The sequence below is a fragment of the Sus scrofa genome, chromosome 15, assembly GCF_054392235.1.
Source record: "Sus scrofa isolate SSC_HxYL_T2T_F1_AM1 chromosome 15, Sscrofa_HxYL_maternal_Yorkshire_Landrace_v2.0, whole genome shotgun sequence".
Lineage (NCBI taxonomy): Eukaryota > Metazoa > Chordata > Mammalia > Artiodactyla > Suidae > Sus > Sus scrofa.
This window is the reverse complement of record NC_139397.1, coordinates 146,527,677-146,598,180: the sequence shown is the minus strand read 5'-3', so window position 1 is coordinate 146,598,180 and position 70,504 is coordinate 146,527,677. Positions and strand designations below refer to the sequence as shown.

Sequence of the window (70,504 nt, the reverse complement as noted above, 5' to 3'; positions counted from 1 at the left end):
CCTGCTGTTCGTATAACTAGCTGTGTAACCTAAGGCAAGTCACGTCACATCTGTACCTCGGTTCCTCCATCCGTGAAGTGGGGATAATAACAGACCTCCTGGTGAAATAAGAATGAATATAATGAAAAATATATAATAATGAAAAATACATATTTGCTCTTTGTCCTCCGTTCCTGGCTCAGAGCTCCTAAAACCTTTGGAATTTTCTCCTGTGTCTTGTGTTATTGCCTACGTGTTATACATAAATTTGACCATACCTGAGTTGACGCGAATGAGGTGACTAGGTAGCTTCAGGATGGCGACTGGTTGCCAGAGGAACCAATTGTGTGGTTAGAAGGTTGGAACTTCCAGCCCCACCCCCGCAACGCTGGGGAGGGAGAGGGGCCAGGGGTGGAGTTAATCAGGTTATTAATCGCCAGTGCCCAATGATTTAATCCATCCTATTTACATAATGAAACTTTAAAACATTATTTATTTTATTTTTTGGCTTTTTAGGGCCATCCCCATGGCGTATGGAGGTTCCCAGGCTAGGGGTCCAATCAGAGCTACACCTGCCGGCCTCCACCACAGCCACAGCAACGCAGGATCTGAGCTGCATCTGCCACCTACGCTGCAGCTCATAGCAATGCCAGATCCTTAACCCACTGAGCAAGGCCAGGGATAGAACCTGCATCCTCATGGATACTAATCTGGCTCATTACCTCTGAGCCACGATGGGAACTTGCATTCAAATTCTTAACCCACTGCACCACAGTGGGAACTCCATCTACCTAGTGCAAGTTTGATAAAAACTTTGAAACAACAAGTCTTAAGGGAGGGAGTTCCCGTCATGTGGCAGCAGAAACAAATCCAATAGGAACCATGAGGTTGTGGGTTTGATCCCTGGCCTTGCTCAGTGTGTTAAGGATCCTGCTGTGGTGTAGGGTGAAGCTGTGGTGTAGGGTGAAGACTCGGCTCAGATCTGGCGTTGCTGTGGCTGTGGTGTAGGCCAGCAACTGTAGCTCCAATTCTACCCCTACCCTGGGAACCTCCATATGCCTCAGGTATGGCCCTAAATAGAAAGCAAACAAACAAACAAACAAACAAACCCACAAGAAATTCTCTAACTTTGCCTATCAAAAAGATAGTATTTGGATGTATATGTGCCATGTCCTTACTTTTCAGCAAACATGTTTTCAACATTTCAACAATTTCTATAGAAAACCACAACCCTTGAAAATAAGAAGCTGGAGTTCCCGTCGTGGCGCAGTGGTTAACGAATCTGACTAGAAACCATGAGGTTGCAGGTTCGATCCCTGGCCTTGCTCAGTGGGTCGAGGATCCGGCATTGCTGTGAGCTGTGGTGTAGGTTGCAGACGCGGCTTGGATCTGGCGTCGCTGTGGCTCTGGTGTAGGCTGGCGGCTACAGTTCGATTAGACCCCTAGCCTGGGAACCTCCATATGCCGCAGGAGCGGTCCTAGAAAAGTCAAAAAGACAAAAAAAAAAAAAAAAAAAAAAAAGAAGAAAATAAGAAGCTGCGTAAGTTGATAAACAAGACTCTTTTGGAAAAAAAAAAAAAAAGACTAAGGGAGCATCTAGGTTGGTGACCACATCCATATGCAGGGAGGGTGAGCTCCCCAACTCTACGGGGAGTCCCACAGAGGTTCCTGCACCCGGAATCCTTCCTGACCTCACCCTGTGTATCTTCATCTGGCTGTTCATTCATATCTTTTCCTAACGCTGTGAGTCGTTCACTTGAGGCGGGTCCAGCAGAAGCGCAGGTAGCCTGGGGACCCCATCTGCAGCCGGCGCCTGGCGTGGGGGCGTCTCGTGGGGCCAATTCCCTAACCCGTGGTGTCAGTATTGACTCTAGTTAGTGTCAGGGCTGAATTGAATTGTCGGACACCCAGGTGGGGTCGCCCTGGAGCACTGACGCGGAACGGAAGGAGGGATGAAAGCTCTTGGGCAGCGCGCAGTCCTGGGGAGTGTCAGAGAGCGTGGGGGCAACGATGAGTCGCCCTCTGTTTCAGACACAATGCCTGCGATCAGGGGCTCACGGATCATTTGCCCTTTCAAGGGTCTCTTCACCAAGGGGCCCCAAGATTCCCTTGGAGGGGACAGCAGCCTACAGGGACTCCCAGGTCATCTCCCAGACCTCACTCACTAGAAACCCACCCCCTTTCCTCTAAGTCATATTCTCGTAGTTGCTGCAGTGAATGAATAACTACCTTTGCGCACACCTGGGAGGGGGCTCCAGGACAGTGGCCCTTTCACAAGCTTCCCTGGGGATTCTGGCAGTGTCTCCCAGTGTCTCTCCCCTTTGACGGGGGTTCACCCTTGCCCTCTGCTGCGCTGGCATGTGGGTGAAGGGAACCGTCGATCTGGAGTACTCGGAGCGAGCAGCATACATAGTTGAGTTGAGGGTCAGCCCCAGGCCAGCTTGGGGCTTGGGTGCTGGTCGTCTAAGCCATTTCCCTGAGAGGTGACTGGATGAGACACAGGCCTTCACGCAGTGCAGGCCATGGAGTCATGAGAACCAGTGATCTGCTAGGGCCTCTGGGCTGTTCTCATGAGGAGACCCAGGATGATGTGGTCTTGCTCTGTTCTTGAACATGGGCACTTTGAGTTGAGCCTCTTATGACCATGAGGGCGCCTGGCCTGAGAAAAATCCCCACACAGAGAATAGTGGAGCCAAGGGGGATTGGAAAAAAAAAAAAAAAAAAAAGGCAAAGCCTTGATCAAACTATACCTGCAGCCACTCAGTCACCAGACTTCCTATGTTGGGAGGTGATTTGTTTTGAAGTTGTTTCAGCAAGTTGAACCAGAGCTTTCTGTTACAAACAACCAAAGCTACCTTAAGAAATAGTAGCCTTGGAGTTCCCGTTGTGGCGCAGTGGAAATGAATCCGACTAGGAACCACGAGGTTGTGGGTTCGATCCCTGGCCTTGCTCAGTGGGTTAAGGATCCAGCATTGCCGTGAGCTGTGGTGTAGGTTGCAGATGTGGCTAGGATCCTGCTTGCTGTGGCTGTGGTATAGGCCAGCAGCTGTAGCTCCGATTCGACCCCTAGGCTGGGAACCTCCATATGCTGCAGATGCAGCCCTAAAAAGCAAAAAAAAAAAAAAAAAAAAAAGAAAGAAAGAAATAGCAGCTTCGGAGTTCCCATTGTGGCTCAGCAGGTTACCAACAGGACTAGTATCCACAAGGATGTGGGTTTGATCCCTGGCCTCGCTCAGTGGGTTAAGGATCTGGTGTTGCTGTGAGCTATGGTGTAGGTGGCAGATATGGCTCAGATCCCTCCTTGCTGTGGCTCTGGTGTAGCCTGGCAGCTGAAGCTCTGATTTGAGCCCTAGCCTGGAAACGTCCAAATGCCACAGATGTGGCCCTAAAAAGAATGAAAGAAATAGTGGCCTTAGCCTGAAAGTCATCCAGGGAAGCTGAGCTTCCCCTTCAGAGCGCCCTGGATCCTCCTGTCGCCTGCCTGGTGCCTGAGCTTCAGACCTCTTCATCCCAAGCAGAAATCACCCCCCGGGTCCCTCCTGTGCCCTCCCTCTGAGTCCTGCCTGGCACTGACACTCAGCTAAAGCTGTCACTGCAGAGGGCGCATTCCAGGGCGCCTCAACAACAAAAAACCAAAATTGTCTTTTTGCCTCCAGAGTCTATACTAATAAGCAAAAAATTATAAACCAACCCAGCCAATGGGCATTTGTAGCAGGTTGAGTTATGTCCCCTCCAAAAAGATATATCCTTATCCTAACCCCTGGAGCCTGTGAATGTGTCCTATTTGGAAAAAGGGTCTTTGCAGACATAATTTAGGGGCTTGAGATCATCTGGAATGAGACTGGGCCGTAAATCCAATGATTAGTGTCTTTCTAAGAGACGAGATGTCTTAAATGTGTTTCTTTAGAGTCTGTATGTCTATTTGACATCCATTAATCACAGGGCCAAACTTTCTTCTTCCTTTTTTAGGGCCTCACCCATGGCATGTGGAGGTTCCTGGGCTTGGGGTCAAAGTGGAGCTGCAGCTGCCAGCCTACACTACAGCCACAGAGACACTGGATCCGAGCCACATCTGTGTGATCTGCTACATCACAGCTTGCAGCAATGTCAGATCCGTAACCCACTGAGCAAGGCCAGGGATCAAACGCACATCCTCAGGGACACTTCGTTGGCTTTTTAATCCACTGAGTCACAATGGGAACCCCTAAATTTTTTTTTTTAATTTAAAAATTAAGGAGTTTCCGTCATGGCACAGTGGAAACGAATCCGACTAGGAACCATGAGGTTGCGGGTTCGATCCCTGGCCTTGCTCAGTGGGTTAAAGATCTGGTGTTGCCGTGAGCTGTGGGGTAGGTCACAGAGGCGGCTTGGATCCCAAGTTGCTGTGGCTCTGGCATAGGCTGGCGGCTACAGCTCTGATTAGACCCCTAGTCTGGCAGCCTCCATATGCTGTGGGCGCGGCCCTAAAAAGACAAAAGACAAAACAAAACAAAAAAATTAAAAACTCCTTTTGTTGTGCTATGGCATGCAGAAGTTCCCAGGCCAAGTATCCAACTGTTGCCACAGCAGTGACCATGCTTGATCCTTAACTTCTAGGCCACCAGGGACATCTGAGTAATACATTCTTCTTCCAATGACATTGATCTCTCAGAGTCACCGTTCAATTAGCTCCGTAAATTAAAATCCCATGGGTGCAAATGGAAGAGGACACAGATGCAGGGAAGGAGCCACATGGAGACGGAGGCAGAGACCCGGCTGGCGCAAGTCAAGGAAGGCCTGGAGGCTCCAGGAGAGGGAAGGAAGGCTCCTCCAGAGACTTCACAGCAACTGTGACCCTGAAGACACACTTGGTTTGGGGCTGGGGCCTCTGGAGCTGTGAGAGAATAACTGTGAGGTGTTGTCAGGCCCCCAGTCTGAGGTTGCTTGTCATGGCAGCCCCAGAGATGCCCAGTTACAGGCACTCACTGAGTACGGATTCTCCCACAATGCCTTGCGGTAAGTACTGTCACCCCATTTTAGAGATGAGGACACTGCCGCTCAGCCAGGGGAAGAGCTGGGGAGTGAGCCAGGCTCTCCGGCCCAAGGCCACGCTCTTTACCACTGTACGATCAGGCCAAATGACATCGAGGAGCCAGCATCCCTTGGAGCAGGTCAGAGCTTTGCTTCCATAAACTTACGGGATCATATCTGGGGAAATTCAGCAGCCCCCCCACCCCACCCCCTCCCCGCCCCTGTCCGTGATGTCATCCGCTTTCTACACCTGCTGTGATGGGTGCCCTTCGCCATGGTCACTGCTCTAGCTGCCGCCACCTTGGGGTGGCCATGGGAATCAGGCCACTCCCCAGCCTTCCACCACATGCCCCTGGGAGCGAGGGCCTGGAGCCTTCCTGAGCTCCGCAGCCCTGCCCCGAACATCTCCCCCACGGCCCCATCCACGACGAGGGTGGTACACGTGATGCCCACCTGTCAAGGAGCCCACCTTGGGGTTTGTGTCTTTGGTGGCTGCTCCTCACGCAGGGCGTTCTGTCCCTGCTCTCCCTCCCCGGGCAGCCCCTCTGAATATCAGCGCTCTAAGGGCAGACTCCAGCTTGTGCCTCTTCCCAGAGCTCCCGCTCCCTGCATGTTCAAGACATTTAAGGAGTCAGCACAACCCGGCTCCACTAGCAGGTGTGACGGGAATTCTGCTTAGAACATACACTGGATTTGTTTGGAAGAAGTAGGTTAATGAGCCCCATGGGGTAGGAGCTGAGACCTCCAGACACTCTCAGATGACAAAGGACGTTGCCACCCCTGCAGTGGATACTGTCACCCCGGAGAGGAGAGCCTTCGTTTGCAAAGAGCTGGGCTTGAGCCGGGAGCCCTATAGCCTGTTTTTTTGTTTTTTGTTTTTTCCTGCAGGAGAGAAGGGGTGAGGGCTTTGAAGCTCCTTAGCTGCACGGAGCAGGGGAGAAAGGTCAGGCCTCTCTGGGGGGTGGAGCAGGTGAGGCTTGGGGACACCAGAAGCATCTAGAGGGAATTTTTAAATTGTTTGTGTTGAAGTCTCCAAGGTAAACCCCTCCCCTTCTCTGCAGCATCGAAAATTACACCTTGTTTGCTAGTGCTTTTGTGCGAGGGCTGGCGGCCAGGGAACTGCAGGCCCCCAGGGGCCAGCCCTGGGGACACGGAGCAGAGGGGGGGGGTTGGTGTTATAAAATGGCGCTGGGACAATTGGTTAAGTTTTGGGAAAAACATCAAGTTAGTTTCTCACTTTCACTTAAAGAGGTAAATGCAAAGGAAGAAAAAGAGGTTATGAGCAAACTAAAAATACTGGATTTGGGGAAGAACTACTTTGCAAACATAAAAGCCAGTAAGAAATGCCAAGGGAAAAAAATAGACGTAGGTCAAAAAAAAAAAAAAAAATAGACGTAGGTCAAAAACCAACCTAGGGGATTCCCATCGTGGCTCAGGTGGTTAATGAATCTGACTAGGAACCACGAGGTTGCGGGTCGGATCCCTGGCCTTGCTCAGTGGGTTAAGGATCCGGCGTTGCCGTGAACTGTGGTGTAGGTTGCAGACGCGGCTCGGATCTGGCGTTGCTGTGGCTGTGGTGTAGGCTGGCAGTTGTAGCTTTGATTCGACCCCAGCCTGGGAACCTCCACATGCCGCGGGTGCAGCCCTAAAAATGGCAAAAGAAAATAAATAAATAAATGTAAAAAAAAATCTAAAAATGTTAAGAAAAGGAGTTCCTGTCTTGGTGCAGTGGAAATGAATCCAACTAAGAACCATGAGATTGCGGGTTCGATCCCTGGCCTTGCTCAGTGGGTTAAGGATCTGGTGTGGCTGTGAGCTGTGGTGTAGGTCGCATATGCGGCTCGGATCTCACATTGCTGTGGCTATGGCGTAGGCCAGAAGCTGTAGCTCTGATTAGACCCCTAGCCTGGGAACATCCATATGCCACAAGTGCGGCCCTAAAAAAAAAAAAAAAAAAAAAAAGACAAAAAATATGCAGAGGATGAGAGCAGACCATTCGCTAAAGAAATCTAAATAACTAATAACCATGAGACAATGTTCTGAGGTATTGGTGGTCAAAGAAATACCAGCTAGGAGTTCCCGTTGTGGCACAGTGGTTAACGAATCTGACTAGGAACCATGAGGTTGCAGGTTCGGTCCCTGCCCTTGCTCAGTGGGTTAAAGATCTGGCGTTGCCGTGAGCTGTGGGGTAGGTCACAGAGGCGGCTTGGATCCCAAGTTGCTGTGGCTCTGGCGTAGGCCGGTGGCTACAGCTCCGATTGGACCCCTAGCCTGGGAACCTCCATATGCCTCGGGAGTGGCCCAAAGAAATAGCAAAAAGATAAAAAAAAAAATAAAAAAAAGGAAGAAATACCAGCTAAAAAGCAAGATATCTTTACGTATTGGGATTACAAGTGATTTAATTTTTTGTGTGTGAACTGCATTTTCTAATATTTCTCTAGTGACATTTATTGCTTGCATTTGGAGAAGATTGTAAAAATTAAAAGCACATGATTCGGTCAAATAACAAATGAGTAGTCAGTATCAGATTTAGTCGTGGTGGATCGTGGGCAAGCTTTTTCTTTCAAGCTTTTGTGCGTTTTTCAATTTATACAATTCATTTGCCTTCGCAACAATGACTAAATATTACTCGAAATATTAGAACAAATTTGCAAGTAAAAATAAATTCCTTCTCCCTAACCTTCCAGAAGCCTGGGCCATGTATGCAAATAGGATTCCTAGGGCCACTGAAACACCCACTCCAAGTAGGAAGGCAGTTGAACCAAGAGACCAACCCTCCCACCTCCGTCTCTGAAACAGAGGGGTACTTCAGCGCCCCACACACCACGCACACATCCCCTTGAGCTGCCCCAGGCCTTCCGATGCCTTTTCTGGTCCAGCCCCCATCTCCAGGGTGCACCCTAATCTCTCCCCGACCTCAGGTTTGGCCTGCCACTTGCTGTGAGAGGGCTTGTGCCCCTTAGAGGCCTGGCTGGTGGCTGTGCAGGGGCCTGATGGGGTCCTGAAGGGGACTCCGGTGTAGCTCAGCCTTGAAACCACTATTGCTCTGCCCACATGTCCCCCCATCTATCCTTCCTGTTACTTCTGAAGGGGACTGTCTTAGGGCACTGGGCCTTCAGAGAGGTAACTAAGTTAGGACAGGATCAGCAGGTGTTGGAGACCATTGAAATGGCTGAATGATGCAGGAAACAAATTTGGCACACGTGCAAAAACACAGCCACCAAGAGATAGCTTTATCATTACCTGCACCTGATTTTGCTCACGAGCCTACGTCACCTTTGCTAATAAAAGTCATGTGGGCTACAGCCTAGATGTCTTTGTTCTGTGGAACAGAGGGTCCCCCACTTTCTAGATGTAAAAGAGTCTTGTGTGTTTTATTGTGCTGCACCATCCCTCTTCCAGGATCTCCCGTTGCCCTGCAGCACTGGACACAGCAAGTAGGATGGATCCTAACTCGATATGACTGGTGCCCTTTTAAGAGGAAAAGTGGACCCAGACACATCTATAGGGAGAATGCTACGTGAACATGAAGACGGCCATCCATAAACCCAGGAGAGGAACTTGGGACAGCTCCTTCCTTCATAGCCCTCAGAAGTAACACTGTCAACATCGTGATTTTTTTTTTTTTTTTTTTGCTTTTCAGGGCCAATCCCATGGCATATGGAAGTTCCCAGGCTAGGGGTTGAATCGGAGCTACAGCTGCCGGCCTATAATACAGCCACAGTAATGCTGGGTCCTTAACCCACTGAGTGAGGCCAGGGATCGAACCCACATCCTAGTCAGGTTTGTTACCGCTGAGCCACAATGGGAACTCAGCATCCTGACTTCTGACTTCTGCCTCCAGCACTGGAAAACACATTTCTGTTGTTGAAAGCCCCGCCTCCCCCTAGTGGAGGTACTTTGTTATGGCAGCCTGAGCTGACAGGTCAAAGAGTATTCCAGGGGGCTCCCCTGCCTGGCAGCAGCCAGTTAAGGATCTGACTTTGTCACTGCAGGAGATTGAGTCACTGCTGTGGCACAGGTTTGATCCCTGGCCCCAGGGAACTTCTGCATGCTGAGGGTGTCCCCCCACCCCCAAATAAAGTATCCCAACGAGGTTAAAGAGCTGTATCTACTTGCAAAAAATGTATCATCAAATTTGAGCAACAAGTCTGCGATCTGTTGTCACAATGTGGTCTAGTGGGTCAAATGAGCTTTCTCCAAATTGTGCAGGTTCCCGGGGTCCAAGGTGCTAGAAAGACTTAGGCCAAATCATGGGGTTGACGGGGTTGTATGGGGTGAGGTGGTGTCACAAGTTTTTTCCCTGAAGCTCCCCAGCTCTCTCCCAGCTCCAGAGATCTGCTAGTTATCTGTGGGGGGTGGTGAGGCGGGTGGAGGGAGCATGAGGAGGTGAGGTAGGGGTAGGGGCAGAGCCTTGAGGTACCTCCTGCTCCCAGCTGTGACTCTGCGTGGAGCCAGCTTTCTTCCATCCCTGGGGCATCCCGTCAGTGGCGGATGTGTTCAGATGATCTGAGCCTCCAGGACTTAGTCTCTGCTGCCTCTTCCCTCCCCTCCCACTAGGGGGCCCCTCAGCACAGGAAGAGTGGGCAGGGGGGCTCTTCCGCCACAGGTGGGTTTCCCCAGAGTTACCGCTCTAAGGAAGAGATGCTCACTGAGCCTTAGCTCTCAACTGGTGGCTTTTAGGCTCCATAGTCAGGAAGGAACAATTTGGAGATGCGATGAAAGACATGGGCCCCTCCCCAGAGAAACACACACACACACATGCATATACACAGACGTCCTGAGCCCCACCTCTAGAATTTGAGCTGTGTCTGGTTATTTGCATTCCAGGGACCAAGGGGCTTGTAGCGACCAAATTGTGCCCAGATGGAGGGGAAGGGGGGCGGTCAGGGATGCAATCCAGGCAGAAGACTTCAAGGCATCAAGAGGTGGCCTTGGAGTTCCCATCGTGGCACAGCGGAAACGAATCCAACTAGGAACCATGAGGTTTTGGGTTCAATCCCTGACCTCGCTCAGTGGGTTAAGGATCCGGCATTGCCGTGAGCTGTGGGATAGATCGCAGATGCGGGTTGGATCTGATGTTGCTGTGGCTGTGGCATAGACCAGCAACTGTTGCTCCGATTGGACCCCTAGCCTGGGAACGTCCATATGCTGTGGGTGTGGCCCTTAAACAAAAAAAAAAAGCAAAAAAGAAGTGGCCTTGTGGGGAAGCAGTGGGAGCACCCTGGCTGATCCCAGAAGAAGGTCCTTGGAGGCAGGAGGTCTCAGTTTCTCCTGGAGGCCAAGGGAGTGGTAGAGGGTTCTGGGAAGGAGAGAGGCAGGGCGGAAGCAGGGCTTTGGGAAGGTTTGGGGAGGAAGCCTCTGGAAGCACAACCGTGGAAGAGCCTGCCTGCCCCATCAAAGCAGAAACGAGCACCGTGTTTTGCAAACGTCCCCCAGAAAGACAGGCTCTGTCTTCCAGAGTAAAGTGGGAAGAGCAGGGTCAGAAGTCCAGTTGGCTTTTGAGTGAATAGAATAGAAAGTCTTGACCTGCCCCAAACAGGAACGTGTTCATGGAGGACAGTCAGCTAGGAGTTTAGGGGTGAGGAGGTGGGGACTCAGCACTGTCAAGGGGAGAGGGCCGTCTCCCTGGCGTGTCCCCTGGAGGGGGTAGACTGTCAACATGCAGACATCTAGAGGGGTCCTACTCACTCTCGCTCTGGGTCCACTCCGCCAGCCACCTTGGTGTCCCTTGGCTTCTGGAGCAGATTGGATTGTGGCCCCCAAAACACATGGCCACCTGCAACCTCAGAATATGGACCTTATTTGGAATTTGCCGATATAATTAGTTAAGCATCTCGAGATGAGATCAGCCTGGATTTAGAGCGGGTCCTTGGAAGAGAAAGGGGACGATGTTGAGAGGGAGACACAGAGGGGGAGGCCACGTGAGGATGGAGGGCAGATGGGGTGAGCGATGGATGTACAACAGGCAAGGGACCACCGAGGGTTGCCGGCAGGAGGCACAGCCTAGGAGAGGCTCATGGAACAGGTCTCCCTCGGGACCTCCAGAAGGGACCAGTCCCGCGGACACCTTGATTCCTAAATTCAAGTTTCTAGAACTCTGAGCGAATAAGACCATTAAATTTGTGGTAGCTGGTTAGGACAACCCTAGAAACAAATCCAGCTTCCTATGGTGATCACGAGTGTTGGGAAAGGATCTCATATTTAAAAACATTTGCGGGGAGCTCCCGTTGTGGCGCAGCAGAAACAACCTGACTGGTAACCATGGGGACTCAGGTTCAATCCCTGGCCTTGCTCAGTGGGTGAAGGATCTGGCATGGCCATGAGCTGTGGCGTAGGTTGCAGACACGGCTCGGATTTGGTGTGGCTGTGGCTGTGGCATAGGCTGGCACCTTCAGCTCTGATTCGACCCCTGGCCTGGGAACCTCCAAATGCCATGGGTGTGGCCCTAAAAGGCAGAATACATAAATAAATACATTTGGGAAATACTGTCTTAAACTCTAAGTTTCTGTGCTGAAGGACTTCTCAGAGCCTTGAATAGGCTCCAGAGGCCTCTGAATTTCCAAGAGGGGCGAGTTGGTATTGAAGACACAGTTCCCAAACTAATTTAACTAAGGAACTTGTCTGTGTGAGTCAGCTTGGGCTGCCCTAACAGAATACCACAGACTTGGTGGTGGGGGGAGTGCTTAAACAACAGACGTTTGTTTTCTGCAGTGTGGAGGCTCCAAGTCCACAATGAAAGTGTTGCCAATGGAGTTCTCGTCATGGCGCAATGGTTACCGAAGTTGGCTAGGAACCATGAGGTTGCAGGTTTGATCCCTGGCCCCGCTCAGTGGGTGAAGGATCCAGCGTTGCCGTGAGCTGTGGTGTAGGTCACAGATGCGACTTGGATCTGGTGTTGCTGTGGCTCTGACATAGTCCAGGAGCTGTAGCTCAGATTAGACCCCCAGACTGGGAACTTCCATATGCCTCGGGTGCGGCCCTAAAAAGACAAAAAAAAAAAAAAAAAAAGAAAAGAGAGAGAGAGAGAGAAAGTGTTGGTTTCTGGTGATGCCTCTTTTCCCGGCTTGCAGACGGCCACCTCCTCCCTGTGTCCTCATGGGGCCGCTTCTCTACGTGTACACACAGAAAGCAAGGGAGAGAGCTCTGCTGTCTCTGCTTTAGGGACGTGAGACCTACTGGGTTAGGGTCCTATGCTTTTGACCTTATTTGACCTCGATTCCCTCCTTAAATGTATCTCTAAATACAGTCACATTAGAGTTGTAGTATATGAGTTTGTGGGAGGGACAACATTTAGCTGAAACAGCTTATTTCATGAGACTGGTTTTCCCCCAAAATGCAATGCATGAGGAAATGTAGATTTAAGTGCCTTGAACTTGATCCCAGAGATGTGGGAGGAGGCGGGGGCACTGTTAGTAGGCAGGTAGCTGTCATCCATCCCTGCCTGTGTAAAGATGTCCTTGGTATGACAGGAGAGGAGAAAAAAGATGTGGTAGATTTATTTTATTTTATTTTATTTTATTTTAGGCCTGCACCTTTGGCATATAGAAGTCCCCAGGCTAGGGGTCGAATTGGAGCTGTGGCTGCTGGCCAACACCACAGACACAGCAACGGGGCCTCCAAGCTGTATCTGAAACCTACACTGCAGCTCATGGCAAGGCTGGATCCTTAACCCACTGAGGCAGGCCAGGGATCGAACTTTTATCCTCACGGATACTACTTGGGTTTATTACCACTGAGCCACAGTGGAAGCTCCCAACAAGTATGTTTTTGAACCAAGTAAGTGCCACTGTGTGCCAGGCCCTGCTAGATACAGAGAGAGCAAAGGCGAATGTTGGCAGCTGCGGCTTGGAGTCAGTCCCTGGCCCCAGGGAACTTATGACCATGGGTGCAGACACAAAAACAAAATAAAGCAAAATGAAAAGAAAATACAACTTGAAGTTTAATAGCTGCATCCCTATCATTTAGACACACCATGTTTTATTTAGCCAGGCAGCTGATGCAGGACTTTTTAAAGTCAGTTTACACCAGGAATAGCTGCAATAACAACCTATCCCCACCTCTCAGCAGCTCATAACCATCAAGGCTCATTTCTTGCCCTTCTTACATTGCCTTCACAGCTCGGTTGTGGCTTGGCTCCTTTTGGCTGTGGGTCAGCTGTGGCTGCAATTCCCCTTTGTTCAAGCCAAAGGAATAGCCCCCACTGGGGACATGTCAGTCTTGTGGCAGAGGACAAGAGCAAGTGAGCAGGTAGAAAGAAGCAATGGCTCTTAACTCCCGGCTCTGATGTGCCACGGGCCATTGGCAAAGGCAGTCATGGGGTCAAGGCCAAAGTCAGTGGGGCTGGGCAAACAGATCTTCCCCAGGCGGCAACACAGGTCACATGGCAGTGAGTGGGATTGTATAATCCTCTTTTGGGAAGGGAGAGTGAATAACTGGGAACAATAATACAATTGTCTACAGATGTTTCCATGTTTAAACTATTAAAGTACTTTTGAGCTCAGTTTGTTAATATTAAATTGTATGTAATTTTTTTAAATGCATTTTTTTTTTGTCTTTTTGCCATTTCTTGGACCACTCCCGCGGCATATGGAGGTTCCCAGGCTAGGGGTCGAATCGGAGTTGTAGCCACTGGCCTTCGCCAGAGCCACAGCAACACTGGATCCGAGCTGCATCTGCAACCTACACCACAGCTCACGGCAACGCCAGATCCTTAACCCACTGAGCAAGGACAGGGATTGAACCCGCAACCTCATGGTTCCTAATCAGATTCATTAACCACTGAGTCACAACAGGAACTCCTAAATGCAATTTTTAAAAGTAAATTTTCATTTTAACCAAGGTTGCAGAGGTCCATGTTTTTAAAATTCAAATAATTCTTTAAGGCTTATAAAAAAACAAACAAACAGGAGTTCCCATCGTGGCGCAATGGAAACGAATCCTACTAGGAACTATGAGGTTGCGGGTTTGCTCCCTGGCCTCGATCAGTGGGTTAAGGATCCAGCATTGCCATGAGCTGTGGTGTACGTCACAGACGCGGCTCGGATCCCACGTTGCTGTGGCTGTGGTGTAGGCCAGTGGCTATAGCTCCGATTCGACCCCTAGTCTGGGAACCTCCATATGCTGTGGGTGCCACCCTAAAAAGACAAAAGACAAGCAAACAAACAAACAAAAAAAACCCCAAAGTAGCAGCTTCCTTCCACCCAAATTCCCACACTTCAACCAACTGAAAAAGAACTTCTCCTCAGTCTTACTATGTCTCAGGAACTGTGCTAAATAATGACCCAGATTATCTCAACTCGATCCTTACAACCACCTCAGGAGGTAAATTTATTATTTTATCGCTCTAATGAAGAAATTGAGTCAGGCTGCAGTAACTATTTCTTCGGTCTAAGGGGCCACTTGCCAGCAGGGGGCAGATTTGCGATTGGAACCTGGGTTACCCAACGCCAGGAGCCCAGGAAGTAATAGGAGCAGCTCTTCTCAAAGCGCGGCCCTCACCCCAGCACCCGCCTCACCTGGGACCTGGTTCGAAATGCGCATTTCTCGGGCCCCACCCCAGCCCCCCTGCTGGCCCAGAAACTCTGGGGTTACAATCAACAATCAGGTGACTCTGAGGAGCACACGAGATTGAGATTGACAACTGGGAGTTCCCATTGTGGCTCAGCGGAAACGAATCTGACTAGCATCCATGAGGACATAGGATGGCCTTGCTCAGTGGTTAAGGATCCGGCCTTGCTGTGAGCTGCGGTATAGGTTGCAGACATGGCTCAGATCTGGCGTTGCTGTAGTTGTGGTGTAGGCCCGTGGCTGCAGCTCAGAGAGAGAAATTGACAATTAAGCTCCATCAGATAGCCAGGTGCCCTCCTCCTGCCAGCAGGCCAGTGTGCCCTGTCTACACCACCCCCTCCTGTGAACACCCTGGTTGGGGGGGCAATTAAAAACATTTCTTTGGGAGGTGTTCCCGTCGTGGCTCAGTTAACCAACCCGAATAGGATCCATGAAGATTCGGGTTTGATCTGTGGCCTCAGATCAGTGGGTTAAGGATCCAGCATTGCTGTGAGCTGTGGTGTAGGTCGCAGACGTGGCTCGGATCCCGTGTTGCTATGGCTGTGGTGTAGGCTGGCTCTGATTGGACCCCTACCCTGGAAACTTCCCTATGCCCTAAGGTATGGCCCTAAAAAGCCAAAAAAAAAAAAAAAAGCAAAAATACCCCCAACATTCCTTTGGGAGTTCCCTAGAGGGTCAGGGGGTTAAGGATCTGGCAGTTGTCACTGCTGTGGCACATTTTCATCCCTGGCCTAGGACCTTCCGCATGCCGTGGGCGTGGCCAAAAAAAATGCACAAACGGAATATTCCTCTGGAGCCAGACCTAGGAGGCCTACGTCCCCTCCACTGGCGCTCCCCCTCCCCCAACACATCCCCCACCTCCACCTCCAACCAGACTGCAGCTACTGCCCCAGATCTGGTTAAGGAGGGCCCTCTCTTTCCCCTTTGAGGGTGGAACATGGGGCATGTGTGGCTTGTGTGGCTTGGGGACCTGGCTGGTTGCTCTGGGAGGCCTCTCCAGCCCTAACCCAGGCCTCTGCCTGATGTCTAATCTGGAACTGGTGAGTGGCTTTGCATTTTGCATCTAGGAAGTAAATGGAAAAATTTTATTAAATTGGAAATTTATGTAAACATTTATTAACAATTATTACATGGAGGGGAGTTCCTGTCGTGGCGCAGTGGTTAACGAATCCGACTAGGAACCATGGGGTGGCAGGTTCGATCCCTGGCCTTGCTCAGTGGGTTAACGATTCAGCGTTGCTGTGAGCTGTGGTATAGGTCACAGAAGCGGCTCGGATCCCCATTTGCTGTGGCTCTGGTGTAGGCCGATGCTATGGCTCTGATTAGACCCCTAGCCTGGGAACCTCCATATGCCGCGGGAACCAGCCCTAGAAAAGTCAAAAAGACAAAACAAAACAAAACAAAAATTACATGGAAAGCCTACGAATGTCAGAAATTTCCGAGCCAAGTTCATTGCTGGGCTTTAGAGGGTATAAAGCTGTCTTACGTGCTTAGTTTCAGCCCCCAGGCCCCATGCTGATGGGTTCCACCTCAGCCCTTCCCCAAAGCACCCTCTCCCACTCTACACCTGCCCCCAGGCCGGGGTAGGCAAGCAGAGGGTGCTCAGTCAAGAACTCACCCTATGGCAGCAAGACTCCTGTTGTCTGCCTGGGGCTGCCTTGGGCTGGAGACTCTTACCTGATGCTGCCCCGGGCCCCTCATCCTGGGGGCACCAGGCTAGGCTTCCCTCTCTTGGTGCTGCTGCTCCCCACGGGCACTGCCAAGATGCAGGAGGTGAGCCCCTCTGCCCTCGGACCCACTGACCTCCTCGCTCCCCTCCCTTCGCTGCCCATCTCTCCCTCCTGCCCTCTGATCTGGGGAGGGGGAACCTTGCCCCCATTCTAGCCGTTACTCCTTCCCTTTCCTTCCTCTGCAAACCCTCCAGGTTCTCCTAAGATGGACCTTCCGGGGAGAAGAGGCCGGACCCGAGTGGGTCCTGGGGGTGGGGTGGAAAGGCAGGTGTGGGAGATCAGTGCGAAGCTGAATCCACAGGACCCGGTGGCTGATGGGCAGTGAGGACCAGGAGAAGTCAGAGCCCGGCCAGCCTGGGAGAGTAGGCCTGGTTCCCAGAGCTGGAGATGTGAAAAGTGTGTTCACGTCTTCATGTTAAAGGTGATGGGAGGACCAGCTGGTGGGCAGGTCCAGAAGGCCATTTTTCTCCTTGTCTTTTTAGGGCCGCACCTGCGCCATATGGAAGTTGCCAGGCTAAGGGTCAAACCGGAGCTGCAGCAGCTGGCCTTCACTATAGCCACAGCAACATCAGATCCAGGCCAAGTCTGTGACCTACACCACAGCTCACAGCCACACCGCATCCTTAACCCACTGATGGAGGCCAGGGATCGAGCCTGCATCCTCATGGTTCCTAGTCAAGCTCATTACCGATGATCCCCAACGGACACCCAGAAGGCCATTTGTGAAGGGCTGGGCTGGAGAGGAGGCAGGGCTGCGGGGGAAGGGCTGAGCCTAGATGCTGTTCACGAGGATCCAGGGAAGCCTTAGTGAGGACCACGCCTAGGGAGTGAGGGTGTGAGCATGCAGAGGCAGGGCGGAGGAGCATGTCGCAGGGGAGTGATGGCTTTGATTAGGGGACCGAAGCAGAGGTGGTCCGGTCAAGGGGGCTGGGACATTTATCAACAGCTAAAGGGGGCCAGCTGGCCACAGTCCCACCGCAGGCCACCGAGCGGAGCAGTCAGCAGGGACGGGAAGCAGGCGGGTCTGGAATCGGTGTATCTAACAAGCCCGGTGCGTAGTAGGTGCTCAAGGTGTGTGTGTCTGGCTGTAAGCAACCAGAGTAGGACCAGAGTGTATCTGTTGCCATGACAAAGCACCACAAGCTGGGTGGCTTAAACAACAGAGAGTAATTTTCTCACGTTTCTGACGGCTGGACGTGCAAGATCAAGGTGTTAACACCTGATTTCCTCTGAGGCCTCTCTCCTTCGGCTCGTAGCTGGCCCTCTTCTCACTGTGTCTTTGTGTGGTCTTCCCTCTGGATCCTAATCCCATCTTCTCATAAAGGCACCAGTCATATTGAATTAGGCCCATCCCAATAACCTCATTTAATCTTAATTATCTCTAAAGATCCAGTCTCCACATATAGTCCTGCTAACTGGGGCTAAGAATTTCGATATCTGAATTTTGTGGGGCACCATTCAGCCCATAGCAGGGAGCATCTACGTATAATTGGGGAGGTAAGATATACAAATAAAATATGAATAGACAAAATGGTGTATAATTCATTGTTAAATTGTATTCTAGAGAGGAACAAGAAAATAAGACAGTATATAAGCGGTGACTACAGATGGAGATGCCAAATAAAATATAGTAAAATAATTTAAAAAATATTTAACCAGGAGTTCCCGTCGTGGCGCAGTGGTTAACGAATCCGACTAGGAACCATGAGGTTGCGGGTTTGATCCCTGCCCTTGCTCAGTGGGTCAACGATCCGGCGTTGCCGTGGGCTGTGGTGTAGGTTGCAGACGCGGCTCGGATCCCGAGTTGCTGTGGCTCTGGTGTAGGCTGGTGGCTACAGCTCTGATTCGACCCCTAGCCTGGGAACCTCCATATGCTGTGGGTGCAGCCCCAAAAAAGACAAAAAACAAACAAACAAACAAACAAAAGAAATGAGACACTCCCGTGGAAAGCAATGCCAGCTGAAGTTTGGCTCATAAAGGGTCAAATCCAAGGAAAGCAGCCGTAAGAGGGAAACAGGAGGATTAGCTTCCCAGGAAATGTGGTTGATTTACAAATGGAAAAGGACTTGAACTAAACATGTTTAAAATTTCCCAGGGAAAAAAAAAAGAACTATAAACAATTAAGTGGAGTTCCTGTTGCGGCGCGGTGGAAACAAATCCGACTAGGAACCATGAGATTGCGGGTTTGATCCCTGGCCTAGCTCAGTGGGTAGGATCCAGCGTTGCCGTGAGCTGTGGTGTACGTTGCAGACACAGCTTGGATCTGGCATTGCTGTGGCTCTGGCATAGGCCAGCAGCTACAGCTCTGACTTGACCCCTAGCCTGGGAACCTCCATATGCCATGAGTGTGGCCCTAAAAGGACAAAAGAAAAAAAAAAAAACCCAACTAAGCAAGGACAGAAAAAATGGGGTGGGGGGAAGGCTTTGAAAAAAAATCAAGTGAAATTCATAAAATTTTGATATTTATTTCAGGACATGCCATAACAACATAGAACAAAAGAGTCAACGCTTGCCTCTAACAATAATGTTGTATTATAACAAAATAGTTACAGAAAAAAAACAACAAACCAACCTCATTGGATGAGTTGATTCAATGATATTCTAAACAGAGCCAAAGAGAGAACTAGTGAATTAGAGAATAAGACTGAAGAAATTTCCCAGGATCCAGCACAGAGAGATAAAGAAATGGAGCTCGGAGGGAGAGAGAATAGAATGAAATGACACAATAACCATCAAATGAAAGTTCCGGAGAGCAAGAGAATGAAGGGAGGTTTATATCCGAGGAGCTAGAAATTGACAAACCTGTGCTAAGTAAATGTAAATAATGAATATTTAAAACAAGAAAAAGAGGAGTTCCCGCTGTAGCTCAGTGGTTTAAGAACCTGACTAGTATCCATGAGGATGCGGGTTGGATCTCTGGCCTCACTCAGTGGGTTAAGGATCTGGTGTTGCCACAAGCTGCAGCATAGGTCTTGGATGCCGCTCGGATCTGGCGTTGCTGTGGCTGTGACATAGGCCAGCAGCTGTAGCTCCGATTAGACCCCTAGCCTGGGAACTTCCATATGCCGAGGGTGTGGCCCTAAAAAGCAACCAAAAAAAAAAAAAATTTCCTCACAAGTCTCACTCAACAACTTCTACTCAATAGCATTTGGGAAATGTCATCATTTAGCTGGATATATACTGGATATATTGTCACTTGGAAAAGCAATGAAATAAGGACTTATGAATGAAGAAAGAGGCAAAAAGGAGAATGGATATTAGGTGGGTAGCTTGCGTTTGTCACAGGTCCCAACGAAAAGCCCCTCTATCTCTTATAGTCCAGGCTCCACCTGGCAGCCTGAGTGATGCTTTTCTTACTTAAGGTTTTTGCTGTTGTTGTTGTTTTAGGGCCACATTTTCAGCATATGGAGGTTCCCAGGCTAGGGGTTGAATCAGAGCTGTAGCCGCCAGCCTACAACACAGCCACAGCAACGAGGAATCCCAGTCACATCTGTGACCTACAACACAGCTCATGGCAATGCTGGATCCTTAACCCACTGAGCAAAGCCAGGGATCGAACCTGCAGTCTCATGGTTCCTAGTCAGATTCGTTTCCACTGCACCACGAGGAGAACTCCTGCTTGCCTAAGTTTTAAGGCAGTACCTTTACATAGTGAAAAAAAAATCTAGCAGTGTCGCTGATACTACAGTGAAAATATATCTTTCTCTTACCTCTGCTCCCCACTCCCTCGGCCCAGAAACAATCTCTGAATTTGCAGCCTGTGAACCAAACCACATCACTTCCTCCTGAAAACCCTTCCGTGGACCCGCACCTTCCCTCAAGCCCTGCCCTCTTTTCTGCTCCTCTGGCTCAGAGTGGGAGGTTCTTTGGCTTCCAGTCAGTTACTGGGGGCACCCACAGCCCTTCCCCTTTCCGTTCTCTCTGCCTGGAACACTCCTCAAGGCTCAGTTCAGGTCCCCCTTGTTCAGAAGCAGGTTTTTCTTTTCAGACCCAACCCTGTACAAGGATCCAAGGCCTCCACCCTCCAGTCAGAGCCCCCAAACTCCTGCCTATCCAGATTCCATGACTCTCCTGTCACCTGCCACAGGACAGGATGGGCCCAGCCCAGGGCACTGTGGGAAGGCGGGGAGCGGCCCGGATCCAATGCGGAAGAGCTTGGGAGCTGGGGAATCATTCCTCTAGCCTGTGTGTATCAGGTGTTGCCTCCTACGACCCGATATCAGGAAGAGACAAGAGAGTAAGATGAGCGTGTTCTCCTGGAACCTCCAGACCAGAGGGAGGAGTCGGGCAAAACACAAGGAACAAATAAGATCGTTCTAGACTACAGTAAGTTCTGAGACAGGCATAAACGGGGATGTAGCAGAAGGTTCGGGAATAGAGGGGGGCATGCCAGGATGTGCGGTCAGGGCAGCCATCCCAGAGCCCGAAGGCTGAGAAGTTGCCAGGCAAAGAGCCAGAGAAAGGAAGTTCCTAGCAGCGCAAACAGCGCATGCAAAGGCCCTGAGGTGGCTGAGAGTGGCCTGGTGGAGCACAGAGGAAGGAGAAGATGAACAGAGCTGGGCAAAGGCGAGCTGCAGGCTAAATTAAGCTGGGGTTTATACTAAGAGCCTTAGGAGGATTTTCAGCAGGACAGTGGCGTGATCTGGTTTGATTTATGAGGGAGCTGGCTATGGGACCTGAAGTTCGTGAGTCCTTTGAGTGGTTTCTGCAATTTTCCATTTGCAGTGCTGTCTTGGGATAACCTCATGGGGGTTATTTTTGGTTAATTTAACTTTTTTTGGTTAAATTTTTTTTTTTTGGTCTTTTTGTCATTTCTTGGGCTATTCCTGTGGCATATGGAGGTCCCCAGGCTAGGGGTCCAGTCGGAACTGTAGCCACCGGCCTACGCCCGAACCACAGCAACATGGGATCTGAGCTACATCTGCAACCTACACCACAGCTCACAGCAATGCCAGATCCTTAACCCACTGAGCAAGGCCGGGGATTGAACCCACAACCTTATGGTTCTTAGTCGGATTCGTTAACCACTGCGCCACGATGCGAACTCCTGGTTAAATATTTTTGATTATTTCAGGCCGACTTAGTTAAACCAACAGCAGGATGCATTTTAGGACTTCAGAGGAGCAGGTCAAGTCTCAGCAAACCTCCTACCTGCTTCTCGATGACCTTGGGGGTCGTCTCCTCAGGAAAGACACTCACGCCCCTGAATGGAGGACCCTTCATCCTTGACCTCCCACCTCTCAGGCCTGCCTTCTGCTGAGAGTGGACGCATCAATCAGGGCTCTCCAGAAAAACAGAACCAGGGAGTTCCCGTTGTGGTGCAGCGGAAGCGAATTCAACCCGTGTCCATGAGAAAGCGGGTTTGATCCCTGGCCTTGCTCAATGGGTCAAGGATCCAGTGTTGCCTTGAGCTGTGGTGTGGGTTGCCAATGCAGGCTCGCATCCTGCGTTGCAGTGGCTGTGGTGTAGGCTGGCAGCTGCAGCTTCAATTCCATCCCTAGCCAGGAACTTCATATGCTGCGGGTACGGCCCTAAAAAAAGAAAAAAGAAAAACAGAACCAGTGGGAGAGGGATGATAGATAGATAGATTGGGAATGAAGCTTTGAGCCAGCCCAGGCTCTGCTGCTCTGTGGCTCCGGGCAACAACTCTGAGCATATCGGGAGCGTTAACATCCGCCAACTATCCTTTGCTTGAAGATGAGGGCGAGTGACTGATGCCTGAATTTGGGAAAGAATAAAATTCCGGGCACCTGTTTCCCAATCTGGGCCTGGAGGCTGGTATAAGAAGCCAAGTCGAGCCCAGACCTCTCCTCTCTGCTGTCTGACTCTCAGCCTGTGCTCTGTGACTGTCGATGAAGTTCATGGTCAAAGTGACTGGGCCTCTCTGGGCGGGAGAGGCCTCAACACACTGGTCCCTCGAGGGGCGTTCCTGGTTCACTTATTTCAAGTCTTGGCTGTGTAGTCGTTGCTTGATCCTAATCAGATACCTCAAGATCACAGTCGAAGGGTCTGACCCTTCCCACAGAGTCTGCTGAACTCTGCCCCCCACAGCCCTTCCTAACCTCTTGCTTTTCTGTCTTGGTGGTTTGTGTGGTTAGATGACGCCCAGCTGCAGAGACAGGCAAAATAAGCCCAAGAGGAAACGAACACGTCCCACACAGCCTCAAGCTGGGGGAAAGGGCAGGGCCAGGCCCTGGGTGTTTAACGGTCCCGAGACTGTTCCCAGGCCTGAACATGTGTGTGTGTGTGTGGGGGGGGGGTGTTAGCATGTGTGCCAGTCACACCAGATTCATGCCAGGCCTGCTGGGGGATGGAGGCCAGCTCTGTGACTGTTCCGGACTTTGGTTCAAGCTTTGGCCCTGGACAGTCGTCTGGTGGGCTGTCCCCCTGGCTGGACTCCCTGCGGATGGGGCTCAGAATCAGGCCTCTCCAGGGCACCTTGACCCCCCAGCCCGAAGAACACGATTGCTTGAGTTTGGGTTCCCTCAAAAGCAAAGCCAGAGACAAGAATCGGGTGAGGTGGTTTATTTGAGGTGTGATCTCAGAGAGCAGGGGGGGGGGGGGTGGAGGAATGCGACAATGACAGGAGGAGATAAAATCAAGTGCGCATTGACAGGTAAGGTCTGGCCTTGGGAACCTGGGGCTCAGTCCTGCTGGGGACCCTCTGAGAGAACATGCGTCAGAGGTGTCCCACCAGGCGGCCAAGATGCCGTGGTATATTTGTTATCTGTTTTTTTTTAAAGCAGTTTTAAAAAGATGTAACTGCCATACCGTATGATTCACCCATTAAAAGTGTATAATTCAGAAGTTCCCTGGTGGCTTAGCGGTTAAGGATCTGGCATTGTCACTGCTGAGGTCAAGCTCAATCTCTGGCCCAGGAAGTTCTGCATGCCACGGACATGGCCAAAAAAGTATACAATTCAATGGTTTTTTTTTTTTTTTAAAAAAAATACAGTTACAGGAGTTCCTGTTGTGGCGCAGCAGAAACGAGTCTGACTAGTATCCGTGAGGACGCAGGTTGGATCCCTGGCCTCGCTCACCAGATCTGGGATCCAGCGTTGTTGTGAGCTGTGATATAGGCTGGCAGCTGCAGCTCCAATTTGACCCCTAGCCTGGAAACTTTCGTATGCTGTGGGTTCAGTCCTAAAAAAAAGCAAAAGAAAAAAAATACGTATATATAGTTACAGATATGTGCAACTGGAGTTCCCGTGGTGGTGCAGTGGAAATAAATCAGACCAGGAGCCATGGGGTTGCAGGTTCGATCCCTGGCCTCTCTCAGTGAGTTAAGGATCTGGTGTTGCTGTGAGCTGGTGTAGGTCACAGACACAGCTTGGATCTGGCGTGGCTGTGGCTCTGGCATAGGCCAGAGGCTACAGCTCCAATTAGACCCCTAGCCTGGGAACTTCCATGTGCCGCAGGTGTGGCCCTCAAAAGACAAAAAAAAAACCCAAAAAACAAAAAAAAGATATGTGCAACCACCATCGTAGTCAATTTTGGGTTTTCATGAACTCATAAAGAAATCCCATCCATTTAACTGTCACCTCTATCCACCACCACCCCACCTCAACCCAAGCAACCACTAATCTACTTTATTATTTTTTTTTAATTTTTATTTTTTTGTCTTTTTAGGGCTGCACTGGTGGCATGTGGAATTTCCCAGGCTAGGGGTAGAATTGGAGCTGCAGCTACTGGCCTACACCACAGCCACAGCAATGCAGGATCTGAGCCATGTCTTCGACCTGCAGCACAGCTCACAACAATGCTGGATCCTTAACCCACTGAGCAAGGCCAGGGATTGAATCCGAGTCCTCACAGACACTAGTCGAGTTTGTCACTGCTGAGCCACAATTGGAACTCCTCTACTTTATACAGCTGTAGATATAACCTATTCTGGGCTTTTTATATGAAGAGAATTATATAATATGTGGACTTTTGTGACTGACTTCTTTCACTTTTTCTTTTTCTTTTTTTTTTTTTTGTTTTTTGTTTTTTTCTTTGGCCGCCCCATGGCATATGGAGTTCCTGGGCCAGGGATCAGATCTGAGCCACGGTTGTAACCTAAGTCTCAGCTGCAACAATGCTGGATCCTTTAACCCACTGTGCAGAGCCAGGGATCAAACCTGCAGAGATGCTGCTGATCTAGTTCTTATCTGCCCCTCCCTTAGTTGGGTAACAGCTGTATCAGCAGATTCCCCAGACTTCTTTAACCATTTATTTAATTGGGTTTTTTTGTTTTATGATTCTTTTTTTTTTTTTTGGTCTTTTTAGGGCCATACCGGTGGCATATGGAGGTTCCCAGGCTAAGGGTTGAATCAGAGCTGTAGCCGCCGGCCTAGCCACAGCCACAGCAACGCAGGATCCAAAACACATCTGCGACCTACACCACAACCCATGGCAACCCTGGATCCTTAACCCACTGAGTGAGACCAGGGATTGAACCCACATCCTCATGGATACTAGTCAGATTCATTACCGCTGAGCCACGATGGGAGCTCCTCTTTTATGATTATATAAGCTATATGCCATGCTGAAAATACGAAAACCACAAAAATGTATTACTTAGGAAGTGGAGGTCTCTTAGAAATCAGGACATTGTTGCCTGATTGACACGTTTTTCAATAATTTTCTGAGCATTAAAAACCCACCCAGTAATTTACATGCCTGAGATCCAACAGTCCCTACTGCTATGTTCCTACAGATTTCTCTTGGCAAATATCTTGCCTGCGTGTGTTTCTAGGACATGCATCGCTCAGCCTCCATCTTCACAGGCGTGCCCATGCTGCTTAGTAGGCATGTCCATGCTGCTTAGTAGGCATGTCCCATCATTTGTTTTGCCTGTTCTCTATTGATATAGATACGGATGCCTTCGGGGTCCCCTGTCTCCTCCCCTTGGTCTGACCCTGATTTCAGCCTCAGCTGGAGAGGGTGGGTCCCCACTCAGGCACATGCCTTGTATCTTCCGCTTCCTGCCCCAAGACCTTCTCTGACATGCAGGAGCCCTCTGGACTCTTAGAGAAACACAGTCAGGAAGCGGGGGGAGCTAAGAGCTTCAGAGGAAATCAATTAGAAACCAATTGTCTGGTACTTCAGGCAGATGGCTCTAGGAGGCAGGCAGGATACTGCATTTAGGAGCTCAAAGACGCTACTTTCAGGAGCTAAGATAAAGAAAATTTAGGATCTCTCCAATTTTCCATTATTATTATTATTATTATTATTGCTTTTTAGGGCCGCACCTGTGGCATATGGAAGTTCCCACGCTAGGGGTGGAATCGGAGCTACGGTTGCCAGCCTATGCCACAGCCACAGCAACACAGAATCCGAGCTGTGTCTGCGACCTACACCACGGCTCACCACAACACTGGATCCTTAACCCACTGAGCGAGGCCAGGGCTCGAACCTGCATCCTCATGGATCCTAGTTGGGTTCATTAACCATTGAGACACCAAGGGAACGCCTGCAATTTTTCATTATTATAGACAAAGTTATAACTAGTATCCTCTTATGCTTGTATTTGAGTTACTATTCTTTTCCATAAATTAAAAAAATTTTAGGAGTTCCCGTAGTGGCGCAGTGGTTAACGAATCCGACTAGGAACCATGAGGTTGCGGGTTCGGTCCCTGCCCTTGCTCAGTGGGTTAACGATCCGGCGTTGCCGTGAGCTGTGGTGTAGGTCGCAGACGCGGCTCGGATCCCGCGTTGCTGTGGCTCTGGCGTAGGCCGGTGGCTACAGCTCCGATTCAACCCCTAGCCTGGGAACCTCCATATGCCGAGGGAGTGGCCCAAGAAATAGCAACAACAGCAACAACAACAACAACAGACAAAAAGACAAAAGACAAAAAAAAAAAAAAAATTTTAAAGTGTAATTGATTTACAATATTGTGTCAATTTCTGCTGTGTCAGTTTTACAACAAAGTGACCCAGGCATATATGTATATATGCGTGTGTGTGTGTGTGTGTGTATGTAATATATATATATAATATCTTTTTTCTTAGACTGTCTTTCATCACGTCCTATCACAATAGATTGGATATAGTTCTCTCTGTGCTGTACAGCAGGACCTCATTGCGTATCCATTCTAGATGCAATAGTTTGCATCTACTAACCCCAATCACCCCCCCCAACCCCAGTCTATCCGTCTCCCTCCCTTTTCCATAAGTTTTTAGAAGTTAAGTTACAGGACCAAAGGGATCCACAGCAGTATTTTGGTAGCTATGGCCAATTCGTCATCCAGAAATGTTCATTCTCATCCAGGGTGAGGGAGCCTGTTTCTTCTACCGGGGGGAGGGGGGTGAGTTCGGTGAGGGGGTGTCCTGCCTGCCTCCCACATGGAAGTGGGGAGGGGGCAGGGACAGCGCAGAGCTAAGCTTGAGTGGGTGAGGGAGGGGCTGGCAAGACTGGTTCCATACTGTATGGTTAGATACACCAGTGAGTGACATGGTGAACCTAACAGCATGTTTCTCCTTCTCAGGGAGGGACGGCCAAGGAGAACATCACTTGGTGTTGGACTGGAATCATGGGCACTTAGGTCTGCTCATATTTTTCAATGTTTATAAAGAGATGTAAAAATAAATCCTGATGTGTGCGTATATGCGTGTGTGTTTATACGGATGTGTATTTATGTTCATATATGTATTCCCTCGTTGGGCTCCCTGAGAGGGTCTGGGGGCAGCAACACTCGCTAGTAATGAGCACACACGGGCCAAGATCTTGGTATCTAAACTCCAGTCTCCACTAAAGAGAACCAGAGCTCCTTGAAAAAGGGCTGATGCTGGCCCAGAGAAACACGGGATGAGCCTAGACTACCTTATTATGCTAGAAGATTCAGAAATATTTATGATGAGGGAGTTCCTGTCGTGGACCAGTGGTTAATGAATCCAACTAGGAATGATGAGGTTGCAGGTTTGATCCCTGGCTTTGCTCAGTGGGTTAAAGATCCGGCATTGCCGTGAGCTGTGGTGTAGGTTGCGGACACGGCTCAGATCCCCAGTTGCTGTGGCGGTGGTGTTGGCGGGCGGCTACAGCTCCGATTCGACCCCTAGCCTGGGAACCTCCATATGCCATGGGAAGCAGCCCTGGAAAAGGCAAAAAGACACACACACAAAAAAAATTTGTGACAAGGATGTGGAGAAGGATGTAGGAAGCAGCTTGGAGAGGTTCCCACTGGCCAAATCTGGGACAATTTAAACATCAGAGGCAATGACAATGGATTATTTTTCATTGAATACAATAAGGAATCCTGAGTTTACATGGCTATAAACAGGTAGTAAGAGGGAAAACCATTTTTTTTTTACAGTACAATGGCAACTAATCAATGAAGGAATGATAGAATCATCATTTGGCAAACAATAATTGCTTCATCTAAGTGAAAGCTAAAATTAATGGGAAAGAGTCTGATGAGAAATGGGATATTTACATCTTTTTTTTTTTTTTTTGGATTTTTAGGGCCGCGCCCTTGGCATACGGAGGGTCCCAGGCTAGGGGTTGAATTGGAGCTACAGCTGACAGCCTACACCACAGCCACAGCAATGCTGGGATCTGAGCTGCCTCTGTGACCTACACCACAGCTCAAGGCAATGTCAGACCCTTAACCCACTGAGCAAGGCCAGGGATTGAACCCACATCCTCATGGATCCTGGTTGGGTTTGTAAACCACTAAGCCACGAAGGGAACTCCCAGGATATTTACACAATTTCAAAATACCTTCCATAAAATACAAATTAATTTTAAAAGGAAAACTAGTAGCTTTCCAGAGGAGAAACCTGACAGGTACCTTAATGAAGGGAATAAAAACACCATTTTCATTAACAGGACCAGTCAAACCTGGTGCTACTTCATAGGATGCAATGAGAAGAACGCATCTCTGTTTTTATGATATGCCACCCCAAATATGTAACCCTAATCTATCATAAGGAAACACTAGCAAGCCAGAATTGAGAGAAAGCCTAAAAAATAAATGGCCCGTCATCTTAAAAAATGTCAAGGTCATGAAGTCAGGGGATGATTAAGACCTTGTTCCAGATTGGGACAACTGGCAGAACTTGTAAGGGTTTGAGGATTAGCCTCAATGACTCCATGTGTATGCAGTTCCTGACCCTGACGGCTCTGTTGTGGTGTGGCAGGAGAGGGTCTCTGCACGAAATATGTACTAAAGTATTTAGGGAGACTGAGCTTCAGGCCAGCAACTTACTATCAAAAGTTTCAGGACAAAAAGTTCTGGGAGTTCCCCTGTGGAACAGTGGGTTAAGGATCCGGTGTTGCTATGGCGTAGGCAGGTCACAGCTGTGGCTCGGATTCCATCCCTGGCCTGGAACTTCCATATGGCAGGGGTGTGGCAAAAAAAAAAATTTCTTTGTACCATTCTTGCAAAATTTTTTCTGGAATGTATTTTGTCATTAAAAATGCCACACATGGAGTTCCCATTGTGGCTCAGTGGTAACGAACCCGACGAGTATCCATGAGGATGCAGGTTCCATCACTGGCCTCGCTCAGTGGATTTAGGATCCGGTATTGCCTTGAGCTGTGGTGCAGGTCACAGACACAGATCGGAGCTGCAGCTCCAATTCGACTCTTGGCCTAGGAATTTCCATATACCACAGATGCAGTTCCAAAATGGAAAAAAAAAAGTTCACATGTTCCCAGAGTCTCTCAGAATTATCTCATTCAATCCTCACAGCAGCTGGGGAAGGATGCTTACGTGTACTTGAGAGGGGAGAGGAACGAGCCCCGAGGGTCACACAGGCATGAGGCAGAAGGGGATTCAGCCGGATTGAAGTGGTTCTGCCCTAATAAAGCCCTGCTGGGTTTTGCCCATTTTTCCTCTGTGTTTAGAAAAGGTACCAAGTTATAGGGGGCCCCACAGGGCAGGAGGAGTGAGAAGGTGTACAATCTGAGAGTGGCTCCTGGCTCCTTAGTCAGAACCCTGGGTGCATGGCAGGGGTGACACAGTGGCAGGTGTGACAGTTGAGGGTGACAAAGTGGCAGCCATAGGGAGGGGACCTTGGGTACTTCAGGGCATGTGGCCAGCTGGAGGGCATCTCTGTGTCCGAGTTTTCCTGAGTGTTAAACAAGGAACTGCCCCCTGCCCCTTTTTGGCCATGGCCTCTGCATGTGGAAGTTCCAGGGCCAAGGATCAAACCTGCGCCAGAGCAGTGACAATGCCAGATCCTTAACCCGCTGCCACAGTGGGAACTTCAAAAACTGCCTTTTAAAAGTAAAAAGAGGTTGGAGTTCCTGTTCTGGCGCAGCGGAAATGAATCCAACTAGGAACCATTAGGTTGCAGGTTCGATCCCTGGCCTGTCTCAGTGGGTTAAGGATCCAGTATTGCTGTGAGCTGTGGTGTAGGTCACAGATGCGGATAGGATCTGATGTTGCTGTGGTGTAGGCTGGCAGCTGTAGCTCTGATTCAACCCCTAACCTGGAAACCTCCATATGTTGCAGGTGCGGCCCTAAAAAGACAACAATAACAAAAAACAAGTAAAAAGAGGTAGTTCCCTTGTGGCTTAGCGGGTTAAGGATCTGGTATTGTCAATGCAGCAGCTTGGATACAGCCAAAAAAAAAAAAAAAAGGAAAAAAAGTATGTATCTACATACATAATTATTACAGGAAGAGCAAATATTGACTGTTGAAAAAAATCTTTTAAACTGAAAACAAAAAGAATGAGCTCCCCTCCTCCTCCCCAGTCTACTCTCCAGAGATGAAGTACCTGGCAGCCTCTCCGGCGGGCGGCTGGGTGCCGAGGATGGAGCACCCCCAGCCTGACTCCCCAAGGAGGTTAGAAAGGAGGAAGCTGGGGCTGGAGGGGGGAAGGGACTTGCCCAAGGTCACCCGGCTCGTCCACTGGCCTGGCCTTGCTCTTGCTGCGGCCACCCTCCCCCCTGGCAGAGGAGGCCCTGCTCCCTTCTGCCCAGAGTCTGGCGCAGGGTGGGGGCTGGGGTCCTCCGAGGCCCTGTGCCACTGGGAGCCGTGCTGGTGGCAGGGCTTCAGTCTGACCCAAGTGGTTCTGCCCTAATAAAGCCCGGCTGGTTGTGGCCCACTCTTCCCCATCTTTGTTTACAGCGCTTCCATGCAAACACACTCGAGAGCTTTCTGGGAACCCAGAGCGTTCTTGGAAAGACAGGATTGTCGCGAGACCACCAGGGGGGGATGGTCCCCGCTTGGCAGATGACCGCACACGTGCCCTTGACTTTCAGTCTCCATGAGCCCCTCTCTCCAGGAGATAACGAGAGGAACCTCTCCATTATTTTCTTTCTTTCTTTTTTCCTTTTTTTGTCTTTTCTAGGGCCGCTCCCGTGGCATGTGGAGGTTCCCGGGCTAGGGGTCTCATCGGAGCTGTAGCCACCGGCCTACACCACAGCCGCAGCAACACAGGATCCGAGCTGAGTGTTCGACCTACACCACAGCTCATGGCAATGCCGGATCCTTGACCCACTGAGCAAGGCCAGGGATTGAACCCGAAACCTCATGGTTCCTAGTCGGATTCGTTAACCACTGCGCCACAACGGGAACTCCACTACATTATTTTCAAGAGCTGTCTTAGCCAAAAAAGTATTAAACATCCCTTCCTTTGTGTTCCGAAAATGTACCAGGTTTCTGAGACATGCATCTACCCTCGTGTATTTGAAAAATAGCTATCAAGTGCCGGGTGAGTGTTTTCTGGGCACTCTGCATCGTTTATTTCATTGAAGCCCCATAATAACCTTATGAAGTAGGTCTGTTGTCATCCCCATTTGATGGATGAGGAAACAGAGGCATAGAAACTCTAAGCGTCGGCGTTCCCATCGTGGCTCAGCGGTTAATGAACCCGGCTAGCGTCCATGAGGACATGGGTTCGATTCCTGCCCTCGCTTAGTGGGTAAGGATCTGGTGTTGCCGTGAGCTGTGGTGTAGGTGGTGAACATGGCTCAGATCCCATGTGGCTGTGGCTGTGGTGTAGGCCGGCGGCTACAGCTCTGATTGGAGCCCTAGCCTGGGAACCTCCATGTGCCACAGGTGCAGCCCTAAAAAAACAAACAAAACAAACAAACAAACAAAAGGTCTAAGCATCATGCCCCCCAATAGCCAAACATAAAACAACTTCTGGGAGCTCACACATCTGCTTCTGTGGCTCAGTGGGTTAAGAACATGACTAGTATCTATGAGGATGCAGGTTTGATCCCTGGCCTCACTCAGTGGGTTAAGGATCTGGTGTTGCCATGAATTTCAGCATAGGTTGCAGACATGGCTCAGATCTGGCTTGGCTGTGGCTGTGGCAGCAGTTCCAATTCGACCTCTAGCTCAGGAACTTCCATATGCCGCAGGTTCATCCATTAAAAAAAAAAAGAAAAAAAAAAGAAAAAAAAAACTTGTCCCTGAAAATGTACCTAACAGCCTCTCTGAGCTGGGACAACATGTTGTAACCCCTTGGAAAGCACCAGGCTCTAATGAGGGAACTTTTGCATTTTTACCAAAAGTTTCAGAGTGAATTGAGTACCAACACCCTGGGGAAAGGTGCTCAGTGGCCTGGCTTGACCCCAAGAAGCAGCTCCCCCTGGGCCAGAGGGTGCCAGGCTAGCCCATGGCAGGTGTCGCCCCTGAGCAGTTCACAGCTATGAAGAACCCCACTGGCCCAAGTAGGGCAGCTCTTGGAGAAAACTCATAGGCCAGTGAGCGAGAGGCAACACGGGCTTCAGAAGGGGAATCAGGCCAGATAGGTCTATAAGAATTTGGTCTCAGACTTCCCTAGTCGCTCAGCAGGTGTTAGCACTGCTCTGTCATGGGTTCGATCCCTGGCCTGGGAACTTCCACATGCTGCAGGCATGGCCAAAAATAAAAATAAAAATCTAGTCTCTGAGGGGAGAAATATACTTATGGATTTTTTTTTTCTTTATAAGTCTAGACTCTTAAAAATGCGACCCTCTTTGGACATGGAACCAGGGTCAGAACTACAGAGTCAAAGGGGAAAGTTTTACTCAGATTAACTTCGTTTCAAACCCCAGCTCCAGCTCTGAGCTGTGGGACCTTGGGCAAGTTACTCACCATTGAGGGCTTCCCGTTTCTTCATGTTTAGATCCAATTTGTCATAATCTCTGTCTCAGGGCAGCTGTGAGGAGAACTGATATCCTGTACTTGAGAACAGGCTGTTTATAAGTCTTCTATTTTTTTAGTCCAAATGGACCAAGAAGGGTTTAAACTTTCAGTTCCCACATGTGGTTCCCTCAATTAAGAGTGTGAGCTGGTCCCTCCAACCTTGAGTGTTTGGAATCTCTCTCCCTTTTTATTTTTTTTCCTTAAATGGCCACACCATCAGCATATGGAAGTTCCTGGGCCAAGAATCAAATCCGAGCCATAGCTGTGACCTGAGATGATGCAGTCAGATTATTATTTTTTTCTTTTTTTTTTTGGGCTGCACCTGCAGCATAGGGAAGTTCCCAGGCAAGGGGTCAAATCGGAGCTGCAGCTGACAGCCTGAGCCACAGCTATGGCAACACCGATCCAAGGTTCATCTGTGATCTTCGCCAAAGCTTGAAGCTATGCTGGATCCTCAAGTCACTGAGCAAGGCCAGGAATCAAACCTGCATCCTGGTGGATGTTAGTCGGGGTTTTTTTTTTTTTTGCTTTCTAGGGCCGCATCCGCAGCACGTGGAGGTTCCCATGCTAGGTGTTGAATCTGAGCTGTAGCCACCGGCCTACACTACAGCCATAGCAATGCAGGATCCGAGTTGAGTCCGAGAGCTACACCACAGCCCATGGTAATGCCGGATCCTTAACTCACTGAGCGAGGCCAGGGATCGAACCTGCATCCTCATGGACACCAGTCAGATTCGTTAACCGGTGAGCCATGATGGAAACTCCTAGTCAGGTCCTTAACCCTCTGAATCACAATAGGAACTCCTGCAGTGAGATTCTTGACCCACTGTGCCACAGTGGGAACTCCAGAAAAATCTAGCATCTCTTAACTTTTTTGCAGACACATGCTCTCCTGGGAATCGTTTTTCAAGATTTGTAATAATTGTGAGCCCGTTGGGACAAGCCACCCCCTTACCCAACGCAGGGCTCCCCTGTGCCCGCATGAGCTGGCAGCCCCTCTCTGACACTGGTACATTTGAAGCAGCCTTGAGCCCCTGGGTGGCAGGGACTGCTGTGCTTTGTTTCACCTACTTGGCACCTGCATTGTCTTCCAGGGCCTGTGGCTGCCCCACGTTGGGGGGAATCTGCCTTTTTGCACCCCGAAGGCCTGCAGGCTCACCTGACCCAAACAGGAAGAGTGCCAGGGTGGGATCCAACCTCACAGCATCCGGAGTCTTACCCAGGGTAGGGGGTCCATCAAGTGCCACAAAGAAGGGAGTTCTTGTCATGGCTCAGTGGTAACGAAACCAACTAGTATCCATGAAGACACCAGTTCAATCCCTGGCCTCGCTCAATGTGTTAAGGATCCAGCGTTTCCATGGGTTGTGGTGTAGGCCACAGACAAGTCTCAGACTCTGTGTTGCTGTGGCTGGGGTGTAGAAACCCTAACCCTAACCCTAACCCTAACCCTAACCCCTAACCCCTGACCCTAACCCTAACCCTGTGCTACAGCTCTGATTTGACCCCTAGCCTGGGAGCTTCCATATGCTGCAGGTGCAGCCCTAAAAAGCAAAAAAAAAAAAAAAAAAAAAAAAAAAATCATGAAACTCCTTGAAACTAAACCAGAACTAAGGTACTAAGTGGTAAAGGGACATTTTATTTGTAACTGACTCATACGCTCCAGAAAAATTGTGTGTGCCTGCACACACACACACACACACACACACACACACACACACACAGAGAGAGAGAAAAGGATTTGAGAAATAAAAAATTTCAACTTTTGGGGAATCCTTTCAACTTTTTTGTAGGTCTGAAACTGTGCCAATATAAAAGGCTAAAAAGTAAATAAAGCAAAAACACTAAGGTAAACACAGCAAATCATTGTGGACTAACATTCCCAAGTTTTTTGTTTTTTTTTTTTTTTTTGCTTTTTACGGCCCCACCCGAGGCATATGGAGGTTCCCAGGCTAGGGGTCCAATTGGAGCTACAGCTACCAGCCTGCACCACAGCCACAGCAACACAGGATCCAAGCCACATCTTCAACTTATACCACAGCTCATGGCAACACCGGATCCTTAACCCACTGCACGAGGCCTGGGATTGAACCCTTAACCTCGTGATTCTGAGTCAGATTCATTTCTGCTGTGCCACGGTGGGAACTCCTCTTTTTTTTTTTTTTTTTGAAGAATTTTATTATATTTATCGTTGTGCAACCATCATCACAGCCCAATTTTACGTTTCCATCCCAAACCCCCATCCCATCCGTCCCCACCCCAAATCTGTCTCCTTTGGTAACCATAAGTTTTTCAAAGTCTGTGAGTCGGTTTCTGTTCTGCAAAGAAGTTCATTGTGTCCTTTTTAAGAACACCCTCTCCAGCATTTATTGTTTGTAGACTTTTTGATGATGGCCATTCCAGCTAGTGTAGGGCGATACCTCCTAGCAGTTTTGATGTGCATTTCTCTAATAATGAGTGAGTTGTTCTTGGCCATCTGTATGTCTTCTTTGGAGAACTGTTTGTTTAGATCTTCTGCTGATTTTTTGATGGGGTTGTTTGTTTTTTGGTTTTTTTTTTTTTTTTTTTTGGTGTTGAGCTGCAAGAGGTGTTTATATGTTTTGGAGATGAATCCCTTGTTGGTCACTTCATTTGCAAATATTTTCTCCCATGCTGTGGGTTGTCTTTGTTTTTTTTAGTTACCCTTGCTGTGCAGCAAGCTTTCAGTTTAATTAGGGGCCACTGTTTTACTTGGGGAGGGGGCTCATTTCTGTGAGCAGAGCCAGGCCGGGGACGCGGGGGAGTGTGGATGACCACACAAGCCTCATGACTTACCCAGTGCCCCCCACTCTCGGGGGCATAGACCTTTCCTCGTCCCTCTTGGCCGTGACCTGGATCAAGCCCAGGTGAGCAGAGCCAGGTAGCAAGGTCTCTGACCTGGGGAAGTGCCCAGGTAAGCGTGGGGACGCTCCTGCTCTGGATGTGTGCTGTTCCCAGCTCTCCAGGTTTGCTGAGCCTGATTACGAGTGGGTCCAGGCTGCAGAACAGCTCCTCCCTCCCATCCAGGGCCTCAGTGTCCCCAGGCTCATCTCGTCCTCCTTGGCTCATCCCCAAGAGCAGAGGGCAGTAAAGTAGGGTGATGGGGGGTTTGGGGCCTTCTAGGAGTCAGCAAGAGCCCGGAGGGAGGGGGGCTTGTCTCGTGTCTCAGGCCCAGTGAGCTCTGCACACGCTCTAGGACCTGGGACATGTGCCCACCAGCTCCTGGAGGTCCCAGCTGCCTTCCCTTGGCAGATTTGCTGCCCTGTGGAATTGGGTCCTTGGTACCCAGGTCTGGGTAGATGTCTACCAGCTAAGGTCAGGAGACTGAGATAAACACCCAGAAAAGCTGGCATCCATCTCTTCTAGACCTCAGCCCTGTGAGAGTCCCCAGATACACGTGGCCCCAGGGAAGCCACCTCCGGATAGAGAGGGAGGCAGCAGATGTCATGGGGTACTGATGGGACATGCTGCTGGGGAGTATCACACCCAGGTCCCCGAGCCTGGGACACCCAAGACCTTCTGGACAGTGCTACAGCCATGATGGCCCCTGGGCTTCTCCTTTTGGGGGCGGGGGGTAACGCTTTTAGCCTGATGTGGTCTTGCATGGCTGTCAATGCAGCCAGCTCTAGGAATTCCTGATGGGCAGGAGCCATCTGGCAGACATAAGGTCCTTCCCCATCCTTCCCTGGGCTCGAAGCACCTCCAAAGGGTACCCTAACCCGTACCCTAACCCTAACCCCAAAGGGTCCACAGCGGGTTAGAGGCTGCTCAGAATCTGTGCAAAGTAGTCATGGTGGCGTGTGAGTGTGTGTGTCCCTATTAGGGGGCGTGGGGCTGGGCAAGCCTCATTATCACAGGCTAAGTGCTGTCTGTGACCCCAGGGTGTGTTGTTCCCAGCGGTGAAGCTGCCTGCTCCTCACTGCTCATCTGACGTGGCGGCAGCTCCAATCTTGAAGGTGCCAGACAGCTTTAAGCGTCTGAAGCTGAACAGTTAACCCTGGGGGACAGCCAGAATCCTCACCCCCCAAGGACATGGGGACCATGTGCCCCTGTGCTGCCTGCACCCTCCCTGTGCCAGGGGCTGTGTTTACACGTGGAGTTCCAGGGAAGGCGGCCTGGTGGAGACTCTGGAGAGGGTCTAAGTCCCCTCCGCCCAAGGCCAGACCATGACTCATGGGGAGGGGGCGGGGCAGAGGAAATCTGTGGGAAGAAGCTCTCGCCTCCGGTTGTCACTAAATGGAGATTATCCCACCCGAATCCCACCGGGATCCCATCTTCCATTCTTGAGGGCCGGCCCTGTGCCAGCCCCATGCTATCTTTGCAGTCTGTGGCTCAGAGCATGCACACGACAGTGGGAAAAATGGTTCCACCTGCTAGAGGAAGGGGGACCCAGGCATAGGGACACCCAGGCTTTTCCCCTTCCTGCAGCCCTCAGCAGCCTTTCTGGGGCCTGGGGTTTGTACTTAACCCTTCTCTGTGCTTCTCAACATGTGATTCTGGGGTGTGGGGCTCTCTGGAGGGGATGTGTCAAAGATGAGGATTTCTGGACCTTACTCAGACTAAGTAAATCAGACCCTGGAAGAGGCCCAAGAGCCAGCCTTTCAGCCTGTGAGATCCATGCTTCTAGGCTCTCTAGCAAATTCCTGATGAAATAGATTCAGCTATGTGATAAATTCATTTGAGTAAAAAAAAAAAAAAAAAAAAGCTTCAGCTAAGGAGCTGGTTGGAGGAGGGGGCGGAACAGGGAAGGTGCTTCCTACTGGGTTGGCAGATGCACAATCTGGGGGAGCAGGAGGAGGCTGGGCTCCTGACATTCACCCCGCTCTCCTCTTTTCTTTCTTTCTTTCTTTCTCTCTCTCTCTCTCTCTTTCTTTCCTTCCTTCCTTCCTTCCTTCCTTCCTTCTTTCTCTCTCTCTCTCTCTCTCTCTCTTTCTTCCTGCTGCACCTGCAGCATGTGGAAGTTCTCAGGCCAAGGCTCTCACCCGAGCTACAGTTGTGACAATGCTAAGTCCTTAACCGCTAGGCCACCAGGGAACTCCATGTGGTTCCTCCCTCTCTACACTTCTCTCCCTTGTGTGGACACCTGTGGTAGGTGAGGGGGTAGGGGGAACATCTGAATGGCTGGGAGGTATTTGGGGTGGGAGAATATATAGTGAGGGGGAGACCAGGAAGGCCAGTGGGGTTGGGGGGGTCCAACACCAGGCTTTGGGGTTCTTTTTCAGAAGGGAGTGGGGAGGGCCCTGCAGAAGGTTTTCGGGTAGAGGAATGCCATTGGTGGGGGCTCAGGAAGATGCCTGGGCTGTGGGAATCCAGACTGGAGGGAGGATGGAGATTCCTGCCACAGCCCTGGGAGGACACAGAGGTCCTGGACTCAGGGGCTAGAGGACCTGAAAGGGGGGTGGCTGGAAGTGGGGGTACAGACTGCTGTCCTGAGCAGAGAGAAAGAGAGAGAGAGAAAAGAATCCCGGTGGGAAGCCTAGGAGGAGGGATGGGACTCTTTGTGGCTTGTCGACCTGGAGGGGCTGCTGGGATGACCTTGGAGGTGCATTTGAAACATGGGGAAGGAGTTCCTGCTGTGGCGGACCAGTGGCCTCTTAGGGAGTGCTGGGAGGAAAGTTTGATCCCTGGCCAGGCACAATGGGTTAAGGACCTGGCGTTTTCACAGGTGCAGCTTAGGTTTCAGTCGTGGCTCAGATCCGATCCCTGACCTGGGAGCTCCATAGGCTGTGGTGCAGCCATCAAAAGCAAGCTAGCAAGCAAACAAGCAAGAGTGTAAACCCCCTGTAAAGTAAAGTGGGTTGTGGCGAGGTTTCCAGGAGGTGAAGGTGCTCTTGGAAGCGCCCCATCAAATACTTAGAAACACAATTGCTACGATTTGGATGGGTGGGAGGGCCCTCCAAACGGCTGTGTCGGGGTTCAGCCGCGGGGTGGGCTGCGGGGGCGCCACTGCCCCCTGTTGGCCATCCTGGCCAGAGCGCCCCCGGCCCCCGACAGGCGGGGCAACACGCGGGCTGCTCCGGGCTCCGCCGGCGTCAGTCTGCCAGTCGGCTCGCTGCTGGCGCCGCGTCTGTCCATCGATCAGTCAGTCCTTGGACGCCCGCCCCATGCTCGGTGGGTGGGCTCCCGGCTCCTGGATCTCGCGGGCCGCAGACGGCATGGTAGGTGAGCGGGATGCCGGCGTGGGCACGGGCGCGGCAGCTGGATCGCGCCGCCGGGCGGGGAGGGCGCGGGGCAGGGTCTCCTTAGGGCGGTAGGGATCCGAGGGCGCGTCGGGGCGACCCCTCCCCGCGGGACTCGCAGCCTCCCGGTGTTTTTCTGTCTTTTGCCGGTCGCGTACGCCGCAGGGCTGGGGGGCTCCCATGCGGCGACTTTTCCTGGGGCCGTAGGGAGCCTCTCTCCAACCCGGATCGACGACGCCTGCGTGTTCCCAGCTCATCTCCGCTGTCCCCACTCGCATCACGCAGCAGTCCGGGTAGGGAGTGCGGGTCCAGCGGCGGGAGCAGGAAGAACCTTGAAGTGAATGAAGATGCGCCTGATTCCAAGGCGCGGGGATTGGGTGTAGGAGAGGCAGGGAGGCTGGGGGAGGCTTCTGGGGGGAGGCTTTGGTGAGAAGGGAGCTACTCGGCATTAAGGATACTTGGGATCTGGGGAGAGAGAAGGACCTGAAAAAGAAAGTTGAACGGTGGGAGCGCAGGTACGTGGACAACGGGCAGCCCCAAACCCCAATCCAAGGAGTGGATGTGGAACTGAAGGATCCAGGAACCAAGCCTGAAAATCGCCACTGCTCAGAGGGGAGGGGAGGTGGTGGTGGTGGTGGCGGTGGCGGACTTGGGGAACAGGCTCAGAGGGCAGCTCGGGGTCTTTCTGGCCAGGCCACATGTCGGGCAGAATCCTGCTCAGCCCCTGTCTCATATCCCTAGATCGTCCTTCCCTTGTCCTGTGGGAAGTAAGGATCATGTTACCGGCATTGAAGCTGAGCACCTGAAATGTATCAGGCACTCTCCTGAGAACTTCATTCTCTGATTTAATCTTCCCAGAAATTATATGGTGGGCTCTATCGACCTACCCATTTTACAGATGAGGAGGCTGAGGCACAGTAAGGGCGTGTCACAAAAGAGGGTGGCAGAGCTCGCATTTGACCCCAGGCCAGTCGTTTAGCTCCATGGCCTGGGTCCACACCTGCTCTATCTGGTGAACTGGCAAAGAGATGGGGAGCCAGAGAGAGGGATCCCTGGAACTGGCAGTGTCCAGGGTGTCAAATATTTCCACGTTGAACCGTTCAGAGAGCAGAAACAGGAGCCAATTTTTGAATCAGCGCTCCAGGTTTTGGCTCCTTCACTCCCTTGCTTGATCCCCACAGTGACTCGGTCCTTATAGTGAGGCGATGTAACCAGGACCTTCTGTGCGTTGGGCAGGCCCTGTGTTAATATTTTCCAGGGATTAAATGCCTGGATCCTTGTGATATGAAAACAGTCACAGAGAGGTTACCATGCAAATGGTGCCACAGCTCGGAACTGGGGAGGCTAGATTTGAATCCAGGGAGCTGTTTCCAGAGCCCCTGCTTTTAAAAACTATGTGATACTGTGCACTGTACCCATTTTACGGAGGCCCAAACTGAGCATCTCTCCCAAAGTCTGTGGCTTTAAAGGGGAGAGACCCAAGGGGAGACTGCTGATGGTGTAGCCCATGTTTGAGAGTCTGTCGCTATTCAAAAGTTTCTACAGATTGTGATTCTTTTTTTTTTTTTTTTTTTTCTGAACCCATGGTATGCAGAAGTTCCCAGGCCAGGGATCAAACTTGTGCCACAGCAACGATAATACCACAGCAGTGACAACACTGGATTGTTTAACTCCTAGGCCAACGGGTGACTCCACATTGTGAAATTTAAAATTGAAGTCCCTCGGAGTTCCCGTCATGGCTCAGGGGAAACGAATCCGACTAGGATCCATGAGGTTGCAGGTTCCCTGGCCTCACTCAGTGGGTTAAGGATCTGGCGTTGCCGTGAGCTGTGGTGTAGGTTGCAGATGCGGCTTGGATCCTGAGTTGCTGTGGCTGTGGCGTAGGCTGGCAGCTGAAGCTCCAATTGGACCCCTACCCTGGGAATCTCCATATGCCGTGGGTGAAGCCCTGAAAATAAAAAAATAAATAAAATAAAATAAAATTGAAGTCCCATTTTGTAGCATCTTTAAGATGTCCTTTTTTACCTCTCTGAAATTGTGATGCATCTCAAAATGGATGGCAGAGTTTTTCCTTCTCAGCAGCTCATAAACTAACAGCCCTCTGGGTTTGGGGGCACCTTTGGTTTGATGAATGAGGACAGAACCAGGTTCCCTGAGTGACTTTTCTGGTTGTCTCTCTCTTCTGTTCTGCAGGATCCTCTCTGCCTCAATTGCTCCATCCTCCCTGGAAACGGGCCCCTGGGTGCAAGGAGCTCGGAGACTTGCAATGACAGCAGGGTCCTGGGGCCCTTTGATCTTGAGGACTTGAACTTGACCCATGAGGAGCTCAGGCTCAAGTACCTTGGGCCCCAGCAGACAGAGCTGTTCATGCCCATCTGTGTCACCTACCTGCTGATCTTCGCAGTGGGCACCGTGGGCAACGGGCTGACCTGCACGGTCATCCTGCGCCACAGGGCCATGCGCACGCCCACCAACTACTACCTCTTCAGCCTGGCCGTGTCGGACCTGCTGGTGCTGCTCGTGGGCCTGCCCCTGGAGCTCTACGAGATGCGGCGCAACTACCCCTTCCTGCTGGGCACTGGCGGCTGCTACTTCCGCACGCTGCTCTTCGAGACCGTCTGCCTGGCCTCAGTGCTCAATGTCACGGCCCTGAGCGTGGAGCGCTACGTGGCCGTGGTGCACCCGCTGCGGGCCAGGTCCGTGGTGACGCACGCCCACGTGCGCCGCGTGCTCGGGGTCATCTGGGGCCTCGCTGTGCTCTGCTCTCTACCCAACACCAGCCTGCATGGCCTCCAGCAGCTGGAGGTACCCTGCCGGGGGACGGTGCCCGGCTCCGCCGTGTGCACCCTGGTCCGCCCCAGAGCCCTCTACAACCTGGTGGTGCAAACCACCACGCTGGTCTTCTTCTGCCTGCCCATGGCCACCATCAGCGTGCTCTACCTGCTCATCGGGCTGCGGCTGCGGCGGGAGAGGCTGCTGCTGCTCCGGCAGGAGGCCAAGGGCAGGGCCAGGACTAGCGACAGCCGCAGGCTCCAGGGGCTGCAGAATAGGAATCGGACGCAGGTGACCAAGATGCTGTGTAAGTGTTGCTGCCGGGAAGAGGGGCAGAGCCAGGCCCTGGGAACGAGGCTGGGGCTTCCAGGGGCCTGGGGGGAGGGGCCGAGTGTCTGGGTTTGTGATGGAGGCTGAGTGTGCTGTGCGGTGTGGAGTAACCCCCCGCCCATGTGTGCATGCACAGGCCTTTAGATTACCTGTGAGAAGCTGACACCAAAGGTAAATGTTAATTGTTCATGGCAGGATTGCCTACATAATTGTGGGGCCATTGCAAAAGGAAAATTTGGGGTCCTCTGTTAAAAAATCATTAAGGATATCAAGACGGCAATAGTAGAGCTGCCGTCTTGACCCTTCCAAGGTCAGGTCCATGTGCAAAGACACAGGTGGCATGAATGGAGCCAGCTCTGGCTCATGGAACCACCCACAGACAGGGCAGAGGCATGTGGTGGGGCTCCAGGATGACAGAGCTGTCCATGGGATCTGGACCCTCCAGGTCTCTCATCTTTGCTCCTAAGGATGTCTTGGCTCTGCTTTCCTACAGCAGCCTGGCAGGCACGACAGTGGGCACAGAGTTCCCCTTCCCTATGGAACTAACTGTCCTCTTCCTTTAGAGGCTATTGAAAATCCCAGGGAAGCGTCATGGCTCAGTGGTTAACAAACCCGACTAGTACCCATGAGGATGCAGGTTCAATCTCTGGCCTTGCTCAGTGGGTTAAGGATCTGGCATTGCCGTGAGCTGTGGTGTAGGTCGCTGACATGGCTCAGATCCTACGTTGCTGTGGCTGTGGCGCAGGCCAGCAGCTGTAGTTCCTAGCCTGGGAACCTCCGTGTGAAGCGGGTGTGGCCCTAAAAAAAAAGAAGGAAAAAAAAAAAAAAAGAAAATCCCAGGGAAGGATTCTGATTGGCGGGCTAGGTCATGGCCTCCTACCTGGCCAGAGTGTCAGGATGCAGAGGTGAGCAGCCCCCACAAACCCATGTGCTGGGATCCGGGGGTGGGGGGTGGGGCAAAGTCCCAGAAGAAGGGGAGCAGGGTGCTGGAAAGGCAAGGTGATGCATTTCCTCCACACTCTGTCCGTGGCTTCCCGAGGACCAAGGAGTGACCATGATTAAAAGAGGTCATCAGGAGGCGTGTTTGCGAGGCCCGGGGTGCAGAGCAGAGGAGGCTCAGGGCAGACATGTGGGCCGGGGCCAGCCAGGGCATGCGCAGCTGGCTTGAGGCTCTGGATCATTCTGTGGCCTCAGCCTGGTGCTTTTTCAAAGACAGTGGTTCTGGAGAAGCCAGACAAGCTGATGCTAAGCCAATCCTGGTTCCCTTTCCCATCCCACCCTGTCCCACAGGGCCTTAATCAGGTAGGTGGGGATGAGCCAGGGCAGGACACGGCTGGCGAAACCGTGGGATTCTGGCCAGCTTACTGGGGACTGCCCCATTCCCAGAGAGAGGCCCTCTCCTCTCATCCCCCAGAACAGTGTCCCAGAACCTGGAGTCACTGGTACAGCATCCCAAGATGGGACTGACCTGGAGCTCCGTGATTGCCTCCTGCACTACAGACCCCCTGCCCTATCCCCCCGGGGTCTCCTATTCCCCTGCCCTTGGGGGCCAAGGGTGCTCATCCAGGATGGCTCTTGTCCTGGGAAGGTGGGCAGTTTCCCTAAGACCACCTTGCTTGCTGGCCTGGGGCTCTGGCTTTCTGCTCGCCCTCCCTCCCTCTTCACTTTCTGAGGGTCTGCTGTGCACCAGGCTGTGTGCTGGGTGTATTGAAAGCAACCTCTTGACTGAAATCCAGGATTATGAAGAGAACCATGCCGGCTGGAAGCGAGAAGGTACTGCAGGGGTGAGTTGGAGAAGCAAACCCAAGAAACAAAAATCAAGGCAGACCCGGAGTTCCCGGCATGGCTCAGTGGTTAATGAACCCGACTAGTATCCGTGAGGATGCAGGTTCGATCCCTGGTCTCGCTCGGTGGACTAAGAGTCCAGTGTTGCTGTGAGCTGTGGTGTGGGTTGCAGATGCGGCTCGGATCTGGTGTGGCTGTGGCTGTGGCGTAGGCCAGCAGCTGTAGCTCCTATTTGACCCCTAGCCTGGGAACCTCCATGTGCTGCGGATTCAGCCCTAAAAAGGCAAAGGCCAACAACAACAAAATCAAGGCAGACCCAAGAGACCCAAGGATGGGTGTGGTTAAGACCTGGGCTGGAGGGAAACCTGGGAGAAAGAGCGGAAAGAGTGAGGGCTTGGCTGGCCTGGTCTGCCTCTTTTTTTTTTTTTTTTGTCTTTTTGGGGCCACACCCGTGGCATATGGAGGTTCCCAGGCTGTGGGTCTAATAGGAGCTACAGCTGCTGGCCTACACCACAGCCACAGCAATGTGGGATCTGAGCCATGTCTGTGACCTACACCATAGCTCGTGACAATGCTGGATCCCCAACCCACTGAGCAAGGCCAGGGATCAAACCTGCATCCTAATGGATATTAGTTGGGTTCATTAACCACTGAACCAGGACGGGAACTCCTGTCCCGCCTTTTGTGAGGGGGTGCTGTCAAGAAAAGGGGAGTTAACGTAGGGCAGGATATTCAGCGGAGCCCAGGAGAGCGGGGGGTCTGGGGGCTGAGCAGGCTTTTAGGGCAAAGGCAGGCCAGTGTGTTCGTGTGTGTGTGTGTGTGTGTGTGTGTGTGTGTGTTGGGGGGGTGTCATCTCATTCTCTCTCTCCATAACCTCCCTACCACTGTCTGAGGGCCCCATTCTCCTGCTTCTCTCTGCTTACACATCAGCAGGCACGGCCTCCGAGTGTCACCCAGAGTGGGCTCAGTCACTCGGTTCCACTCCCACGGTGAGAGAATCAGATCAGGCCAGCCTATCTCGGGTGTCCCCGCCTCATCCAAGGCACCCCCCCCACCCACCCAGTCAGTGACAGGGGTGAGAGCAGCAGTCTCTAAAGGGGTGCGATCAGCGCAGGCCACCTTCCAGAAACTTCCAGATGGACAGTGGGCATGGGAGGGGTGGGTGTGGGAGGGGAGAGGGGGTGAGAAGGGGCGGCCCGCTCTGAAGCCCGGGGCGGGCAGCTGAGGGGGCTCCCTCTCTGCCCGCAGTTGTGCTGGTCGTGGTGTTCGGGATCTGCTGGGCCCCGTTCCACATCGACCGCCTCATGTGGAGCCTCGTGTCCCGCTGGACCGGGGGCCTGCACGTGGCCTTCCAGTACGTGCACGTCCTGTCCGGCGTCTTCTTCTACCTGGGCTCGGCCGCCAACCCTGTGCTCTACAGCCTCATGTCCAGCCGCTTCCGGGACACCTTCCAGGAAGCCCTGTGCCTGGGCACCCGGTGCCGCCACCGCAGGCCGCGCTACAGCTCCCACAGCCTCAGCAGGGTGACCGTGGGCAGCACCCTGTGTGACGTGGGCTCCCCGGGCAGCAGGGTCCACCCACTGGCCGAGAACGGGGGCTCAGAGGGGCAGCAGGTGACAGACCCCTCCTGAGAGGAGCCCAGGCAGCGCCACCCCAGGGCCCAGAGGGCCACACCCAGCTGTGGGGGCCGCATCTGCCTCCCCTGCAGGGGCATCTTCATGGTCTGACCCCCTTGTGCCCACTTAGCCTAGAAACTGATTCCTGCCCCCACCTGTGGATCAGAAGGACTAGGAGGTTGCTGTGGGCACGCCAGCCCCCAGACCCCGGGTTACGATCCTGTGCCTGTAGGAACATGGGCATGGGCTCCATCTGAGGACCCTGCACCCCACCCTGGTCTCTGAAGTGTTTCAGCAGGGCCCCACCTTTCCTTTCACTTCTCACCCGAACTTCTGCGAGTGCTGGCCCCTTCCGTCCGTCCATCCGTCCGTCCGTCTCTAGCTCTTGGCCTCCACCTGGGCCCCTCCTCTGATCTGACCCCCCCAGTTGGCTTGTTCTGCTCTGGGATCGCCACCTGGTGGAGCCGCTGGGTGACAGCTGTGCCAAGGACCCAGGGGCCCTGGTTCCTATCTCAGGCCCGCCGCCACCACCTCGCCCTGTGACTTCAAGCAAACCGCCTCGCCTTACAAGTCCCTTGTCTGCAAGATGAAGGGGGCCCTGACCTTCTGCAGTGTCGCGCTTTGGCACGTTAGCTGTGGTTTTCCGTGTGCGTACAGAAGCCACTGCTTGTCACAAAACAGATGCCCTCAGATTAACAAGACGGAAATGACTTGACATCCTTGCCACTCCCCGGCCCTTACTCACCCCGATTCCACGTGCTCGCCCCCCTCAAGAGCCACTCAGGAAACATTCTCTGCTTGTTCTAGAGCAAGGGCCACTTGCCACCAACCACGGGACCTCGTGTGAGCAGAGGCCCCTACCTGCCTCTGTCATCACCTCCTCACAGACTAGTTCAAGGGCTCGAGGTGAGCAGGGCCTTGGGCCCAACCGGCCAGAGAACCTCTGGGGGCAAGAGACATGGGCCCCACCTGGGCAAGTCCCATGAGGACTGCTTGGGGCCCAGCGAGGTGAAGAGACAGAGGGGTGAGTCCTAAAGCAGAGCGCCCTCCTGAATCCCCATGGGCAGGTCGGCGCTCAGTCAGGACTCCGTGAATGGCTGGAACTTGTGCTGTTGCAGTCCTTGGACTCCGTCCTCCTGCTGAGAGGAGACAGCACCCTGGCCTCCCTGGCGGGGAACTGCAGGGCACCCAGGGAGCTGCTGGGCCTGCGGGCCAGGTCCTGCCTGCGGACTCCCCAGCTCCGGCCCCAGGTTCCCTGCCTGCAAAGTGGAGGAGATTGTACCAAGCCACGTACAATGTCCTGGAGTTTCTGACCTTCGATTCAAAAATAACGAACACTTATTTAAAAAAAACTGGCAAGTACACATAAGCAAAAATGAAGAGTTTTAAATAATTAAAAACCACTCTTGCTTGGGGCGGGGGAGGGGGAAAATGGAAAGTGGTTTAATGGGTATAGTTTCAGTTTTGCAAAATGAAAAAGTTCTGGAGATTGGAGGCAAAACAGTGTGAGTATGCTTGAATGATATTGAATTATACACCTAAATGGTTAAAACGGTAATTTTTATATTATATGTATTTTACCGCAACTTTTTTTTAAAAGAAAGGATTAAGTCTAGGAGTTCCCATTATGGCTCAGTGGAAATGAATCGTGAGGATGTGGGTTCGATCCCTGGCCTCACTCCGTGTATTAAGGATCCGACGTTGCCATGAGCTGTAGTGTATGTAGGTCAGAGATACGGCTTGGATCTGGCATTGCTGTGGCTGTGGTGTAGGCTGGCTGCCTAGATGCCATGGGTGCAGCCCTAAAAAGAAAAAAAAAAGAGGGAAAGGATTAAGTCTAAAGGAAAGGAAAAATTAAAAATCACCCAGAGCTTTCTTCTCCAGAAGCAACCACTGTATGTAAGACAGATTCGAGAAAGGAGCTTGTGAAAAGAGGCTGTGCAGAGCTATGAGAACCCAGTATCAACACTGAAATGAACCTGCCAAGTTGCTCCCAAAGACTAACTGTGGACTCCCTGGGGCCTCTCGTAAGAGATAGTTAGAGATGGCATCTCCTGATGCTTTGGTCAGAGCACATTTTTTTTTTTCTTTTTCTCTCTTGTCTTTTTCGGGCTGCACCCGGGGCATATGGAGCTTCCCAGGCCAAGGGTCAAATCAGAGCTGTAGCTTCCGGCCTATACCACAGCCACATCAACACCAGATCTGAGCTGCATTTGCAACCTACACCACAGCCCACAGCAACGCCAGATCCTTAACCCACTCAGCGAGGCCAGGGATCAAACCCACAACCTCATGGTTCCTAGTCGGATTCGTTTCCACGGCACCACGATGGGAAGTCCTGGTCGGAGCACATTTGTGAGGAGGCTGCTGTGGGCAGAGAAGCGCTGGGCAGCTTGAGGCAGGTGGGGGGTGCAATTTATCAGAAGGCACAGGTCTCAGTGTAAACCTGACGTATGTCTCTCAAGTGTCTCCACGACATCAGTGGATGGGTCCCCTGTGTCATGAGCCGCTGCTTACCGTGGAGAGTGGGAAATGGCAGCTCTGGGCTCAGCCTTTGAGAAAAAGGGATGGAGGTGCCAAGGCCAGCCAGCAAGCTCCCATTCTCTCCTGGCGGCCGCATCCTCTGCAACTTGCCCTCTGCACGGGTCAGGGTGGTGACAGCACTGCCAAGGGCTGACTGCTACTCCTAAGGCAGGAGGAGTCCTCAACTCTTCGTAAGGATCTGGTTCATCTGGGGTTCCGGTCACCTCCCATCCTGGCTAGAGTGACCCGCATCCCTTTTCTTCCCATGTTCCAGAATTTGGGCCCTAGTGTCGACTCCACTCCCGCCATTATCCTGGGTGATGTGTGAGTCCACGTGGATGGCCCACTGCTGCCCTGGTGTCGGTTCCTGACCTTTCCTGCAGCTCTGGACACTCTCCTCCACTCTGGCCTCTTAGCCCCTTGGTCACATCTTCACCGCCAGGACCCCCAGGAGTTTCCTGCTGGAAATGCAAACTCTTGCCTCCTTTTGCTCTGTTGCTGTAGATGTGCTACCTGTATTCTTTAAGCTCACCTAACTTTCGGGTTCCCAGCGGCTCTGCTTCCTCCCAGTCCATCAGCTTCCTCTGATCTCCCTTTCCCACGGGTCCTAGATCATATTGCCCATCACACACACACACACACTGGTCTCTCTCTGCCAGTACTTCTGAGGGCCAGGGTGAACATGCCAGAATCACCCTTTGCTTCTTAGAACAAAGGTTTAGTTTCTGTGGGAACTCCAAGTCCAAGATGAGTCTCATCAACAAGCAAAGCTGCATTTGCCCACCCTTCCTTCTGTTCAGAATCGGCTCAGGAAATATCAAGGAGGCAGCTCTTCATATCTATTCTTACATAGTCAGATGCCGCTTCCAAATCGGCGCTGACATCTGGGAGCCCATCTCAGTTTTGCCCCCTTGGCAGACTCTTCCTCTTTCCCCGTTCTTGTCTTTTCTAACGGATCCGCCAAGTTTTCTTTGTCCCAAGCTTCCTTGTAGAGAGGACTTGCCTTTTTGGAGGGCTCCCTAGTACCTGGACTCCCTTCCCATGGAGGGGAATTCCTCAGTGTGTGACCTGGTGGGGGACCAAGCCCAGGCTCCTACTGCAGAAGCAGAAGGGGTTCTGGACACGCTGCACCACTGACATCATCACCGTTTGACCCATGACTTGCATCAGGCAGCCGGATGGTCCCACCCGGGACTTCCATCTGGAGCAAGTGATGCTAAGACCCATGCCAACAGGGCAGACGAGTCCAGGGCAGCAGTGCTAATAGCAGCATCCTGTCCAGGCTGTTCCCGGGATCCTGCTAGCCAGCCCGCCTTGGCTTCTGCCCATTTCCTCTGCCAGGTTTTCCAAGCTTCCTGTTGTTCTGAGCTACTAAGAGCCTTTCAATAAATTCTTCTTCTGCTTCAGTTCACCAGAGTTGTTTGCTGTTGATTGCAACCAAGAACCTTAACAGATCCATTGACCACTGGTGTGAAGTTTACACATTTTGTTCTTCTAGTGATTGTCTTTGCATATTTCTAAGATGGGTAGCCCTGGAGTTCCCGTCATGGCTCAGTGGTTAACGAATCTGACTAGGAACCATGAGGTTGCGGGTTCGATCCCTGGCCTTGCTCAGTGGGTTAAGGATCCAGCGTTGCCGTGAGCTGTGGTGTGGGTTGCAGATGCGGCTCGGATCCAGCATTGCTATGGCCGTGGCGTAGACCAGCAACTGTCTCTCCGATTCGACCCCTAGCCTGGGGAACCTCCATATGCTGTGGGAGTGGCCCAAGAAATATCAAAAAGACAAAAAAAAAAAGACAAAAAAAAAAAAAAGAAAAGATGGGCAGTTCTTATCATTGATTGCTTTAAAGTCCCAAGCTACAGTTGTAATACTTTTTTTTTTTTTTTTTTTGTCTTTTCTGGGGCCGCTCCTGCAGCATATTGGAGGTTCCCAGGCTAGGGGTTGAATCCGAGCTGTAGCCACCAGCCTACGCCACAGCCACAGCAACGCGGGATCCGAGCCGCGTCTGTGACTCACACCACAGCTCACGGCAACACCAGATTTTTAACCCACTGAGCAAGGCCAGGGATCGAACCCGCAACCTCATGGTTCCTAGTCGGATTCACTAACCACTGAGCCATGACGGGAACTCCTGTTATACTTAATATCATTCTCCTTCCCTCTCATTCTGTGTTTATTCTTTATCATTATTATTTTTTCTTTTTGGCCACACCCAGCAGCATGCAGAAGTTCCTAGGCCAGGGATCTAAACCACAGTACAAGAGTGACAACACCAGATGCTTAACTTGCTGTGCTACCAGAGAACTCCTCCCTCTGTTTTAAAACAATTTCTTTTTTTTTTTTTTTTAAGAGGCAAGAACGATGACAGATTTAAGGACTTGGATCTTAGAAACATATTTACATTTTTCTAGCAATCTAATCCTCTTCACAAAAATGATAGATAGTATGCTTCTTCTGTCAAAGCAGTAGAGGATAGAGGTGGTGAGCAAGGACTCTGGTCAGGCTGGCTGGGTTTGAATCCTGGCTCAAAAGTAAGACCAGCCTCAGGCCAGAGTCAGACTGAACTGAAATGTACTGACATTTCTCTATTATTATTATTTTTTTAAAAGGGCTGAACCCATGGCATACGGAAGTTCCCAGGCTAAGGCTTTAATCAGAGCTACAGCCAGTGGTTAACAAATCCGACTAGGAACCATGAGGTTGTGGGTTCAATCCCTGGCCTCGCTCAGTGGGTTAAGGATCTGGCGTTGCCGTGAGCTGTGGTGTAGGTTGCAGATGTGGCTTGGATCCAGCGTTGCTGTGGCTCTGGCATAGGCCAGCGGCTACAGCTCTGATTAGACCCCTAGCTTGGGAACCTCCATATGCCGCAGGTGAGGCCCTCAAAAAGACAAAAGACAAAAAAAAAAAAAAAAAAATATGACACAGGGCATCCCCTGGTGGCTCAGTGACTTAAGGACCTTCCATTGTCACTGCTGTGACTCAGGACACTGCTGTCATGGGTTTGATCCCTGGCCCGGGAACTTCTGAGTACCATAGTCGTGGCCAAAATAAATAAATAAAATAGGGTACAAGTAAACCTATCTATGAAACAGAAACAGAATCACAGACATAGAAAACAGACTTGTGGTTGCCAAGCCGGTGGGGGGAGGGCGAGGGAGGGACTGGGAGTTTGGGGGGAGTAGGTGCAAACCAGCACATTTAAAAAGGATAAGCATCAAGGTCTTACCGTATAGCACAGGGAACTAGACCCCCTCTCCTGGGATGGACTGTGATGGAAAAGAATATTAAAAAGAATAGACGTAGAGCTGAGTCATTTTGCTGTACAGCAGAAATTGACACGACATTGTAAATCAACTATATATATATTTTTAATTAACATAAAAAAATTTAAAAAGGAGAATTTTTACCTCAACTGGAAAGTGCCAAATTTCTCTCCAGGTGTTTGTAAGGAGGGGGTTCAGGATATACGACCTCAAAATACAGCTCCTTGGTATAGTGAGTATCTTCAACCAAATGCATTGGAAAAACCGCAGGTGCAGGGGGGACTCTCTGAAACAAGGTTGAGACCCTCCTGTGAGAGGTGCCTCCCCTCGACCCAGAGAAAAGCATTCTTTTCTCCAAGACTGAGCGACACCAGGAGGACTCTGAACAAAGAGACCTTGTATTTTTCCCCGGTCACCACATCTTTACCGCACACGCCTTCCCGTCCTATCACATTTTTTCACACCCTCCACTCATCACATCTAGCAAAAACACTCAGATTTACCCAGTTCGTCAGGTCTTCCTTATAAAGTCTCCTGCGTCACCTAAAATTGAAATAAATTTATATGTTTTTCTCTTATTAATCTGCCTTTTGTTACCAGACTCCGGTCAAAAATTTAGACAGGTAGAGGAAAAAGGTATTTTTCCTCCTCTCTGGTATACACTAACAGTTTGTTAGGAGTTCCCATCGTGGCGCAGCAGAAATGAATCCAACTAGTATCCATGAGGATGAAGGTTCGATCCCTGGCCTTGCTCAGTGGGTCATCGGTCATGGCATTGCCGTGAGCTGTGGTGTAGGTCACAGACTTGACTGGGATCCCCCGTTGCTGTGGCTGTGGTCTAGGCTGGCCGCTGGAGCTTTGATTCCACCCCTAGCCTGGGAACTTCCATATGCCACAGGTGCGGCCCTAAAAAAGCAAACAACAACAAAACAATTTGCTTTTTCACTTGTTTCCTCACAATCCCAAAACAATTTAAGTGAAATGGTTTTAATTTCTGTTAAATTGATGGATACAAATGGTACCACATTACTGTTTTAAATTTTATTTCCCTAGTGGTTTAGCATCTCTTCATATCTTTTAGTGCTACCTAAATTTCTTCTGAAAATTTTCATATCCTCTACCCATTTTTTTTTTTTTCCCTAGGGCCGCACCCACGGGCATATGGAGGTTCCCAGGCTAGGGGTCTAATCAGAGATGTAGCCACCGGCGTACGCCAGAGCCACAGCAACACCGGATCCAGGCCAAATCTGCGACCTACAGTTCATGGCAAAGCTGGATCCTTAACCCACTGAGCGAGGCCAGGGATCGAACCTTGTCCTCATGGACACCACTTGGGTTTGTTTCTGCTGAGCCACCATGGGTTCCTCTACCCGTTTTTATCTTTTTATTATTGGAGTTTTCATATTCTGATAGTCAATTTTTATTAATACATATTACAAATATTTCTTCCCAATTTGTTCCTTAATTTTTAATTTTTTTCTTTGGTCACCCTGCAGCGTATAGATTTCCCAGGCCAGGGATCAGATCCAAGCCACAGTTGCGACCTATTGCAGCAACGCCGAATCATTTAACCCACTGTACCAAGCTGGGGATCAAACCTGCCTCCTGGCACTGCAGACACCAAAGATCCCATTGTGCCACAGTGGGCACTCTTGTTCCTTATATTTTAAATTTGTTATTATAGAGACTCTTGCATTCAAAAGTTTTGTATTGTAACTTGACCAAATCTGTCATAATTTTGCCCTTCATCTTAAGAGTGACATCCATGGAGGAGTTCCCACTGTGACTCAGTGGGTTAAGAACCCGACTAGTATCCATAAAGCATGCAGGTCTGATCCCTGGCCCTACTCAGTGGGTTAAAGGATCTGGCGTTGCTGTGGCTGTGGTGTAGGCCGACAGCTGCAGCTCCGATTCAATCCCTAGCCTGGGAACCTCCATATGCCACGGGTGCAGCCCTAAAAAGAAGAAAAAAAGTGACATCCATAAGTTACTACAGATTTTAATAAAAATGCTTCTTAAGTTTTGCCATCAGATATTTATTTTACATTTTCACAGATTAGCTTTATCTAAGATGATGTGTTTTTCCTTAGTCTGTTTGTCATTATTGACTCATCTTGAGGCAGCTTGCATTCCAGAGATAAATCCTTTTAGTCAATACTCTTAGTATATTCAATGAGATACCAAATCTAGGATAGGTAGGCAAATCATTCCTCTTCTCCTTCCTTCCCAATATGGGACTTTCTGAAGCTAAGACAAGGGCAGGGGTACTTACTCAGAACCACCCTCCCCCACCCTAACACATAATATCCCAAAGTGCCCCTTTTCAAATCCCCACTAGTATTGGGTCTAATAGGGTTAATAGTCACTAAGAGAGCACATGATAATGACTATTAAAGAAACTAGGAGACCATTTAGTAGTTGAAAATCAATGGCCTCAGCTGAATTTAACCTGTGAAGCTCAGTTTCCTTAAATGTAAAATGAAACTATTAACAAAGTCGTAAGTTTGTAAAGTCCATGATTAAATGTATGAAAAGCAAGAGTTCCCCGGTAGCTCAGCTAGTTAAGGAGCCACATTATCACTGCTGTGGCGCTAGTCACTGCTGTGGCAAGGGGACTTCCACATGCCACAGGTGCTGCCAAAAATACCATCCCTCCCCCAACCAAAATGTATGAAAAGCAACCAAGTACAGTGCTTGGCACAAAACAGGAGTTCCCATCATGGCTCAGTAGTTAACCAACCCTACTAGTATCCATGAGGAGGCAGGTTCAATCCCCAGCCTTGCTCAGGGGGTTAAGAATCTGGCTGCTGGGAGCTGGGGTGAAAATTGCAGAGGCTCTTTGGATCCAGGGGTTGCTGTGGCTGTGGAGTAAGCCTGTGGCTACAGCTCCAACTGGACCCCTAGCCTGGGAACATCCATATGCCGCGGAAGCCGCCCTTAAAAAAACAAAACAAAAGTATTGTTTTAGCTGTGACCATTACTACTCTCACTAACTGCTTTGATGGCCGCTTTGGAGCGGATGGGCAGAAGGAGCGGTTCTTTGCGGTCAAGAGGCCAACTACCGTGTCCGGCCTCCGCTCCCTCTCCCCGCTGTCAGGCCTGCACCTCCTTCCAAGTGGAAAACGGCGATAAAATCAACACGTACTCCATTGAATGCGTGGCTGCTAATGGATTAACGGATGCGAGCTTGAGCGCCTGAAACCGGCCCAGGTTCACCAGCCCGCAGTAAGTCGATGTTTTGGTGACTCCTGGTTACCCTCTACAGCTCCACCAGAACGTGTCAGTTGTTCCGCTTATAGCGGAACTCGCGCCCAGTCCTCCCGCCACCTGGGCGTAAATGCCAGGATCCCACCGGACCAATCCACCACCTCCTGCTGGCGTCTGACCAACGTGTCCGCCCTGCGCGCAAGCGCGGCACCTGTTGCCCGGCTTGAGACCCCGCCCCTAGGCTCGCGCACCGCCCACCCCACCCGGATTGCGGCTCGGGATTGGCGTAAAGGCGGCGCGGGCTCTGATTGGAGGAAGCGGGGTCACGAGGACAGAGTACCCTTCCGGCTGTGTTCTGCCCGGGCCAAGTCTTGGGTGGCGGCTGGCTGGGAGCGTGCCCCCGCCTGTGGGCGCCAGTGAGCTGCTGCAGACTCCTCCTGGGCGTCCAGTCCAGGTCTGCAGCGTGTGGTTTCCCGCAGGGCTCCGAATGGGCGGGGCCCTACACCAGCGATAGCCTTAAAGGGAGGAGAACTCTTTAGGGACTGCGCTGTGAGGATTAATTTGGGACGTGATGGTTAAAGGTTCTGGCTTGAGACTCTTTGTTTGCGTTGTTAATTTTGAAGGAGGTAGAAATTGAAGCTGGTCCAGTTAACGCTGGGTTCTCAGTCTGGAGAGGTAAAGACGCTTGTTTTTTAGGTACAGATTTTATTCTGCTGTGGGGCTTTTTTTGGCCCTGTGTGCTTTTGAGCAGTCAGTAGTGGAAGTACTCATTTTTGAGAACATAATAGTTCTTTGAAAACGCGTGGTGCAGGGAGCAGAATGAGAGGAAAAGGGAGGAATTCCTGTTTGAAGAGTTTCCATTTCTAGATCATGGCAAAAGATGAAGTATGGGAGACTTTACCTACAACATACACCAAAATTATCTTCGCAGTGTATTTTGATATTAGCTGGTGTGAGGAAAAGATCCCAAATGAATCTTTTAGGATGAGGCCCAACACGAATTTATTGCAAATGAAAACTTAACTGCAAATACTAGAGGCAAAAGGTGCATGGCATGGAGTTCCCGTTGTGGCTCAGTGGGTTACGAACCTGACTAGTTTCCATGAGGATGTGGGTTTGATCCTTGGCCCTGCTTAGTGGGTTAAGGATCCGGCATTGCTTTGAGCTGTGTCGTGTAGGGCACAAACGAGGTCCAGTGTTGATGTTTCTGTAGTGTAGGCTGGCAGCTACAGCTCAGATTCAGCCCCTAGCCTAGAGACCTCCATATGCCACAGGTGCGGCCCTAAAAGGACGACAAAAAAAAAAAAAGCACAGCATGGAATGCTGAAGGGCCTATGATGTGCCTAATAATCTTGTCCATTTTAAGCAGGAAAAAAAAATCGAGACGAACCGAAGAAGATGAGTCTTTCCCCGAAGGAGATAGAAGATGGGGAAGATGAAATGTTAGAAGGTAAGAACAACGGCCGTAGGGATGAGGTAACTATGTACAGTGCGGAGCAGAATAACTTAGTAATGTCAGCTGTCAAAATCCAGAGTAAAGCAGTTAAACTGTGCTGTTTAACCTGGAAGGTGGTATCGTGAACACTTTCCAACTAATTGTACAGGCCCACCCTAAACTTGATACCAAAATCTGACAGGATCATTTTTAGAAAAGAAAATGACAAACCAGTGCCATGAGTGTAGATGCAAAAATTCCAAACAAAATATCAACGCATCGAATATCAGTGTTGTGTAAAAAAAAAGAACAATACCTGTGCCCAAGTGTGGTTTGTTTTGGGAATGCAAGTGTTTTGTGTTCGAAACGTGATATTGACTGTCTGGAAATACTGGGTTTGAGAGGACATCTCTTGATTCTTAAAATTGTTTCATTCAATTCCATGAGTTTGTGTGCCTCCCAAATATAGATTTCCACATTTATTTTTTTTTTTTTGACAAATATTTGGGTCCTTAGTATGTTTTGCTTCTGGCTGGGAGCCTTTGTATAGTATTTGAATGTAGATGGGTTTGGAGTTCCTGTTGAGGCTCAGCAGTGACAAATCTGACTAGTATCCATGAGGACTCAGGTTCAATCCCTGGCCCCACTCAGTGTGTCAAAGATCTGGTGTTGCCATGAGCTGTGGCCTAGGCAGGCAGCTGCAGCTCTGATTTGACGACTAGCCTGGGAACTTCCACATGCCACAGGTGCGGCCCTTAAAAAAATATATATATACACATATATAGATAGGTAGGTTTAAGATGAGTCCTGAAAGAATTGAGATGGGTGAATGGATTCACAGTTAATGACGATTGAAAGCTTCACCTGTGATGGGCCTTTGTACATTATGTCATTTCATCATCACAGCGACCCAGTTATCATCATTAGCTCCATTTTACAGACCGGAAAACAGATTTAGTCACTGACTAACTTGCTCACGGTTTCATAACTAATACGTGCCAATGCCTGGATTATGCAGTTGGTTCTGCCGGATCCAAAGCCTCTACTCTTCCCTGGTTCCTTTCTTAGCCTTCACCCAAATTTTTGGAGGGGCAGATAGCATGTATTTATTGTCTACTTTGAGCAGCTAGTTGTGTGGCAGAAACTTCAAAACTACCCAACAGGATCGGCGGCATCTTGGGAGCTTGGGAGTGCTGGGACGCAGGTTTGATCCCTAGTCCGGCACAGTGGGTTAAGGATCCAGTGTTGCCACAGCTATGGCTTTTAGGTTGCAACTGAGGCTCAAATCTGATCCCTGGCCTGGGAACTCGATATGCCACAGAGTGGCCAAAAAAGAAGGGTAAAAAAATTAAGAATTACTAGGCTGAATATGTTAGTCAAAAGTAATTCATCTAGGGGTGATTGGGGGGAATGGGTGAAACAGGGGATTGAGAGGTACAAAGTATCAGTTATAAAGTAAGTCACAGGGAATATAACATACAGTACAAGAAATACAGTCACTAATATTGTAATAACTTTGTACGGTGTTTAATCTAAAAAATATAGGATCACTGTGGTACATCTGAAACTAACAATATTGTACAATAATACTTCAAAAAAGTAAATTATCCATACATACCTTTTGATTTTAATTAATTTATTATTATTTTTTTAAATTTATTTTTTGTCTTTTTGCCTTTTCTAGGGCCACTCCCGTAGCATGTGGAGGTTCCCAGGCTAGGGGTCGAATCAGAGCTGTAGCCACTGGCCTACGCCAGAGTCATGGCAACACGGGATCTGAGCCACATCTGCGACTTACACCACAGCTCATGGCAGCACTGGATCCTTAACCCACTGAGCGAGGCCAGGGATCGAATCCGCAACCTCATGGTTCCTAGTCAGATTCGTTAACCACTGTGCCACAACGGGAACGCCGATATCTTTTGATTTTAATTTAAAACATGTTGAATATGTATTCATTTGAGGGAGTTCCCGACATGGCTCAGTGGTTAATGAATCCGACTAGGAACCATGAGGTTGCAGGTTCGATCCCTGGCCTTGCTCAGTGGGTTGAGGATCTGTCATTGCTGTGAGCTGTGGTGTAGGTTGCAGACGTGGCTCAGATCCTGTGTTGCTGTGGCTCTGGTGTAGGCTGGTGGCTATAGCTCTGATTGGACCCCTACCCTAGCCTGGGAACCTCCATATGCCTTGGGAGCAGCCCTAGAAAAGACAAAAAAAAAAATATATATATATATATATGTATTCATTTGACAATCTTGTGATGTGGTACTAAGGCCTTGTCTTTGACTTTGAGTCCACTGTTGGAGTAGCTTATCTTCTCTGTATAAAGTAGACCCATCATGTATCTTCTACAATTTAAAATTTCTTTAGGAGTTCCCATCGTGGTGCAGCAGAAACGAATCTGACTAGGAACCATGGGGTTGCAGGTTTGATCCCTGGCCTTGCTCAGTGGGGTTAAGGATCCGGCGTTGCTGTGAGCTGTGGTGTATAGGTTGCATATGCAGCTCAGATCTGGTGTTGCTGTGGCTCTGGCGTAGGCCGGCAGCTATAGCTCCGATTAGACCCATAGCCTGGGAAACTCCATATGCCGCGGGTGCTGCCCTAAAAAGACAAAAAAGACCCCAAAAATAAAAATTAAAATAAATTAATTAAATTACATTAAATTTCTTTGTTTAGATATGGTGTTGTCCCTGCTGTGGCTCAGGTCACTGCTGTGACTTGGGTTTCATCCCTGGCCTGGGAACTTCTGCGTAATGCAGGCACGGCCAAAAAAAAAAAAAAAAAAAGTTTCTTTAAAACAAAGCAAAACTTTAAAAAAACCCGAGGAAAGCAATTTGAATATAGACTCCTACATGTTTACATTTTTTCCCCGTTCTTTTATAGTTGTTCACCCACACCTAATTTGACTGCAGTTTTTGAGTTTTATCAAGTATATCCAAAGCATTCAACTTTGTTTTCACAGATTTAATAACTTACTTGTGGTCATTTGATTGCTTTACGTGACATGTATCACATAACTGAAACTGCAACTTCCATGGTCATGTATGGGTTTGGGAACAAACACAGCTGAGGCTTATTAAAGACATACTTCAGAAGTTCCCGTCATGACTCAGTGGTTAACGAATCCGACTGGGAACCATGAGGTTGTGGGTTCGATCCCTAGCCTTGCTCAGTGGGTTAACGATCCGGCATTGCCGTGAGCTGTGGTGAAAGTCACAGACGTGGCTCAGATCCTGTGTTGCTGTGGCTGTGGTGTAGGCTGGCAGCTGCAGCTCCAACTAGACCCCTAGCCTGGGAACCTCCATATGCCGAGGGAGCGGCCCTAGAAAAGGCAAAAAGACAAAAAAAAAAAAAAAAAAAGAGAGAGAGAGAGAAATACCACCCTCCAGAGGGTTACCTTGATGTCCCTGGACAATTCTCTGGGCTTAAAGAGTCTCAGTGGTCATTTGACTTCTGTCCTCTTGACCAGAATCAGTTTTCTCGGTGAATATTATACAGCGATTGTTCCTCTCTCTGTGCTTATGAGCCAAGCAGGTTAAATGTCCCCCACGCTTACTCTTGGTGATTTTTTTTTTTGTCCTGACGGAGTCTAACATTTTAAATGGCATTGCTTCCAAAACAGTAATTCTTAGCGATGTTATTAAAATATAGTGGCAATCCTTTATTTGTTTATTTATTTATTTTGCTTGTTAGGGCCACACCTGCGGCACATGGAGGTTCCTGAGTCAGGGGTCGAATCGGAGCTGCAGCTGCCGGCCTACACCACAGCCATAGCAGCAACACCAGATTCGAGCCTCATCTGCGACCTACACCACAGCTCACAGCAATGCCGGATCCTCAACCCACTGAGCGAGGCCAGGGATGGCACCTGCATCCTTATAGATATTAGTCAGGTTCATAACCCGCTGAGCCACAGTGGGAACTCCAGTGGCATAGATTTTAAATTATTTCAAAATAAAAGGTTAAAACGACCATGAATTTTTTCTTAGATATTACTGTATAGTCAGATTTATAAGCAGTTTCTCCAAGAAACCAATTTGTCATTTTCCGTCTTAACAAGTCAGTGTGGCAGGAATTGATTAGATGAGTTTTCATTTAGATTCTGAAAAAGCAGCTGTGTATCCTTCATGGGGCAGCGGGAGAAAAGCCTTTCCACCGGGGTCAGAGGGAGGGGAGCAGTGTCACGAGGGTGATGGCAAAGGCCATGAGGAAGAGAACAGTCAGGATGACCAACCAGCTCGGCTACGTGGGGGCCAGTATGAGAGGCTTAGAGATACAAGGGGCCGGGCAGTGGATGCCTTTTAGCAACTTGAAGAATTTTTTCTAATGAATTTATAAATGCTTTAAAAAGTATTCTGGGAGTTCCCGTTGTGGCTCAGTGGTTAACGACTCCGACTAGGAACCATGAGGTTGCGGGTTTGATCCCTGGCCTAGCTCTGGGTTGGGGATCCAGTGTTGCCGTGCGCTGTGGTGTAGGTCACAGATGCGGCTCGGATCCCAAGTTGCTGTGGCTCTGGAGTAGGCCGGCAGCTACAGCTCTGATTAGACCCCTAGCCTGGGAACCTCCATGTGCTACGGGAGCGGCCCTAGAAAAGGCAAACAAACAAACGAGTATTCTGGGGAGTTCCCATTGTGGCTCAGTGGGTTAATAACCCAACTAGTATCCATGAGGATGTGGGTTCAATCCCCAGCCTCACTCAGTGGGTTAAGGATCTGGTGATGCTGTGGCCAGCAGCTGCAGCTCCAGTTCCACCCCTGGCCTGGGAACTTACATGTGCTGCAGGTGGGGCTCTAAAAAAACAAAAACAGAAACAAAAAAGTATTCTGGCCAGACCTCATGCAGGTGTCTTGTGCAGAATGGGCACGGCACAGGCGTGGCATTTGTGGACAGTGTGAAAGCTTCCACTTTGTTCATTAGTGGCATGGACAGATCATTAATCCAGTGTTTTCAGAGTTTTCTTGGTGGCATAGTGGGTTAAGGATCTGCATTGTCACCGCTGCGGCTCAGGTTGTAGCTGTGGTGCAGGTTAGTCGCTGGCCAGGGAACTTCCATATGCTGTGGGCGTGGCCAAATAATAATAAAAACAATATTCTGGCTTTTGCCCGCAGAGCCTATTAAAAAACAAAACAAAACATGATAAAGAGACAAAGGAAATGACCAAACACAAGGCCTCCCCTCAAACCAAAAAAGAGAAATTAGAAGGTAACTTCTTTGCTGTGTTTTAAAGCACAAGAGACGTGGAGAATTTCATATTGGCAAAAACCAAATCTCTGTTAGCCCAAATGATAAACAAAAGGATTTTTTTTTTTTTCGTCTTTTGACCTTTTAGGGCTGCACTCATGGCATATGAAGATTCCCAGGCTAGGGGTTGAATTGGAGCTGTAGCCACCGGCCTGCACCAGGCAACGCCAGATCTGAGCCTAGTCCATGACCTACACCACAGCTCACGGTAACACCAGATCCTTAACCCACTGAGTGAGACTAGGGATCGAACCCGGAACCTCATGGTTTCTAGTCAGATTCATCTCCTCTGTGCCACGGTGGGAACTCCACAAAGGGATTTGAATTGCAGCCTGGTGTTACAGTATCTTTTTAGCATCATTTTTTCTCAAACTGTTTGAGGTTTGGGTTTTTGTTTTTGTTTTTGTTTTTGCTTTTTAGGGCCTCCCCTGCGGCACATGGAGGTTCCCAGGCTAGGGGTCAAATCGGAGCTGTAGCTACCGGCCTACGCCACAGCACAACGTCAGATCTGACCTGCATCTGCGACCTAACCCCGCAGCTCACGGCAACACTGGATCCTTAACCCACTGAGCAAAGACAGGGATCGAACCTGTGTCCTCATGGATGCTAGTCAGATTCATTTGCTCTGAGCCGTGACGGGAACTCCGAGTTTTGCTGAGTTGAATTTCACCCTTTCTTACTTCTTTCTCATCAGAAGCATATGTCTTGGGTGTGAGCAAGTTTATTTGATGGTGCTCAGAATTTCTTAGGCAGAAATGGAAAGGTGATAATAGTTAATGATAGTAAACATTCATTGTGTGCTCTCTGTTCCAGGCATTGTTCTTAGTTCCTTATTTACGTAGTTCATTGAATCCAAAAGACAATCCTTAGGGTAATTGTTATCATTATGCCGTTTTACAAAGGACGGAATTGAGAAAAGTTAAGTGACCTGCCCAGTATCACACACTTAGCAAGTGGCCAGGTCAGGATTTGAACCCAGCACTTAGACTCCAGAGCTTATGACACAGCTTTTGCCACGTTGTTCTTCTTAACAGTTTTTATCAACCATCTTGTGAAATATTGGTTGCATTTTCAGGAAATGAAGATTCCTTTTGCATTAAAAGAAAAATATTGCTGTGATAGCCTTTGGTTTGCTAACACATTAAATGTTAGGAATGACATTTTTCTTCCAGTTCATAAATGGAATGGCTGTTTCTTTCTTCTTTTTTTTTTTAAACAGCATATAGAAGTTCCCAGGCCAGGGATTGAATTGAGCCATCACTGCGACCTACGCTGCAGCTGCAGCAACGCTGCATCCTTTAACCCACTGTGCCGGGCCAAGATGGAACCTGCGCTTCAGCACGGACCCAGCCGCTGCAATCAGATTCTTTCTTTCTTTCTTTTTTTTTTTGGCTTTTTAGGGCCACACCCATGGCATATGGAGGTTCCCAGGCTAGGGATGGAATTGGAGCCATAGCTGCCATCCTACGCCACAGCCACAGCAATGCAGGATCCTTAACCCACTGAGCAAGGCCAGAGGTCAAACCTGCATCCTCATGGATGCCAATCAGATTCCTCAACCACTGAGCCATGATGGGAACTCCTGCAGTCAGATTCTTAAACCTCTGTACCACGGCAGGAATTCCCCAATGACTATTTCTTAAAACCGAAATTCAAAAACTTGTAATTTCAAGTTTCGTTTTCCTTTTTTTTTTTCTTTTTAGGGCTGCACCTGTGACATATGGAAGTTCTCAGGCTAGGGGTCGAATCAAATATGCTTTTGCAACCCAGGCCACAGTTTGAGGCAACATCCCATCCTTAACCCACTGAGCGAGGCCGGGGATCGAACTGGCATCCTCATGGATCCTATGTCAGGTTCTTAACCCACTGAGCTGCAATAGGAACTCCAATTTCAAGTTTCATTTTCTATAGCTTTTTGTTAAATACAGGCAGTCGTTAAAGCGGGTGAGTTTGCGTTGACTCTCAGTCCTTGCCCCAGAGGAGGGCTCCTGCACTGGTAAGCTTTGGGGCCAGAGGATTCAGTGTTGTGGGGGGACTGTCCAGTTCATTGCAGGCTGTTTAGCAGCATTCCTGGATTCTGCCCCCTATAGGCTAGACATACTCCCCCAGTTGTGACTGCCAGAATGTCTCCAGATGTTGTCAGACTCAGCCCAGGTGAGAACCGCTGCTCTCTGGATGCTTCATGGCGCTGACATTGCCAGTTGGTGAAGTCTTGATTCAGATTGTAAACTTGGCAGCTGCATTTGACTCAATGCTACTTTCCGTTCTCACAGCTCGTGTGATTAACTAACCAGCAGGTGGGAGCCTCTTGATTTTACCTGTGTTTTTTGGTCTTTGTTTTTCCTTTTTTTGGCTACATCTCTGTAGGAAATTTGCTTACGTGAATTTTAAATCTGCTGATGACCAGGAAAAAACCCTGGAACTTAGTGAGACAAAGGTCCTTGGGCATGAAATTAAATTGAAGAAACCAGAGGGTGGAGTTCCCATTGTGGCACAGGGGAAACAAATCCAACTAGGAACCATGGGGTTGCAGGTTGGATCCCTGGCCTTGCTCAGTGGGTTAAAGATCTGGCGTTGCTGTGAGCTGTGGTGTAGATCTCAGACACGGCTCGGATCCTGAGTTGCTGTGGCTGTGGTTGTGGCATAGGCTGGAAGCTGTAGCTCTGATTTGACCCCTAGCTTGGGAGCCTCCATATGCCATGGAAGCGGCCCTAAAAAAAAAGCAAAAATAAAACAAAAGCAAAAACAAAACAAAAACAAAATACCACAGGTTTGGCCCTAAAAAAAAAAAAAAAAAGCAACCAGAGGGAAAGGAAACATGGAAAGGTATGCAAGCAAAGTAACTTGTTCGTGGATGCCTGTGTATCTGGAAGACTCTGTGTCAGGCAGGAATAGCACATTCTTTCTTGTTTTTTGTATTGTTGTTGTTGTTTTAGGGCCCAGCTGGCAGCATGTGGAGGTTCCCAGGCTAGGGGTTGATTTGGAGCTGCTGGCCTACGCCACAGACACGGCAACACTGGATCTGAGCCATGTCTCCGACCTACACCACAGCTCATGGCAACGCGGGATCCTTAACCCACTGAGCGAGGCCAGGGATTGAACCCACGTCTTCATGGATACTAGTCGGGTTACTGCTGAGCCACAATGGAAACTCCCACATTCTTTTTTTTAGAATTTTTACCTATTTTTATTTATTGTTATTTTTGATTGACATATACTTGATTTACAATAATTCAGGCGTATCGCAAAGTGGTTCTTTTGTGTGTGTATATATATATGTAATTTTTCAGATTCTTTTCTATTAAAAGTTATTAAAGGTTAGAAAATATTGAATATAGTTCCCTGTGCTACACAGTAGTTTCTCATTGTTATCGCTTTTACATATAGTGTGTATATCAGTTAATACCTAATTCTCAGTTTGTGCTTTCCCCACATCACAGTTTCTTTCTTTTTCAGATTCTTTGCCATTAAAAGTTACTATAAAATGCTGAATATAGTTCCCCATGCTGTATAGTAGGCCCTTGTTATCTGTTTTACATATAGTATGTGTATCTGTTAATCCCAAATTCCCAGTTTATCCCTTCTCCACATTTTCTTTTTCTTTGGTTGGGTTTTTTTGTTTGTTTGTTTGTTTGTTTTGCTTTTTAGGTCAGCACCAGGGCATATGGACGTTCCCAGGCTAAGGGGTCCAATCAGAGCTACAGCTGCCAGCCTACACCACAGCCATAGCCACGGGGGACCTCAGCCGTGTCTGCAACCTGCAGCACAGCTCACGGCAACGCTGGGTCCCTGATCCACTGAGCGAGGCCAGGGATCGAACCTTCATCCTTGTGGATACCAGTTGGGTTCGTTTCTGCTGCAGCACAAGGGGAACCCCTTATGTCTTCGTATTTGGTGCAGGCACGCCCCCGTTCCCCACAAGTCACCTACTTCCACAGCACAGACCTCCCCTGCCTGGCTCTCAGTCCCTCTGCTTGAGCTGCTTGGCTCACCTTCTCTGTCGTCATGTCCATGACTCATTCCCTGGCCACTTGCCACCCATCCATAGAGTCTCGGCCGGCGTAAAGGTCACTTCCTCAGATCGGAAGATGTTTCCCTTACCCCCAGGCTTGTCTCCGTGCTCTTCTCATTTCCCTTTTTACTCTTCCTTCCTGGCATTTACCACAGTTTGGGATTATGTGACTGTTTGTTTACTAGCCTTTTCCCCAGTGAGACTGCATTCTCGGGCGCGGAGGCCAAGTCTGTGTTCTCTCAGCCCGCACGTAGCACAGGCCCTCACCCAGACTCTGGGTTCCCATATTTGTTAAATGAAGGACTATGTGCTGTTCCCACTCTTCAACTCTTTGAGAAATATTTTTTTCCTTTTTAGAGAACGTTTGATGCGTCTGAGATCTAAATTCAGACTAAACATACTCTTTTGTGTTTATGCAGATCGAAATGCCAAAACCCTTTGATCAAGGACAGGCCTGACACAGTCACTCAGCATGAATTAATAGACGTGTTTGAGGATGTTTCGCAGATCAGATTGGTGAGCAGGGATGGGGTGAGCAGAAGGTCTGTTTTGCACCTTGTCCTAAAAAAGAATATATGTCTGTTGGATTTCATTGGATTCTCCCAAATCACTCGTGCCTGATTTTAAAGAAGGAAAGAGTAGTCATCCAGCATTTCTACTAGCAGACACAAAAAGCTTCCTAAATGGATAGCCGAAGGCTTCTAGAAAATTGTAGTGGTGTCGTAGAGAAATGAGACTTGTCTTATTTAGTACTAGATTGAAGATTGAAAGAATCCAGTTGTAGGTTATTTTCATCCTGTCTCGACAGGGCTGACTCCAGTAAAATAACATACTTGGGGATGTTCCCTGGTGGCCTAGCAATTCAGAATCCGGTGTTAGCACTGCTGTGGTTTGGGTCACTGCCGTGGCACAGGTTCGATCCCTGGCTTGGGAACTTCTGCATGCCACAGGTGTGGCCAAAGAAAAGATTGACAGTAACAAGTGTTGACAAGGATGGAGAGTAATCAGAACTGTCATTCATTGCTGATGGAGATGTAAACTGTTAAATGTAGACTTTCCTCGTGGTCCAGCCATTGTACTACAAGGTTTGTACCCCAAGAAATGAAAATGTATATCCATGCATTTCTACAAATGTTTGTATCAGATTCATTCATAATAGCCAAAAAGTGGGGACAACCCCAAACATCCATCAGCTGATGAGTGGATAAACAAAATGTAGTCATTTTCTTTCTTTCTTTCTTTTTTTTTTTTTTGTCTCTTTGCCTTTTCTAGGGCCACCTCCACGACATACGGAGGTTCCCAGGCTAGGGGTTTAATCGGAGCTGTAGCTGCCGGCCTACACCAGAGCCACAGCAACGAGGTATCCGAGCCTCGTCTGCGACCTACACCATAGCTCACTGCAACCCCGAATCCTTAGCCCACTGAGCGAGGCCAGGGATCGAACCCGCAACCCCATGGTTCCTGGTTGGATTTGTTAACCACTGAGCCATGACAGGAACTCCAAAATGTAGTCATTTTCTACAATGTGATATTATTCAGCCGTGAGAAGAAATGAAGTACTGATACTTGCTGTAACAAGGATGACTCTCACAAATACTAGGCTACACGAAAGAAGCCAGACACGAAAGATGGCCTATTTGTATAATCCCGTTTGTGTGAAATGTTCAGAACAGGCAGATCTAGAGAGACAAAGTAGTGTTGGGAATGAGGAGTGACTTCTGTGGGGGGATAACCAAAACGTCCTAAAATTGGGTCTTGGCGATGGCGGTAGAATTCTGCACATGCGCCATTGAGCACGTCCAGTGGGTGAGTTTGATGATAATGGCAATTAGATCTCAGTAGAGCTTCAAAAAAACAGTGTGTGTCAGTGTGTACATTTGCTTTAATGCATATTGCCTGTTACCTCTAAGGATAGAAACTGGGCCGGAGGAAGACTTCACCGTATCCTTTGCAGCTTTTGCGTTTCGAATCTTCAGGGCATGACTCATGCAAAAGACCAAGACCCGAAGGGCGCTAAACATCACCTCCTCTCCCTTCTCTCCTCCACCCCATCCCCACAGCTGCAGGATCGCCTGTGTCAACGGCATGTCACCAGCCGATGCCGAGAGAGCCTTGGAAGAGAAGCCAGGAACGGGGATCGGTGGGCTCGCCATGGTTCTGGACCCCGTGAATGCGAAAAGCCAAAACCGGGAAGAGGGCAGCGCCTGGAGAAGTCAGGAGGTTACAGCCCGGGAGGTGGAGCCCAGGCCGGGCCGGGGTTGTGGGCGGGGTTCCCGGGGAGGGGGCCCTGTGAGGTCAGGGGCACTTGGCACTTATAAATACAGTTCCTCCCTCACCCTCACAGTTCTGCCAAGCTAATGAGCGTTGTCCTGGTTGACCGTAACCTTGATGTCTGCGAAAGGCGTGGCACCTTGGGAGACAGCCTGTAGATCCCCCACCCCCACCCCCACCCCCTGCCCCGCTGGGGTAGCCTCTAGGATTCTGTTTGAACAAGCCCTTTAACCTGTGGTTTCAGAATTAGATATTTAATGCCCTTCAAACATTTAATTCTCTTCACGTAGATGGGTTTTTTTTTTTTCCTCTCACAGGGCGTGCGGAAGTTCTAGGCCGGGGATCAAACCCATGCCACAGCAGTAACCCAAGCCACAGCAGTGACAATGCTGAGTCCTTAACTGCTGGGCCACCCGGGAACTCCTCAAGTAGAATTTTTAAAAAGCTTAACACCAGAGAACCCCAAACCAGTGCCCTTAATCTGCATAACTTGATTGGTAGACATGGTGGCGTATACAGTATTTAGAGGAAAAAAAAAACCCAGTAGAATTTACTATGAGTATTTTTTACAGTCAAAGGGTTTTACATAAAAATCTGGATTTCTAGCTTTTGCTACATCCAAAAATGTGGTGGCCTTAGGGCCACATCCCTACGTGTCTGCAGCCATCTGGAGAGAGGCAGCTGCTTCCTCTTGGCTGTGGCATTTGCTCTGCTGGCTACAAGCCCCACCATTCTTCTGGAAGTCTTCCCCACCTCTGAAGGAGCGAGCATCATGCTGACACTTTGAAAAAAATAGTTCATTCTTTTTTCTTACAAAGCATTACTTTTTTCTTATTGGTAAAGATGACGTTTTATTTATTTTTTTGTCTTTTGTCTTTTTAGGGCTGCACCCAAGGCATATGGAGGTTCCCAGGCTAGGGGTCTCCTTGGAGCTGTAGCTGCCAGCCTACGCCACAGCCACAGCCACAGCCACAGCCACACCAGATCTGAGCCACATCTGTGACCCACACCCCAGCTCACGGCAACGCCGGATCCTTAAGATGACGTTTTAATATGTCTTATACATTTGTCTCTTTCGTAAATGGGAAAATGAACGTTAGAACAAGAATCCCACGCATTTCAAGAAAAATGGGAGAGAGCTTATTTCTTTGTGGAGCTGCAGGATGTTCCTATGCATTTAAGACGCAAACAAAGCCTGTGTGGAGAGCGTGCAACCTAAGACAGCATTATGAAGCCAGCCTTAGCAGGAGCCACGATGGATTTACAGAAAAGATACGTGATAGAAAACTCAGCGAAATGAAAGAAAGGCTGAAGCTTCACCATGATTTGCTTTTAAATGTGAGTGAAATAAGTGAGGCTGCTATGATATAGTTACTTTCTAAGTGCGAAAATTGCCTGGGCATCGAAACCCCTCGCAGACGGTGAGTTTATCAAGGACGGTCTGTTGAGCGTGGCAGAAACCATGGGCCCTGAACAGAGATAAGCGTTTGCCATTGTTAAGACTAACTGGTGATGATGCTGTGTCACAGCCCGTTGACAGTATGACCAAGAACTCGCAGGATAAGTTGCAAGTAAAAGCCAGGTCATTTGTGGCTTTCTCCATTGCGGCTCTGGAAGGCGGGCGTGGAGATCATACCCCCACGTAGCTGCATTTATTCGGGCGTCAGCAAAACTTTTGATGTGACTGAAGAACTGCTGGACGTGGTCCCCATGACAGGCACAACATCAGGAAACGAGGTGGTTTTTTTGTTTTGTTTTTGTTTTTGTTTTGTTTTTTGTCTTTTTAGCCCCCCCCCCCCCTCGCAGCATGTGGAGCTTCCCAGGCTACAGGTCCAATCAGAGCTGTAGCCACCAGCCTACACCACAGTCACAGCAACTCGGGATCCAAGCCGCGTCTGTGACCTACACCACAGCTCACGGCAACGCCGGATCCTTAACTCACTGAGTGAGGCCAGGGATCGAACCCACAACCTCATGGATGCTAGTTGGGTTTGTTAATCACTGAGCCACGACAGGAACTCCAGGAAATGAGTTATTTTTATGTGTTGAGAAAAGTCTCCAAAAATTTAACATGGACCGGTCAAAATTAGTAAGTGTTAGCACAGATGGTGATTCTGCGATGGTTGGTGTCCAAGAACGAGTTAGAAAACTGAAATCTGAAGTGTCAGGGCTTTGCCAAGACATGGAATTTAAGTCCGTGCGCAGCCTTGTCTTCCAGGAGTCACTGCGTGCTAAGAAGTTAGCATGGATCACATCACAGACGTAGTAATTTATGCCCTCCCCTGGGTACGTTCCCACAGCCCGGACCACCCAAAGTTCGGTGCTTCATTTAAGGAATCAGATGCCCGCTAGAGAAGCGCGTTCTGCTCCACGGAAGTCCCGTGGCTGAGTCATGGTGTAATCCTCCGGTAGTTTTTAAAACTATAACAAGAAACTGACTTTTTCACATCTTCTAGGGGAACATCGTGCCTCAGCTTACTAGCAAAGATGGAATCAGAGACTTCGTCTTTTGGGTTGACATTACAACACATCTGAACATGTTGGCTAGTTCTCTGCAAGGACGTTCACAAATGGTGACACAGATGTACGATTCAGTTCGCTCATTCTTAGCGAAATTGTGTCTTTGGGCATCTCATTTGGCAAGGAACAATCTGGCCCACTTTCGGACGCTGAAATTAGTGTCTGAAAATGAAAAGGATGGCCTGAACTACCTTCCCCAAATTAAGGCGTTGACTGAATTCCAGAAAAGGTTCTGACTTCAGACTTTATGAGAACGGACTAACGCTGTTCAGCTCCCCCTTCTCCGTGAATATCAATCATCTGAATGAAGACTTGCAAATGGAAGTGATTGAATTGCAGTGCAACCACCTACTGAAAGGTTGAGATGTCGGTCGGCGGCCCCCCGAGTTCTGCAGGTATCTTGGGAATGGTCACCCTAAATAGAAAAACCAGCGTGCAGGGATGCTGTCCGTGTTTGGAAACAATTGTGTTTGGAAGCAGCTGTTTTCTGCCATGAAACGAAATAAAATACTGCTCCAGGTAAAGGATTCGATGAGGAATCCCCCACTGCACGTTTTTTGCAGCACAGAAATTCACAACCTGACCTTGACTGACATCTTGGGGCATGAGAAAGGAATGTCAGGTTTTGAATTTCAAATCTGAGGAGTAATAAATTGCAAAACTTTGAAGGATTATTTCTATTTCCAAATTATATTTTTTCTTTTCTTTTTTTTCTTTTTTTTTTTTTTTGTCTTTTTGCTATTTCTTGGGCCGCTTCCGAGGCACATGAAGGTTCCCAGGCTAGGGGTCCAATCGGAGCTGTAGCCACCAGTCTACACCAGAGCCACAGCAACGCGGGATCCGAGCCGCGTCTGCAACCTACACCACAGCTCATGGCAATGCTGGATCCTTAACCCACTGAGCAAGGGCAGGGACCGAACCCGCAACCTCATGGTTCCTAGTCGGATTCATTAACCACTGCGCCATGACGGGAACT

At 49.8% G+C, this 70,504-nt stretch overlaps 2 protein-coding genes and 2 long non-coding RNA genes across 14 annotated transcripts in view; 2 read left to right on the top strand and 2 right to left on the bottom strand.

Annotated features, from left to right (window-relative positions):
* TEX44 (testis expressed 44) overlaps nucleotides 1–311 on the bottom strand; it is a 3,396-nt gene extending 3,085 nt beyond the window's left edge. Inside the window, exon 1 of one of the 2 annotated variants that reach the window (XM_085000680.1) lies at nucleotides 258–311. The gene's annotated coding sequence lies outside the window, so the exon portion shown is untranslated. The remainder of the gene's footprint in view (nucleotides 1–257) is intronic. The other variant, XM_021075795.2, reaches the window with a different exon arrangement.
* A 34,848-nt stretch (nucleotides 312–35,159) lies between these two features.
* NMUR1 (neuromedin U receptor 1) lies at nucleotides 35,160–48,988 on the top strand. Of its 3 annotated transcripts, NM_001315714.1 has the most exon segments (5): nucleotides 35,160–35,239; nucleotides 38,346–38,530; nucleotides 38,717–38,844; nucleotides 40,745–41,630; nucleotides 44,687–45,069. In NM_001315714.1, coding segments are annotated over 5 exon segments (1,662 nt in total).
* Nucleotides 46,598–54,237, bottom strand: LOC106506397 (uncharacterized). Its single transcript, XR_014830243.1, has 4 exons — nucleotides 53,987–54,237; nucleotides 50,986–51,127; nucleotides 50,805–50,844; nucleotides 46,598–46,856 (listed from the first exon to the last, which is right to left on the bottom strand). It is a non-coding gene; the product is annotated as an uncharacterized LOC106506397 (long non-coding RNA).
* A 138-nt stretch (nucleotides 54,238–54,375) lies between these two features.
* On the top strand, nucleotides 54,376–70,202 carry LOC102158015 (uncharacterized). Of its 8 annotated transcripts, none has more exons than XR_308276.4 (5): nucleotides 54,376–54,502; nucleotides 55,418–55,498; nucleotides 65,157–65,253; nucleotides 66,798–68,346; nucleotides 69,465–70,202. It is a non-coding gene; the product is annotated as an uncharacterized LOC102158015 (long non-coding RNA). The 8 variants fall into 8 exon arrangements; XR_014830239.1 differs by having other exon boundaries at nucleotides 66,798–68,745; XR_001301666.3 differs by having other exon boundaries at nucleotides 55,415–55,498; nucleotides 66,798–68,745.
* The last annotated feature ends 302 nt before the right edge of the window (nucleotides 70,203–70,504 follow it).